Source organism: Adiantum capillus-veneris, chromosome 1, assembly GCF_014529385.1.
Source record: "Adiantum capillus-veneris isolate H3 chromosome 1, ASM1452938v2, whole genome shotgun sequence".
Taxonomy (NCBI): domain Eukaryota; kingdom Viridiplantae; phylum Streptophyta; class Polypodiopsida; order Polypodiales; family Pteridaceae; genus Adiantum; species Adiantum capillus-veneris.
The window spans coordinates 103,303,870-103,375,958 of record NC_140931.1 but is presented as its reverse complement, the minus strand read 5'-3'; the positions used below and the strand labels follow the sequence as shown (position 1 = coordinate 103,375,958).

General features: G+C 43.3%; 1 protein-coding gene across 2 annotated transcripts; it reads right to left on the bottom strand.

Moving 5' to 3' along the window:
* Positions 1–14,325: 14,325 nt before the first annotated feature.
* Positions 14,326–54,536, bottom strand: LOC147465289 (inner membrane protein PPF-1, chloroplastic-like). Of its 2 annotated transcripts, none has more exons than XM_086519273.1 (11): positions 53,920–54,536; positions 52,575–52,685; positions 52,369–52,443; positions 36,295–36,355; positions 36,124–36,197; positions 35,918–36,022; positions 35,724–35,831; positions 35,538–35,641; positions 16,052–16,225; positions 15,780–15,951; positions 14,326–14,877 (listed from the first exon to the last, which is right to left on the bottom strand). In XM_086519273.1, the coding sequence occupies exons 1-11, from the start codon at positions 54,316–54,318 to the stop codon at positions 14,794–14,796; spliced, it is 1,467 nt and encodes a 488-aa protein (XP_086375399.1). In that variant the 5' UTR covers positions 54,319–54,536; the 3' UTR covers positions 14,326–14,793. The 2 variants fall into 2 exon arrangements, with proteins under 2 accessions (XP_086375399.1, XP_086375403.1); XM_086519277.1 differs by having other exon boundaries at positions 14,326–14,988; positions 53,920–54,535.
* Between the last annotated feature and the right edge of the window lie 17,553 nt (positions 54,537–72,089).

The following is a 72,089-nucleotide window of genomic DNA, read 5'->3' as shown; positions in this document are numbered from 1 at the left end:
AGTGTGCTTTTGAGGGTAAAAATGCATTAAACAAGCTTTTGTGGATATTTTTGTATGACTGGCTGATGTTGTGCATATAGAAGAGCATTTGCAAGGGTTCTGTGAAGAAAACCTGCAATTCTGTAAACATAGATATCCTACGTGTAGGATGTCTCAAGGGGGTTCTGGAGACCAAATTTGAAAATTCTGACTGCACCAATGGGTTCACAGGGTAGGTTTTACCCTATTTTCATATTGACTTGGGTGTTTTTCTCTATTTTTGTTGACCAAAAGCCAAAAGGCGGAGTCAGAGAACATAAAATTTCAGAAAAGGCTTAAATTGAGTGAATTTTGCATTTTTTTGCAATTGTGAAGCATACTTGCACTTGCTGAGAGCATAAGGAAGCATCAAGGACACTTCAATCTCAAAAAATCAGCAGTAGACATCCTACGCGTAGGATTTCTACAGGGTGATCTGTGCATTTTTTTGAAAATCTAAGGTTACCAGTGTGTTTAGAAGGTAGGATTTACCCTATTTTCACCTGGAAAGTGGAAATTTGACCATATTTTGACAGATCAAAGCCAAAAGACGAAAATTCCCAGACATCCTACCCAAATTGTGTCCAAGGCCTAATTTTGAGACCAAACCATAGGGTGACTTCATGTGCATGTTATACATGATGTTTTGAGTGCATGTGAGAGTTTTCAGCTCATTTGGGTGAGAAAATTGGGTTTTAAGCAGACTTTAGTATCTTTTACTGAAAAAGGCAAGGATAGCTAGTTTTGGGGTCTTTTGACATCCAAATTAAAATCTAAGCATAGCATTGGGTTGCTGACATCAAGGGGAAGCTTTGGGTCAAGTCTGGGGTCAAACAGGCCAAAAAGACATCCTACGTGTAGGATGTCATATGCGTGATTTTGCACTCCAAACTTAATTTTGAGCATACCACAGTGATCAGCACCTTAAGGAGAGTCTGTGGTTCAAATTGGGGGGTTTTCTGAGCAGTTAGATATCCTATGCGTAGGATGTCTAAGGCATGATTTAGAGGCCAAATTCAAACTGTGGACATAGCAGGGTGTTGTATAGCCTTAGGCAAGCCTCCTAGTCAATTTTGGTCCAATTGACACAAGCCCAAAGAGAGATGATGAAACAAAGACAAACGCACCTAGTCAGAAAACCAAGAGCAAACGAAATACTTGGAAAGCTAGAAATACTAGGATGAAAGCACGCAGGGAACGAGAGCAAAAATCTCTTGCTGAGAAGCTTACGAAAGCTGAGGAGAAGATAAAACAACATGAGTAAAAGGAGGCACCTTCTCTTACACAGATGGTTAAATCTCTAGAAGAACCATCCACGGATGAGAAATCGAGAAGTGCTAGTTCAGGAGGATCTGTGTTGGCAGAGAAGGTTAATGAGGCATTAGATGCCCTCTTGAAAGACTATGATGTGAAGCTCAAAAAAAACCAAACCCAAGAACACAGGTGGATGACATATCCCTATGCGGAACTAGAAAAGAAAAAATTTGAAATGTGCCAAAAAATGATTCAAACAGCCCAAGCTTTACTAGAACCACCAGTTGCAAAACCTAAGGATGTGATCAGTGTCATGCCTACACAAGTAATCCCACCAAAACGAGAACAAAAAGAGCCAGATTCTAGTCATGAGCACATACCAAACCTCAAAGACCGAGCATTAGAACCAAGGATAGTACTGAATACCACGGATAACTCTTCCGAGGGATTTCACCAAGCTATACCTGAGGATTGGAAAGAGATAGATGGTCTTGACGAATTGTGGAAACAAATCAGAGAGGCCAATGAAGCCGATGACCTAAGAAGACAAGTAGACAAGACTGGTGATGAACGAGGAGTGTTTCTACCACCAATAGAGGAATTTGAGACAGGATCTCAAATGAATCTAGACGTAGAATCGTATTGGGGAGACAAAGGATCTGTACAATCTATGGATAGTCAACCCCATTCGCTAAGAACACTACCGTCCTACATGGGAGAGTACAAGACCAAGTCAGATCTGGTTGCAGTCCCATCAAAGAGACTGTCTCCCAACAAGGCCATAGATTCAAAGGGGCTAGTAGATATTCTATCTACCCCAGTCACCTGTACAATAATGTTAGCCAAGTTGCTCAGAATAAGACCAAACATGTGGGTAAATGTCTAGAGAAATTTGGTGTAAAAACCCCAATGACTCAAATCGAGGACGGCATCAAAGAGCTTGAAATGCCTCAACTAAATACTAGGCCAGTGCCATTAAACAAGGTAGGCAAGTATTACGAGGGAGAAGATGGAAACACCACCCTTCCTTTGGAATTCAATGGTGTAAAAACCATGGAAATCCTTGACAGTGGAGCTAGTGTGGCCATTGCAACCAAAGAGGTTTGGAAAAAATGGGGAAAACCTGCCTTGATATCCACACGAATGACCTTGCAGCTTGCAGACGGACACAAGGAAAAGCCCATAGGACTGCTAGAAAAAGTACTTGTTACTTCTTGTGGCATTGAATATGAACACACTTTTGTTGTTGTTGACTTTGGCAAGAAGAACAACTATGACATCATTCTGGGAAGACAATTCATGCGACAATTGAAAATGGTCCAAGATTGGGGTTGTGACCATATATACCTGAGACATATGGAAACCATAACAAAGGTAAACTTGAGGGACCATAGCTATAGGGATGTGACGAGAACACCGGTTGAGGAGTTTGATTCCACCACAGTTGTAGGATCAGAACTTTCAGGTTGGTTAGGTAAGCCTAAAGACCTGTGGATGTGTGGAGCTTCACAATGTGGTAGCTTGAAACGTGAGGAATGTATCCTAGAGCGGGTTATAGAGGATATGGACTATATCACAAAACCGTTTCCAAGAGTTAGAGCCTTTTGGATGGGAACACATCTTGGCTACTCTGGACGTGTGCGCCGTGGAGGATGCTCCCACAACAAAGTTTTGTGATGAAAATGGCTATGATGTCGTTCCTTATTTTGCAGTGAGTGTAATCCAGGAAAACGAAGAGATCCAGACATCAACAAGCTCTCGAAATAAGGAGGAAAAAAAGAAATGTGGAGAATCAAAAGATGAAGAAGACGACGAGTTCTATGACTCTGTAGAACACTTCGAGCTTCAAGAAGATCAATGACCCGGGAATCAATGTCATCGCTACACGAATAAAGTGCATCAAAGTGGATTCCAAAGTCCTCTGTGAAGACACAGCCACCACAGGCATCCTCATACATGGCTTCTAATAAGGATACAAAGACTCAGCTAGGAGGAATACAACCAGAGCAACGAGCTAACAATGCTCTAATCATTGGGCTAGAAGAGTCCTCCAAGAAACTACCACCCTCGAGCAAACAGACAGTAGCTTTCCACTACTAGCCAAAAAGTCAAGGGAAAGTACAAGAAGTCAACCTTGCTGAGGATAGTAGCGATAGTGATGAATCTTACGACTTCCCCTATCATCAACTTAGGCCATCATTATCACCAACCCCTTCAACAACAACCATGATAGGTCAAAAGAACAGGACAACAAGTCAAAGCCAAAAAGCTCGACAAATCTGGATACCAAAAAGCCAGATCGGCCAAAAACAGATATGGATCAAGAAGACAAAGATCTCTAATGACAAATCACAAGATCCAACACCAAAACAAAAACAAGGAAAGCGTGCACGAATGGGTAAGAATATCACAAAGTCGCAAGCTTTCCCAACTCAGGTTTGGGTTCCAAAGAAGTTGATTCAAGCACAAAAAAGTCAGGAATTCATTTGGATTCCAAAACAACCATAGTATCAACTTTCAAAGCCTGAATCCTGTCCCCAACCAAGCGTACAAGGGATGAAGCAAAGACCACTGTCGACTCACACAACAAAAAGGTGGATCCCAAAGAAGTCCCTTCAAACACAAACGAAGCACGGGCAAGTATGGGTTCCCAAACGAGAGCCAGCAACAAAAGAGCCAATAATCGCCAAGAAATGGGTCCCAAAGAAGAACAACAAAACTGTTGTCAGTGCATCGCCGCTTGAATTCTTACAATTCTTCCTACGATTACAGTACAGTTAGAAGAGAGCAAGTCCCTTCAATCAAGCAACGATACAGGAGCTTCAACGGCCATTACATTGCTTAGAATAGGAAGCCTCGCCAACAAATGTCAATAAGCAAATTGCTTATACCCATATCTTGCACAACATAAATCTTTTCCATGCATTGACTGTGTATGCATAATAGGGCTACATTACAAGGCCTGCATAGGCACAACTTTTAATTGCCCAAGCACAACACATACCCTTTGCGATACCCTATCGTAAAGGATGACTTCAAATAGGAAGGGGAGAGGCATTCTGAATGCGGACCTAACATTATGACTATTAGAGGGCAATGTTTTGTGAGATGCATTGAATTTTTGCGTTTTATTGTGATAATTTTTTGATGAAATTTAGAGTATATGCCCTCATAGTAGTGTTACAGAGGAGTATGGGGACAAAATCCATATATGAGCCCCTAGGGACATGTGTATAGTGTACATAGCATTTAGATTTCTATTTGAATGATTTTTCTTTTGTTAAGTTCGTTTTAAGATTTTCTTTGTTTATTATTAAGAAAAAAATCCATAATCCACATGAAGAAAAGACTGACGAGAGGCCTGAGCACTACAAAGAGAAGAAGGTACAGGGAAACGATGAAACTTCACGAAGTATGTCTCAGCAGCCACTACAACAGCCGAAGAACTTGTCACAAAGCAGTGTCAACATGCAACCGACAAGTCATACAAGTCAGAGTCGAGTAGCTACGCCACAAAATGAGTGAGGTGTTAGTCCCAAAGCTTCAAGTAATATTCTCTGTGGTCTAAGCGTCTTAGCTATTCTAGGTACTGCTCAAGCTGGAAGAGTTGAGCATATTTACGTTGTGTCGCTCATGCTGGTATAGGTGAGCAAAAGAGTCGAAGTCTAAGTACTTACGTCTGGTGAAGTGAAGGAGAAGGTCCAAAAGACACTCACGTACTGAGCACAGTGAGATACGAGTGGAGAAACTTCTACATCGAACACCCTTCTTGGAAAGGTGGAAGCTATTGAGAAATCTTTTGATGTCACATGTGCTACATTTATTCCTCGAAACACCCATCATCTCCTTCTTTCACATTGCATGCTTTTGTTGACAAATTTCTCATATGCATATAGAGTGTCCCATAATTGGCACTAGCATCACGCACTCTTTCCGTGTTTCACCCGAGCACTCACCTTTCATGAACATGTACTTCACGTTCAAGTTCTCAACTCCAATAAGAGCGTATACCAAAGGCATTTTTTTCCCACCGGGTTTTTTCCCTTTGGTCATCCAGGTTTTATACCCTAATCTAAAAGACACCTATCACCATCCTCTTGTACATATTCCTTCTACATCAACAATAAGGAAATGCTACTCAGATCAATTGACAAATGAATTGGAGCACCAATTTCAGATCATAGCATACTTCTCCTCAATGGCGAGTCGAAGAATGGCCTACAATGACAAAGCTACAGACAACATTAACAACATGATTGCACAAGAACAAAGAAGTCCCCAATGAAGAAGAGCAGACATAAAAGTAATCATAGGATCTCAAAAGATGAATGGTTATGATGATAGATGTCCGCTCTAATGGATCATAGTTCTTGTTGTGGTTCGACAAAGTTACAAGAAGTGCAACAGATAAAGCCAAAACGACAGCAAATAACTCAAGTTTCGTACCAAAGTCTTATCTTTTGCGAGTTATGAAATGCTGCGGATTATGGCTATAAACGTCATTTGTAATGAGTAGTTATTCTAGTTTCAGAAGCCGGGGTGCAATGGCACTTCCAGATTGTAAATACAAAGCCATTTGACCCTTTTAACCCCATTATTGGTTAAACCTAAGGTAGCCTTAGTATATAAGGTACCTAGGTCATTTTGTAAAAAAGGACTTTTATCATAATCAAAACATAGCGCTGCCGTCTACTGTGTGTGAGAGAGAAAGAGAGTGAGTGTGAGCTTCATCCTCCCGCTACGCCCGGGTCGCTCAACACATTGGAGATCCGACTGCACCATTGTTGTAGGCTCGAGGAGAGCTACGCGACAACGCCAAGCATTCCACGCGAGACGAAGCGCACACGCCGATGCATCTACGAGCTATTCGTGGCCGTAAGTGTATCAAACGATGTTTGTTTTCTGCGTGCTAGTAGTCTATAGAATCGTGGCGACATAAGCTACGCATAGGTACTCATAAATTTCAGTTTCGGGCACTTTCAAATTTCAGCTCTGTCATCCTACGCGTTTTCCGCAGATGGGTGTTGAGTGAGGGTTTTGAGTGTAGAAGCTTAGGGACAGGTGTATCCTAGTGAGGGGATGGTGTTCCTTCAATTTCGTATGATTCTGGCATGATTAGGTGAGTTACCTTCCGTATGTGTGTATGTGGCTAGGTGGTGTAGTTGAGGGCAGTGAGGTTCTTGATTGTGGTTTAGTTGTCCTTCTTGAGTGTTATATGTGTAGGATGGTCTCAGCCTGACAAGCTTAAGAGATTTCCTCCGTGTGCCTATCGTGTCATCTGTGTCCTCGATTGATATTATGTTGATCTAGGTAGTGTTTGCATGCACTTCATGGGTGTGTGAGTCGCTTCCCGTCCAACAATGATGAAGCATATTCCAAAGTATGGAGCCATGTACAAATGAGGGATCCTTCTCACTCCAACGATGGTAGTGTAACATCAACCTCCACACCTAGTTCTCCGCTATCGAGTAATGAACTACAACGATGGAAGCATTTCACCATCGACAATGGGCACCTACTTCATAAGGGGAGAGTTTGTGTACCGACAGACACAGACATTCGGCGCCAAATTCTTTATAAATGTCATGATAGTCCAAGTGCAGGGCACCCGGGTATTAGAAAAACTTATGCTCTCATAAGACGACAGTTTTACCTGCCAGGTATACATGGCTTTGTTCAAGCTTATGTCTTGCATTGCCAAAAATGTCAAGTTAACAAAGCAGAGCGCCTGAAAGTAGGAGGACTTTTACATCCTTTGGAGATTCCCAATGAAAAATGGGAAAGCATCTCTATGGACTTTATTGTGGGTTTACCAACCACTATACGAGGTCATGACTCGGTGTGGGTGGTCGTAGACCGGTTGACTAAACTATGTAAGTTTATTCCAACCAAATCAACAGTTAGGACACCAGAACTAGCCAAGTTATTTGTGGAAAATCTATACAAATTGTACGGTTTGCCAAGTAACATTGTCAGTGACCGTGATCCGAATTTTAGCAGTCACTTCTGGAGGGTTGTGTTTAAACGATTGGGTACACAACTGAACCTCAGTACAGCCGATCATCCAGAAACAGATGGTCAGACTGAACGAGTTAACCAAGTGCTAGAGGATATGCTAAGAGCATACGTCAGCAAAAAACAGTTAGATTGGGAGGAATACTTACCTATTCTCGAGTTTGCCTACAACAATGCTAAGCATCTCAAAACTGGATTTAGTCCTTTCATGCTCATGTATGGGTTTCAACCTAGGTCACCTGTTATTACGGTGGGGTTGGCAATCGAAAAGCTCCAACAGGTACAGGATTTTGTCCAAGACCACATGGATATGCTGAAACTCGCTTGTCAGAATGTCCGACAAGCACAGGATCGGTATACGAAGTATGCTGATGAGAAACGTCAGCAAGTTACCTTCGAGGAAGGGGAGGAAGTATTTTTACGTGTGCCAGAACATTCAATAAGTCTGAAAACTGGGCCAACACCTAAATTATCTCCCCAATATTGTGGGCCTTTCAAAATACTCAATCGAGTAGGTGATCGCGCCTACAAATTATTGCTACCTGCACATTCTCGTATTCATCCGGTGTTTCATGTAAGCCGTTTACGTAAGCGGTTACATTGGGACGACAATGTCATTGACCAACAGATTTTGGTTGATTTCATTGAACCTCCTACCTTACCGCATGAACCTGAACGTGCTCTCGATTATCATGAGTTGTGTACACGTCATCATGTACGTCAACAATCCTTAATCAAGTGGAAAAGACCGACCTGAGGAAGGTGCCACCTGGAAAAACATTAGTGTTCTTAAGAAGAAGTTTCCCACTTTTGTTTTCGAGGACGAAAACTCTTCTTAAGTGGGGAGTAATATCAGGACATCGGCAAGGCCGGACTAGAAAAGGGCAAGGCCGGGCTAGGCAGTGTGGAAAGGGACTCCAACTAGGGCAAAGGGCCAGGGGACGTCCGAGTAGTCTTGCCTGGCCCTTGGCCTGACATTACTCCATTGAACCTCCAACAATTGTGGGTTGTCGAGGTTTTTGTGTATCCAAGCCATGCTTGATATGGGTTTGCAATTAATCATTGAACTTTTGCCAATAATATATGCAACAAAATTTTGATGCTGAAGATAACTGTCACAAGTGTTTCTTGTGTTTGGAGTGCCTAAAGTGCACTCCCCTCGATTGCATGCTAGCCTTGCTAGAAGTCAATGCAAGCCTTGCTTGCTGGAAATATTATGTAAATTTCAAAGTAACAATGCAGCATGCACATTATAGGCATAATGCAGTTGCATGTGCAAGTGATGATCATCCATGCTAGCAAGACCATGCAAATGAATGGAGATTGATAACTTCTACAACAGCCTTGCTGGGACAAGAATCACTCATTATGTTCGAGCAAATTTGCCAAAAATTTTCAAAAACAAATGATATGTCATTACTGACTTGTGCCGACTTACCCTACGAGCCGCATGGCCATGACGAGGATTGTGAAAAATTCCATGTTGGATCATGTTGATGCCCCTTTTGCATGCCGAATTTGCCAAGCTTTCTGATTATTTGCGGATTTGAACGACGAGAGAATGGCTTATTTAATGTCGATACAGCCATATAGGGTGGCTTCGCCCTTGGCTAACCATGTGTGCATGTCGAACATGATGCATCTAATCATGCATAGAATCATGCATAGGTCCCTGCCCTTATGCGATGTGGGTGCCCCAAAATATGGCACCTGCTTTCAATTTGAAATGCAAATTAACAAAAAAAAATTTAAAAATTAACCTTCACTGTTCACAGCGATGGCGGCGGGTAACGGTGTAGCGCTTGCAGAGGTCATGGCTCGAGTTGTGCTGCTCGCTAGGGTGCGGCCGTATGACGTGAAGCATCTGGATTGGCAGCGCGCATAGTTCAAGCCTGCCCTCAGGTTGATTGGTGTAGGTCGACCATCTTTCCTCCCTCGCCACAAGCGGCCTTGCACACCGGTTGGTTCTCGATTTCGACCTCCTTGCCTCTTAAGGAGCCCCACGGAAATCAAGATCTCCTCCATCTCCTGCTTAGGGCGCCTGCCCACGACAGCCCGCGCCTCCCTTGTCAAAGCGTTTGTCCACGACCTCACAGAGAGAGAGAGAGAGAGAGAGAGAGAGAGAGAGAGAGAGAGAGAGAGAGAGAGAGAGAGAGATAGCACATGCAACATCATGAAAAGCCTTCCTCCCTCCTCCATAGCTCTTTCCTCCCCTAAGCTCTGATACCAGTGAAAGGACAAGTAGAACCTAGGAGTTCTCCTCCCAACCACCCACTATATAGCATGGCTCCTAGCCCTTTGCCCTAGTTGGGGACTCCCTTTCCGCGCTGCCTAGCCCGGCCTTGCCATTGTCCTTACAATATTGCTATGCATTTTTTAATTATATCACCATCATAGGCCTAACCTTCCTATCACCATATATTATATTGCTATGCATTAATTAATTATATCACCATAATAGGCCTATATTTCCTATCATCATCCTATTGCAAGGCATTACAGGGCACTGCCCTAAATTGTCCCATCAATGTCCAGGTGGTAGTAGGATTGAGCCACAATCTTGGTTTGATTGGACCTAAAGAAGAGAGTGGCATTGCTATGTTTAAAGCTAAAATAAATTTCAGTGTCAAGTGCTCAAATATTTGTGTAACCGACCATGAAGATTATCTTTGGGTGATCAATATCAAAGGCTGATCAAAAACTCATTGATACTCTTCAAAAAAGGGGATCAAAAGGGGAAGAGCCTTGGCATCCTCTTATGTTTATATGGACTATGCTATGAACCGATGGTTTACTAATTTCATTGTTATTTCTAACGGACGGATGCTATTGACACACAAAGCTTGCATCATTGAGTACGATTTGTGTTACTCTTGACTTAAATATGGCAACAAATAATTTATTCTCTTATAGTCTCTCTCTCTCTCTCTCTCTCTCTCTCTCTCTCTCTCTCTCTCTCTCTCTCTCTCTCTCTCTCTCTCTCTCTCTCACACACACACACACACACACACACACACACACACACGCGCGCGCGCGTAAAAGACATGCTTTCATCAATGATGGGTGATGTGAGAATTACTTGTTGCTCTCTCTCTCTCTCTCTCTCTCTCTCTCTCTCTCTCTCTCTCTCTCTCTCTCTCTCTCTCTCTCTCTCTCTCGTTTCTCTTGGATTTCACTCGATTTTTGTGTTCGCTCGATAAAGTCTACTCGGTGCTCGGTAAGACTCGTTGAACCCAAGAAGAAGCAAAGAAAATTTTAGTTTAAAAGGATTAACGATAGTGGAAAGCTCAACAACCTACATATATTAGTCAAATCTGACCTGTAAGATAATTGCTTGAGGGAATGGATTTCCGAAAATTTGTCATGTCAACTATATGCTATACAGAAAGAGCTTTGGTAGATATAGGCATGCAAGTCAATGTCATCAATTACTCAACTTATTGCCAAGTGATGACTAAATTTATGGAGCCATATAACATGGAGATATAGACTACCAATACATATTTATCCAAAACCTTGGTAGCATTTAGTTTTTCATCATTCCCACATCTGCTCTATGTGCTACAAAGATTGAGCTAGGGGAAGAAATTCATTGTAAGAACACCATAAATTAGAACATAAAGGGGAAACTCCAAATTGGGATATTAACTCTCTCACTCTACAGAGTTAGAAGAATCTTACTTCAAGTAATTTCCATCATGTTACACAAACCACTACATTGCCACAATGGAAGGACCACAAACAATAAATTTCACACGAGACAAGGAAAGATTGACACATCATGGGATACCAAAGAAGAAACAACCCTCACCCATAACTATGAGACAATCACCATCTTCACTTACAACCAATCTTTTTTGGAAGAGAAAGGAACAAAATGCTACATCAATCTAAAGTTTCTTCCACTATCTCAAACTCAGGGTCACACAAGGAATCTTCACCAAACTTTAAGTCTAAAGCCTAAGCAAAAACCTATCTCGCTAGAAGATAAGCATCTTTCCATCCAGGATAAAGATCAGCTATTGTAAACCCTTTTTTTTTAAAGTCATTGTGGAGAAAAAAATATCTAACAAAAGCCCTTGAGAAATTTTGTTCAATACTTGCCTCTTGCATAGCATTTTGTTACCACATACATTGATTGTTTTGCATGGTATAGCAAATCATGACTATGCATAGCCATGACTTTACTTCCCATGCACAAGCACCATGAACAATAGGTCATCATGGTAGACTTCCTTCAAGAAGGGGGGGGGGGGGGGGGGGGGGGGGGGGGGGGGGGGGGGGGGGGGGGGGGGGGGGGGGGGTACAATTTGAATTACAAGCAAATTGGAATATAGAACTAAAGGCTATGGTAGACACATACATTAATTATACATAATAGAAATTAAATATTTAACTACACAATTAATATAAGCATGCACAAGGGAGATTCAAGACACAAATAAACTTGAGTATTGAACTTAATGAAACTCTACATGATAGCACCTTTAAATAGGGCTAGAGAAGGTAGTACAAATGTGCAATACAAGTCCATATGAGTCCAAATCACTCCAGATAACATTTTATTGATCCTTGAAGGGTGGAAGCTGAAAAGGCTCCATATACACCTCAATTGTCCTTAGTACACTTAAGACTAGGCCCATTACGATATCCTAGCTGGAATTCATGTAGACTAGAAAATGATATACACCCAGAAGCAAACAAAACAGACCAAAGGCCACACAGCAATCCTTCCCTTGGGGTTTAAGCTATGATACTTGACATAATGAAAAGAGCACACTCCAATCCAGGAGAAGAATGACATCCCCAATTCAAGACATAGAAAAAACATCTATAGTCTAAGAGGCAAACTACACATCTCTAAAATAAGACACAATCTACAAGATACCTCCCCTCAAAAAAATGTATGCAAGGCCAAAACCATGCTACTGCATGGAATCTTCCATAAATGGTACAAACCTTCGATATGAAGCAATCCTTGGGTAGGTGTCCTTTGCCATATTTTAGAAATATTTTATTGAATACAACTACTAATACTCTTCCCCGTGATGGTTGATGTCTTCTTTGCTTCTTCTCTTTAAACTGTCAAGAATGAATGACAACTTGCATATCAGAGTTTGGGTCTTTTTTCTCAATGGTAGTGACAATATGATCAGAATTAGAGGGCAACGCACCCGATAAAATGGCAATCTATTCTCTTCAAGCACATCACATTTCACATATGCCATGTATGAAACCCGTCACTATTCTACCTATTAATTCCATTTTCTCCCATAAGTGTAGTAGAGGGGTCTTAATCTAGAAGAATATCCTTTGATTGGTGTCTAGCCTCTTCACAAAAGCACAATAATGTAATCATCTCCATAGAGAAATGAAAAAACACACATGTTTACACTGTTGTGCTTGAGAATGCAAAGATTAAAGCACAATGTAGAGAGAGAGCCACACACACACACATTCTTTGTAGACCTTAGAAATACTCTCCTTGGGATTCAACATTGAGGTATGTGGGAATCCCTTTGAGGTGAGAAAGCCTTTGGTTCAACAGTGGGACTTCACTTTAATACAAAGCACAACACCACTCCTTTTGTGAGACTAGCCCCTTATGAAAATGGCACTTGGTCGTAATATCTTGGGAGCTGGCTGTGTGAAACCATCTTAGCAAAGCCGCTCAAAATCCAAAGCCAAGTTTAAATATATTTGAAATCCACGCAAGCTCCCCCAAAAAAGTGGACTTTTGAGTACAATCCCTTGCCCAGAATAGCGATTGCCATTAATAAACTAACCATTTTTCCCATATGGGCTTCTTTAGAGAGAGAGAGAGAGAGAGAGAGTCAAAAGAAAAGCTTTTATGCTTTATTCGTTAGTGCTTCTCCCACACACACACAACATTGAGAGCATGCAGAAGAGGCTTGATAGCCATGCAATGACACACAAAGGTATCTTGAAGATTGGCAAATTTTAAACTTCAAAATTCTTGTTTACTTTAATTCTAAGATTTACAAGTTTAAAATTTTATATTTATTATTGATTATTGATGGGCAAGCAGAAGTTTAAAATTCTTATTGATGTCAGATCCATTGTCGAATCTTTGCTTCATGTTTGCAAGTAGATTCCATAGCCTTTAGGACTTTCAGTGTATGCCTCCTCTGCTTCATGCTTGCAGATAGATTCCACAACCTTTAGGCCTTTCAGTGTATGCCTCCTTGGTTTAAAAGTTTGTCCTTCCTTGAAAGAATTTGTTTGATCTTGATTTGGTCGCGTAAGGGAAATAAGAGAGCCCAAGAATTAACATAGAACTTTTAGACATGCATAGCTCTTGGTTGAGGACAAGAAATATAGGACTTGGAACATTCATTCTTGATGGCAAGATCTATATGCACAGCTCGATGGCCATAGAATGCTCCTCCACAACTCGGTCAAGATGAAAGCTTTCAAAAAACACATTATTGTCGAATGTTAAAATTGGAAAGCAAAGTGCCAAAATAGTTTAAACCTCGTGAAGCCCCAATTTAAAATTCTTTTAGACTCTTCAAAAACTTTTTGAAATTCGTCAGCATGCACAAGAGGTTGGTTTAATTTTTGTTTTTTGAAATTGAAGAGGTCAGTTTTTGTTTTGGTTTTGGTTTCTATTTCTTTGATACTCTACGGGAACATATATAGAGCTTTACTTTAAGAGCTTGCATTTAATCACCCAGTAGCCTCACCCCAATCAAGCTGTATCGCCTCACTTTGATACCGCTATTGCTATTAGCATCAGCTCATGACCTTGAGAGGGCTTAAGCAAGCTCACAAAGAGAGGGCAAGATGCTGATTAATTTCAGTTTTCGTGTGTCTTCACACTCTTCTTCTCAAGTTTTGGGATAATGAGTAGCTTTGCTTTTCTCAAGTTCAAGGTTTAGCATTAGACTGACAAAAAATGATTTAAAGAAACACCCCGTCCACCACTCAAAGCCATCATTTTCCCGAGCTAAAAAAACACAACCAAACACCAAGGCATTTCAAAACTGCTGGCCAAACAAATGAAGTATCGACATGGAAGACTGAAAGATACTCATCCTCCATACATAGGAAAAACTACTCAAGTTGTACTAGTAATACTGAACAATACGACCCATCAGCTTACACAACAAAGTGCAAGCACATTACAAATTGTACTGAGATCCGCGAATCACTACACAAGAGAGACAAATGGTGAATCTGAGCGTTACAATAGCGCACCGCAGTTACCCTACCTTCCAATAGCAAAGGCTTTGTATTACAATGAATCAATCGAAGCCCTTTCCAAATTCTCAACATTCTCTATTACAAATTGGCCCTTTTTACAGCTCTGCCTGCAACAAAACTTCGCAAGCGTCAATGCCCTCACCCGTTTACACATTAGCTAGCTAGTACACATCCTTAGCTCTCGTAAAACCAAGTACAGAGGGCTACAAAGGATTCCTCACAGACCAAGGAGCCATATTGAGGGGTACATTTTGGTGCACTAAAATGCACAGGCCCCTACTAAGCAGTTCGTTTCCTCTTTGAGCGTTTGCCCCTTTTAGTCCCCGAAGACTCGCTGCGATTATACATCTCCTCGAGGGAGTCCTGCAATCCAAAACAAGGAGCATCGATACTTCTGTGATAATTTTTGCACATCGTTTTGTCTCAATAGGTCCGTTGTGAGTCTTGGAGACCTTCAGCATAATATTTGGGTTCCTGTTTTTCCAATAAGAACATAGAGAGAAGTCAAGGGCCCATGAACGGGGCGTTCGCTCTATGTAAAAGTATTATATGACCCTACGTCCAAGGGGTTTTATAAGAATTCCTTATCTGTGAGTTTCTCATGATTATAACACACCCTTTCCGTAATTTTCTTTTTGGAGTTCCTTAAATGATATCCCTTTGTTAGTAAAAATGTGAATATATTTGAAATTAAAAATGTCCTTATGTTGAACCAACGTGATAGGGACATATATTATAGGTGAACCCCCTAGGCCCCATGCAAGTGACTTTTTCATGATTATAACACACCCTATCTCTATTCTATCTGTTAAAAAAAAATTGAAGTTCCTTACATGATACCCTGAGTAAATGTTACAATATTTGAAGTGAAAAATATCCTTCAGTTGAGCCCACGTGATCGGTACATATAATATAGGTGACCCCCCCCCCCCCCCCCCCCCCCCCCCCCCCCCCCCCCCCCCCAACACATGAAAGTGTACACTAAGATGCAATAACAGGAGTAACCCGCCACCTCAAAAGTCTTCTCTGATTGAGATCAAGTGGGTGTGTAAGGTTTATGTCATACCTGACTGGTATGCATTTCGTCATTGCATACACAGTCCCAGGTAGCATGGACACTTGAACCTAGGAGTGTATAACATGCAGGCACACAGCTAAGCATCACATGTATGAACACAAATGCCAAAACTCAAAAAGCATGTCCTGGTTTGATTCTTTGTGGCCACCGAAGGACAACCTTCCAATGCCCACCCCTTTTCTCTTACCTTAGCAGAAGATATATCCATTGTCTCATCATCTGTTTCGTCCCCCTCATCATCCGTGACACTATCTCTGTCTGTCTCAGATGCTGCAACAGCTTCATTCTCAGAAGCCTTTTTCAAAGCTTCCGCCCGCTCTGCTTTTCGACGAGCTTCCTCCATTTTCAGCTGCCTGAATCTGCACATAATGCACAAACAACCTTGTAATCCAAGCTGATCATCCCCACAAGAGATCGAACACTCTTGCTTTTGCAGGAATAAGGCAAACAAGTGTCCACCTTTCCCCACGGGTGTCCTTTGTCTCTAAAATTGGTGCAGGAGCTGGAGCACTTGAGCGGAGCGCTTGTCGCGCACTTATAATTTCCCCTCCTTCCACACTAGTAGGAGGTTTGGCAACACCACCTTTGCGTAACAACAGTTGTTGCCCGGTGCTTAAGATATTATTTGTTAACCTAAAAACAGGAAACCACCAGAAACTGCTGTCAGATGTCAGACTACAGGGGGCACACTTGTAAATTTATGTTGAAAGCAAATACAATCTTCCTCTACAAACTCGCCCTCACAACAAAATGTAGAAAACATAAATTATAGCCTTTGTTACTCTCCTGGCCCAACAAACATGCCATACAAATAAATAAGCATGCTACTCTTGCACCACACTTCCTATCAATGTAAGGTCAAAAAATCCTGAATTTCCGACCTGTGACGAGGCCAAAGAGGGAACAAGAATAAAACCTATTAAAACTTTAAAAACTGATAGATAAAACCATCAACAGACTAGCACAAACTTTTAAGAGATAAATGTTTTAGTTGAAACAGATATAATTCAAATAAGGAGACAGCTCCCAAAATAACAAGATGAGATGTAGAACAAATGACTAGAGCTTGTGGGTATGAAATGAACTTAAACGTAACCAAAAACAGAAATTCTAACTAAAGTATGAGGGCCATGAACATAACTGCAGTTGATCCCTAATAGTAAGTGTGCAACTTTCAAGGAGAAGCTATGAAACCACTCCAAAAAAAAAAAGAAAGGGAAGCACCACAAAACAACACAAAAGCCTGAACCTTTAAAATTTTTTGCCATGCCACCTTTAGTTCACTAGGTGTATTGAAAGATCATCAGCATAAGCATAGACAAATGCTGACATCAGTCTAATGGCCAAAAGCAGATGAGGATCCACTAGAAGTTGAATTCCAGAGTGGAACTTATTTCAGAAGTGAAAAGCAAACACAGCCATGCTAAGGGCTAGCATTTGAAGGGCTGTTGCAATCACCAAAGAGAATGGCATAGAAGATAGGCAAGTAACACTTGCACATTTCTCATGTCTTGACTCTCCACACCAGGAAGTTGCTCATTTAGCAGGAAATCTCTCCAAAGACGAAACACTGGTAGCATCCATCTATCTTCCAAGATGGAGACCTTCCTAGTATGATTACAGGCAAATGTTACAAAAACCTAACATTCACTGCAGGATGCACTCAGAGCAATACATAAGCACATATGAGACACCAAAGGTGACAATTTTTTACTAGCTTTGTTTGCGTTGTTTATTCTTTCCTCTTCTCTTGCATAAGATAGGATCTTTGAGTTTGTGCACAATTCTAGGACTTCTATCAAAAGTTAGGCTTGAGGTACTATGGCCCTTATCAGGTATTATAAGTGATTAGCAATATCTTGGGCAATTCAAAATGCCTGTCATGTGTCATAGGTAAAGTTATTAATTGGTACTTGTTGGTCAAGTTTCAGAACTACTCCACAATCAATGCAGAGTCAATGACGGAGAGTTTCTGTAGGGCAGATTAACCTAAATAGTTAACTTTAACTTAAATCTCTATCATTTGAGCCAACCATTACCAGGGCTTTGACATGTTCAACACTAGGGTCTGGAGCAGTCTTGTTGCTCAAGGGGGGAGCGAGTTCACTACTTAGTCACCGCTTATGTGCCTAGAGGTTGCTTAAGGTGCAGGAACCGATTGGACTGATAGCGTGGTCGCCAAAGGACTTCCATCATGCAAAAGTTGCATTTTAGCACACATTCTAAACTATAAAAGACGCCTTTTAGTTTGAAACTTTTTGGCAAAAAACCTTCAGCTTTTTGGAGTTTTTTACCAAAGAGTTTAAGACATTTAGAAAAAAAAATTAATAAGCATGAAAGTGTGACTGTTTCTGACGTTTTTTGAATTAATGGAGCTTTGCCCACACTAGAGATTTTATTAGATCGGTTATGTCTGTGTGTGCGCTGTGTTGCACACTTCTAGAATCTGGAGTCTGAAGATCAATTTGCAGAGCAAAAAATTGCTGTCACACATCCAGATTTCAGATTTGCACAGCATCTTCAAGGACAGTGACATAGAGAGACAGAGACATAAGAAAACACACACACACACACGCACAGGTCGCCTGCCATCCCTCGCATGCCCCCAACCCGCCCAGCCATCACACAGTGTCACAAACTAATGACGTGGCATGTCCACCCGGAAATTGACTGCAGTAGTGTTATAAGTTGGAAATTCCAACTAATAGGGTCCCATCTGATGGGGCCTTGGGGACACGAGAGAAATAAAGAGGGAGAGGGAGATCGCGGAAATTGCTAACGTGGCAGCTGTACGGACGCTCCGCGTTTCGCGCTGGCTGATGACGCGGTAGCTATACGGAATTCCACGATTTGCGCTGCAGCCTGAAGGCAGCCCCAGCTTTTTAGCGATGATGCTTTTGAGTTTGAAGCTTTTCATGTATTTCTTTTGGGCCCTTTAAATATGAACTGAGAGGGCCTCTACACTCAGCCTTGCTGACGAGCAGCTGAGCAAAAGCACCCTCGGACTTTGTAACTTTGCTCAAGCATTAATATAAAAATAAATACCAAAAGAGGTGCCAGACTTTGGGGCCAATACCTCAAGGCACGGAACTACATCGGGCCGTGTCGACTCGAGTGAATTGTGATTAAGTTTGTGAAGTGTTTGTGATTCTCTCGTGTGTCGTGCCAGATTCCCAACTTGGAGTGTCCAAGTCTGTTACAGTGGTATCAAAACTTGGTCGATTTTTCCTTCCACCGGGAAAATCCAATCCATTTTTACCGTGACACATGGATTCAGGTGTTGAAGGCCACAAGAATCAAACGAACCCACCCGACAATTCTGGATCGGGTGAAAGCACGGAAAATCCTAATGGAACAGCAGACAAAGAGTACGGGCCACCCAAGCCTACAGAGTACGAACGAATGGAGATGCAGCGTCAACAGCAAGTTGATGCTTGCGCAAAGCAGATGCTCCAATATTGGAAGGATCCCCGGTATGCGAAATTTTTGACCCCGCACTCGATGAATGAAATGCATTCCCGATGGCATACAGCATCGAATCACCCTTAAAAGTCAGCTCTGAAGAAACCTCATGTTCTCTGAAGAAACCTCATGTTCTCTGAAGAAACCTCATGTTCCACGAATGTTCACCGAAGATGAACTCGACAACGTTGTTGAAAGACGAATCAACCAACTTCTAGGGGCCACGACACGGTTGACACCTATGGTCATGTACGACAGGTACACGTACGAAGATGTGCGGTACTAATCGAACTAAACAAAATTAAGACGTACGTTGACGTAACGTATGATGCAAACCAAAAAAAAATATCATATATCTTTAGAGCCTATAGGAGAGACTAAACCAAGAAGTAGGTTTAAAGGGGGGGGGGGGGGGGGAGAGAGAGAGAGAGAGAGAGAGAGAGAGACTATGCAATGTATGTGTTAGGTGCAACGGAATGAATTGTTTGCGCTTTGCTCAAGATGAGTGCTCCGAACTGTGCTCAAGGTTCCTTTTAGTTCTTAAGGAAGGGAGAGCATTCCGTTCTTAATAGAAAGTGCTATGATCACAAACAAAGTGAATGGACATGTGCGTGCAAGTGAATGAGACTGAGAGATAGAGAGAGAAGAGAGATACGACACCAGAGACGTTGTAAAACCCTCCTCCGAAGGCCCACTCTCGTCGGCGAGAGTGGTCTACTTTTAGATTGCACAAAGTGGTACAATGCGTATGCAATGGACTGATGCAACTTGGGACTATGCCGATGACGACGACGGTGATGACGATGACGACTTTATGGCTGAAATCTGTGGTCTTCTATCTGCTGAATTTTGGGACTGTTTCGGTGGCTGAAAATGACTGTTTTGGCTGCGTTTTTATGGCTGAAAATGGGGGTTCTTCTGCAACCAATTAGGGCTGATTCTGCTGCTGTCCAATAGGGCTGAAAACTCTGGCCTTTTCGCTGCAGATTGGCTGAAAACCAAAAACGCTGATTTGACTTCCTAGCGTTAGTGAAAACGCTATGCAGTTCTGATGTGCTGGCGAAGACAGGGAGGCTGAAAACGCCAGGGATCTGGTGTTGACGATGGTATGCAAAAACGCTACACAAGCTGGTGATGATGGCGATGATGCAACTGAGAAACGCTGGGGCTGATGTGTCTATGGTGAGGATGGAGGAACCAAAACGCCAAGGGGTTACTGCTGGGGGTTCTGATGAGAAGGTGCCTGTTGAGCATGTGCTCCTGCTGCCTCTTCTGCCAGAAAGTGCTAACTTGGGTTTGCTTATACATTAACTTAGCAAAATTGCCCTACCTACTTTTGTTGGAAAGTCACTTAAAAATAATAAGTCAAAATACCAAAAATAGGGAAAATAGGCTAAATGCACTGGAAAATTCCCTTGACTGAATCTGATGGATTCTGAAGGGAATACTGATGATCATGCTGTGTGCAACCAGAGGATATGCATCTATACCAAGTGACTGGGCATGCACGGTCTACGAATAGACTCACAAAAGTGCTAGATCACTTCTAATCTAGACTGACTAGACTCACTGAACCCTGATCATGGTGTAGCTTGTCCATGGACACATAGGGCTGGATGTGTCACGTGACATCCCCTCCTTTTCAAAGCGAGGTACTGATACCGAATTGTATGGCGTCGAGGGAGATCACCAATAGCATCCGGAATCCTGGAAGGGACTTTCGCCGGCCCACTTTGATGTGTGGGTCGTGCGGTACTTGAACTTCATAAAGGTCTGCAACGCTTGCTTCTTTGGGCCGTGCCGAAAGCGACATTCTTTTGTGGCTCCTTCCTTGCTTCAACTTCGTCTAGAGACCTGCTTGTTTCGTCTTCAAGAATCTCCATGGCTGAAAATTCCTGAAACCATTTCCAACTAAAAACCATGAACATACCCATTCCATGTAAAGTGAAGGGAAAAAATCGTGTCTTCTCTAAAGACTGGGTATGCAATGTAGATGAACATAGAGACGGAGTGACAACCCGTTCATCAAACACATGCAAACAATGAGATCGAATCTTTCGCTTATGATCTATAGCAATCAACTGTGGCAATTCACAACAGAAATGCCCATGCTTGGTGCTCATACTATTATGTGCTCGTTCGGAAACTGTGTCATGCCAAGAAAGAGACATGGAGTGTGACTTCCTGACAAACATACTTTTCAGCTTTTCATGAAAAATCCGCATACATTCGTGCTCATCCATGAGAGAAACGTGCTCGACATACAATATGTCATGCCTAGGAAAAGGGATCACATAACGATGCTGACTAAAATACAGAAAACGATGACGAATGAAACATTTGAACAATGCGTGCGTATTAATCATGCAAACACATAATACTTCCTATGATGGTTCTTGAGACTGAGGCTCAAGAGTCACGATCGCTTCTTCATGATTGATCGAATCTGCAACGAGGTTAGCTTCGCTAGAAAAAGCATCAACTAACTCATCATCCTTGTGAACAATCATGTCTTGTTCATGCAACTCATCATGCTCATCATTATCATCCAAATCATCATGCTGATCATTGTCAATCAAATCATCATGCTTTTCACACTCATGCAAATCCTATGTGTCATGCTTTGGAGAAGAAGAGACTGAGAGAGTCTCCTTTTCCCGAATCCTTTCAATCTTGTCCTGCATATTAGCAATGAGAGATGGAGAATGAGCAATGTCCTCTCCATGAATGACTATAGGAGAATCCCTTTTGGCATTGAGAGTTAAACTGTTAGCCTCAAAATCAATGAGAGTGTTAGTATCACGAAACCATCGAATGCCCAAAATCATATCACATCCTGAGAGAGGAGAAACAACAAATCTTCTAGTAAAGGCAGTCTGTTGAATTGCAAACAACACATCAAGGCACTCCTCCGTGATGAGAGCGTCCATACTGGGACGAAAGCCAGAGACCTCGATAGGAGATCTCGGACTAACTTCGAGGCGGGCTCTCTCAACAAGAAAGGAACTGATCACATCATGCATACTACCTGGGTCAGACAATATGGCAAAACGGTGCCCCGACGTACGACCATAACATTTAATGAGAGAATCATCAATGGGAGGGTCATGAGAAACTTGGGGCACACTCGTGTTATCATTCATTGCATTGTGACGGAGGAAGTGGGTTCTGTGGATTCTTTAGATTCATTTGCTTCAAGCTTAGAACATGTTCTTTTTATGTGACCCTTAATGTGACAATGAAAACAACAACCTTCCTTAGAATAAGTGCTTTTCTCTTCCGACGTGATGTATCCTCCTACAATTCCTTGTGCTACCTTTTCATCTGGAGTAAGCTTAGGTTTAGCAATTGTGTTAGCCTTACCCTTGGATTCAGTTGAAGAATTCTTTTCTGAGAGACTGTTGGAAGATTGGTTAGAAGAGTTACCATTCTTACCGTTCTTACCGTTCTGAGGGTTCTGAGAAGTCTGCGAGGTACTTGTGGAATTCTTGTTGTCCTTAGGCTTTCCCTTGTTGTGCTTCATCTCTTGTGCGAGAGCAATCGCCCCCGCCTTGTTGAGATCGATTGGATCGAGTACCTCGACATCGTACTTGATATACTCATCTAATCCAAAGAGAAAAGCCTCTTTGCGCTCATCATCCGATTTTCGTAATTGAGTGCCTAGCTGCAAAACACGGTTAGAAAAAGACATGACTGGCATACCATTTTGCTTGAGAGAGCGCCAATCGTCCTTCAATCGTGCGAGGTACTGAGGTGGCATAAACCGCGCCTTGAGCTTGTCTTGGAAATTAGCCCAATTGAAGGAAAGGGACGTGTGTTCGTCGGCTTCCTCTAGGTGCGCGGCTAACTGTGCCTCTTGCCATGTGTGGTACCAATTGATGGCATCACCGGCAAGGTACATAGCTGCCGTCAAAACTTTGCTATTTCCTGTCTTCTTAGTTGTCGCCAAATAAGCATTAAATTGATGCAACCAAGAATGAATAACCGTAGCATCCATCTTACCGTCATACTTACTGAAAGTCAACTTCTCTGTGACTGGATGGTTGGAATCCACATCGTGGCTTATGCCACTTGATGAACTCCCACGATCTTTGGGTGGTTCGGTCTTCGAGGCAAGTGCCTGTCGAACCAATTCTTAAGTTCGTAGTGAGCTTCACGCTCGACCTCCAAGGCCGCGCTTCGTGCTATTGCTTCCTCCTTTCTTAGTTCTTTTCTTTCTTTTCGTGCGTTTCGTACGCGTTTTAAAGCAAGGCGATTGTCTTCTTGTTGTGCGGCAAATCTTGCGTTTCTTTCGTCGCGCTCGCGGTCCTTAGCTACTTGCTCACGGTCCTTAGCTGCTTGTTCTGCGGCAAGTCTTGCAATTCTTTCGTCACGCTCACGGTCCTTAGCTTCTTGTTGTTCTGCTTTGCTTGTGAGTTGTGCCAACGCAACTCGATTTGTTTCTTGTTGTTGTTCCATCATGTCCAACATCGACTTGACCATCATCTCCATAGGAGTTAGTACAACTCGTGGCATAGATGGCGAAAAGGAAGAGTCGAAAAAGTCTCCTGGTGGGGAAAAATCTTCGCAGCCTCTCTCATGCTCATCACCTGTATGCGAAGTATCCATTCCGCTTCGGGTGACGACCATGCACTATGATCTTTGGTTCTTAAGTTCACGAGGAACTTGGGTTCTTGAGGGTCTTAGTTCTTGGGTTCTTGGGTTCTTGAAGATCTTGAGGTTCTTGAGGTTTTCTTTCGCTTGCAAATCGCGTTTGAGAAGGATCTTCTCTTCACCCGAGTTCTACTCTTTTCCGCAGGCGCACCCCTTGGCGGCCTTGCACTCACACCAAGGTTGCTTTTTCCCACCTCACATCGATTGGACGGCCGCTAAGTGCACGGTCTGCTCTCAATGAGTGAAAAGAGACACAAGGGGAGGTTGGACAAGCCCTTCTTTCTTGGGATTCCTGTCACTCTTCAACAAAACACGATTAGGAATTGACACGCCCAAGCGAACTTGGGTTCGTGCGACCTCAACAAGCAAAAAAAATTCTTGTGGTTCTTGTGGTTCTTTCCTTGAGTGATACAGAACATTGCCAAAGCTCTGATGCCAATGTAAGGTGCAGCGGAATGAATTGTTTGCGCTTTGCTCAAGATGAGTGCTCCGAACTGTGCTCAAGGTTCTTATGGAAGGGAGAGCCTTCCGTTCTTAATAGAAAGTGCTATGATCACAAACAAAGTGAATGGACATGTGCGTGCAAGTGAATGAGACTGAGAGATAGAGAGAGAAGAGAGATACGACACCAGAGACGTTGTAAAACCCTCCTCCGAAGGCCCCACTCTCGTCGGTGAGAGTGGTCTACTTTTTGATTGCACAAAATGGCACAATGCGTATGCAATGGACTGCTGCAACTTGGGACTATGCCGATGACGACGACGGTGATGACGACGACGACTTTATGGCTGAAATCTGTGGTCTTCTATCTGCTGATTTTCGCGACTGTTTCGATGGCTGAAAATGACTGTTTTGGCTGCGTTTTTATGGCTGAAAATGGGGGTTCTTCTGCAACCAATTAGGACTGATTCTGCTGCTGTCCAATAGGGCTGAAAACGCTGGCCTTTCTACTGCAGATTGGTTGAAAATCAAAAAAGCTGATTTGACTTCCTAGCGTTAGTGAAAACGCTATGCAGTTCTGATGTGCTGGCGAAGACGGGGAGGCTAAAAACGCCAGGGATCTGGTGCTGACGGTGGTATGCAAAAATGCTACACAAGCTGGTGATGATGGCGATGATGCAACTGAGAAATGCTGGGGCTGATGTGTCTATGGTGAGGATGGAGGAACCAAAACGCCAAGGGGTTACTGCTGGGGGTTCTGCTGAGAAGGTGCCTCTTGAGCATGTGCTCCTGCTGCCTCTTCTGCTAAAAAGTGCTAACTTGGGTTTGCTTATATATTAACTTAGTAAAATTGCCCTACCTACTTTTGTTGGAAAGTCACTTAAAAATAATAAGTCAAAATACCAAAAATAGGGAAAATAGGCTAAATGCCCTGGAAAATTCCCCTAACTGAATCTGATGGATTCTGAAGGGAATACTGATGATCATGTTGTGTGCAACCAGAGGATATGCATCTATACCAAGTGACTGGGCATGCACGGTCTACGAATAGACTCACAAAAGTGCCAGATCACTTCTAATCTAGACAGACTGAACCCTGATCATGGTGTAGCTTGTCCACGGACACATAGGGCTGGATGTGTCACGTGACAGTATGCAATGTGCATCACCCCAAGGCTCCCAAACTGTGTAGCGTCTCAAAAAAAAATGCACCAAACGAGACCCATACCGAACGTACAAATCGTACGGAACAATACGAACGTACTGAAAGTGCGTACATCGTAAAAGGACAACCCTAGGCCACAAGGCATTCGAGGAGACGTGGCAAGGGAGCAAACTACCTTGGTTACTTGGGTCGTCAATCTTCTTTTGCAAGTGCACGAAAACAAAAGAAGCGTGTACGCTTGGAGGATGTGTCCAATTCGTCCTCATCTTCTTCGGATAGTTCCGACAGTTGTTCCTCTTCTGATTCTAGTGATGAGGACAGTACGGGCAAGAAAACCGGCAGTTGTTTCTCTTCTGATTCTAGTGATGAGGACAGTACGGGCAAGAAACGACGAAAGAATCAAAGACATGGAATGAACAAGAATAAGGCCAAGAAAAGGAGATCCCACCGAAGATCCCGGAAATTTTCTGACAATTACGAGGAGGATTCATCCTCTTCTGAGAGTTCGGACTCTGAGGACCAAATGTTTTATTCAAAGAGGAAGCACTTTTATAGAGTCAATCAATATGATTTTCTTGAAGATAAGAACAAGAAGACCAAAGAAGTCAAGGAGGGTGGACAAGCAGAAAAACTTAATACCTTTTTAGGTTTTAGAGATGCTCACTGAGCCCTCGTTTTTATCCAACAATTTGACATAGCTTTTTCTGGAGGACACTACTCGGAGCACTCGAAGATCAGGAGGGCAGCATCTTATTTGAAAGGAAATGCGCGGACTTGGTGGTCCACTCTTCTCCTATGAAAAGAAGCTCCGACAAATGGCTAAAATTTAACCGACATTTTATTTCCTCTTCGCTCACTCAGGAGTACGAACGTGATGTGATTACACCTTGGAATCATCTTCGGATGACCGAGGACAACACTTTGGATTTATATTGCAAGAGGTTTGGGATGCTTTTCTACCTGCCTCTTCTTTCAAAAAGATCAGCTTTAAGCACAAATCAAGCGATTTTGTTGTGGACTTCCCAAAGAAATTCAAGATTATTGCTTGCTACAGAAGTCTGAGTCCATACAGCGACTAATGGACATGCTAAGCAAGGGTTTGCTATGCATTCGGGTAACCTGACTTATCCAACAGATCAACTGTCGACACAAAGGACCGGACAAAATTCGACAAATGACAACAGAAGAAAAGGAAAGTTTCCGAAAAAGAAAGATACTCGACCTCGATTGACAAAGGAATAGAAAGCCGAGTGCCTCAAAGTGGGGAAGTGTTTTGACTGTGGGAAACAAGGACATATATCCCCACGGTGCCCCAAAAAGGCACCCATTGCATAATCAGAAGATAGGCTAGAGAGCTCCAGAACAGCCGAAGAACGTGGAAGAAAAAGAAAGATGAAAGAAGCACTGGTACCACATTGTGTGGGGACCAACCCAGATCAAATGGACAAAAGCACAGAACTTTGTCACGCATGGGGCAAAGTGCGAGATCAAGAAGCCCTCATCTTCTTTGACGGAGGAGCTAAGGCCAACTTCATTTCACCAGAATTGGCGGGTCGACTTGGAATTATGCGAGCCTGAATGGGGCCACAATCCGAGGCTGTTCTAGCGGCACTCGGACGGGATATTGCCATTACACCTGTCATTGGCAAATTTCATTTGCATTGCCAGAGGTATTTAGGGCACGAGGACTTTTACTTCATGCCTTTGGAAGGGCGTGGCGTCCTCCTAGGAATCCCTTAGTTCCACAAGAACAATGCCGTGTTCGATTATAGGGCCAAGAAAGCGACTTTGAGGAATGAGAAGGGTGGAGAAATTGTACTTGATGTAAAGTTGAAGGGCGAGTCTGTCCCACTTGTATCGGCTTCGGCAATTTCCAAATTAATGAAATCCAGTCTTTTTGTTTACTCGATCTTCTTGAAGGAACTGAACGATGAACAAAGGTCAGATATGTCTAAATTAGAAAAGGAACGACAAGAATTCTTACATGCACATGCTGACTGTTCCTATGAGGGACCCAATTGTTCCTCCCGAAAATTGCGGACAGCCTTTGTCAAGTGCAACGGAAAGGTTTAAGGATTTTAGCTCAGATCTAGTAGTTCGCACACACATAAGGTTATTGTACTTCACTTGAGAGAACTGAAAACAATGAAAGAGAGAGAGAGAGAGAGAGAGAGAGAGAGAGAGAGAGAGAGAGAGAGAGAGAGAAGAGAAGAAGAAGAAGAAGAGAGATGACACCGCATGTTGGATCCCAGCCACCCTCAAGTGTCACATGCACATGGCTTTGTGTGCCACAGGACATGCTTCATCGACTTCCAGAGCGAGTTTTTCCCTTCTTGTTGGATAGCAGTGTCTAGAATTCTAGGAAGATTTGTACCAAAAATTTTGTGAGCCTACTCACAGGACCTACATGTCCGGACGAGTCCATTAAATTCGGTTTTCCAGTTTTGAACCCTCTTGCACAGATGTTATTACACTATGGTGGGCATCTGGCAGGACGAGCATCTAGTTCGAGGTTAGAGGAATCCAACTAGCCATCCCTGCGTCAATTGGATTCCTGGGTGGGCAAATGTGGGACAATTTCACCCAAAACTGAACCCCCTCGCCAAACTTATCAACAAATCATTCTAATGATTTATTTGTTGGGTGTGGTGGACGGATTGCCCTACCTAAGCCTAAGTTTATAACCCTATTTTCAGCCCTATAAAGGGAACCCTCAGCCTAGCAAGAGAACACAGATTGCAGAGCGCTAGCAGATGAGCAAGGCAGCCCAACGTTTTTGCCAACATCAGCCCTAGCGTTTTCAGCCTGCAGTCCAGCCAGCATTTTGGGAGTATATCAGCCAGCAATCTCAGCTTGCAGCCCTAGCGCTTCAGTTTCCCTGCCTAGCATTTTCGGTTTTCAGCCCATCTGTCGCAAAGAAGTGTGAGATCTGCTAACGTTAGCCTATTCCAAATGCGGCCCAGTACTTCAGCAGGCCCATTGAGCCTCCCCTCGGCCATTCCCTCGCCGGCATGAATGCTCCATTGCTGTCCATCATCGGTATCGTCGAAATCTGTGTTTTCAGCCCTTCATTCCTCTCACATTGGGAGTGCAAATCAGCCCCTTGGTGGCCATCCGCAATCCCACATCAAGAAGGATCCAAACGTGCATCAAATCAGGCCCGGAGGTGCCTCGTCTTGAGGAGTTACCGCGGCGCTTATGCTCTCTCTTTCACTAAGGTTTTGGCCCCTTTCTATCCGGGTTCCATCCTTTAGGCCATGCCACATCATCACTTGGTGACATAGAAACTCTTAGTAGTGATACTCGCTCTGACTCAGTGGAGGCATTACTTGCTTGGAGCAGATTTCACAGAGTTTACATATCATCAGATTTTGAGAAACTTCTTGTCCCTGAAGCAACTTTCAGATAAGCACATGAAATGGGCAAACAATTTCTCACAATTCCATTGTTCACGTTCCAAGAAAGAAGACTTTGGTGGCACACATGATGTCTCAAAAGCCATCGGCCATCTCGGCTACACATCATCAAAATTTTGAGAAAATGCTCAATCAATATGTTCCAGGTCCCAATTTTGTAGACATCTTTGCTTGGGTACAAAGCGGGAAGACAATTGCACAATATACTATCAAGGAAGGTTACTTGATGTGGAAAACCATGTTGTGTGTGAGACAGTGTGACACATGGTTTAAGGAAAAAGGTGTTGATGCAGTGCCATAATCCTCCTTTTTTTGGGCATCACGGCATCAAGGTACCTTGAGAGAGGTGGAATTTTCTACTGGCCTCGGGTCAAGAAGGACGTGGACGAGTTTGTGCACACTTGTTTGGTGTGTCAAAAGGTAAAGTTTGACCTGCACCAATCAGCAAGACTCCTACAGTCTTTACGTATTCTGACGGACCTTGAGAGAGTGTAGCAATGGATTTCATCTTTGATCTTTGGCAGACTCGGCGTGGGCATGATGGTATTTGGACAATAATCGACAAATACAGCAAGCAAGCTCACTTCATGTCGGTAAAGAAGACAGTGACAACCGATCATTTGGCCACGCCAATGTCACGTGACACATCCAACCCTATGTGTCCGTGGACAAGCTACAGCATGATCAGGGTTCAGTCAGTCCAGTCAGTCTAGATTTAGAAGTGATCTGGCACTTTTGTGAGTCTATTCGTAGACCGTGCATGCCCAGTCACAGGGTTGCACATAGCATGATCATCAAAATTCCCATCAGAATCCATTAGATTCAATTAGGGGAATTTTCCAGTGCATTTAGCCTATTTTCCCTATTTTTGACATTTTTCACTTATTATTTTCAAGTGACTTTCCAACAAAAGTAGGTAGGGCAATTTTGCTAAGTTAATATATAAGCAAACCCAAGTTAGCACTAAATGGTAGAAGAGGCAGCAGGAGCACATGCTCAACAGGCACCTTCTCAGCAGAACCCCAGCAGGAACCATTGGCGTTTTTGGTTTCCCCCACCTTCGCCACACATCAGCCCCAACGTTTTTCCCTTGCAATCATCGCTAGCAACTCCAAATCCCTAAATCCCTGGCGATTTTGCATCCCTTCAGCACCTTCACAAGGCCCTGGCGTTTTCAGCCATAATCGGCAGCAAATCCCGAACAGGCAGCCGTTTTTCACTAACGCTAGAGAGGCAGCCAGCGTTCTTGGTTTTTCAGCCTATTTCGCATCAGATGGTCAGCGTTTTTCAGCATACATGACAGCAGCAGATTCAGCCCCTAGTTGGTTGCAGATATCCCCCATTTTCAGCCATAAAAACGCAGCCAAAACAGTCATTTTCAGCCACCGAAACAGTCCCGAAATTCAGCAGATAGAAGACCACAGATTTCAGCCCTAAAGTCATCGTCGTCATCACCGTCGTCGTCGTCGGCATAGTCCCAAGTTGCATCAGTCCATTGCATACGCATTGTACCACTTTGTGCAATCAAAAGTAGACCACTCTCGCCGACGAGTGGGGCCTTCGGAGGAGGGTTTTACAACGTCTCTGGTGTCGTATCTCTCTTCTCTCTATCTCTCAATCTCATTCACTCGCACGCAGAGTGTCCATTCACTTTGTTTGTGATCATAGCATTCTCTCATTAAGAATGGATGGCTCTACCTTCCATAAGGACTAAAAGGAACCTTGAGCACAGTTCGGAGCACTCATCTTGAGCAAAGCGCAAACAATCATTCCGCTGCACCTAACATTGGTATCAGAGCTTTGGCAATGTTTTGTATCCTCAAGGAAAGAACCACAGAAATTTTTTTTTTTTGCTTGTTGCGGTCACACGAACCCAAATTCACTTGGGCGTGTCGATTCTTAATCGTGTTTTTTGAAGAGTGACAGGAATCCCGAGAAAGAAGGGCTTGTCTAGCCTCCCCTTGTCTCTTTTCACTCATTGAGAGCGGACCGTGCACTTAGCGGCCGGCCAATCGACGTGAGGTGGGAAAAAGCAACCTTGGTGTGAGCGTAAGACCGCCAAGGGGTGCGTCCGTAGAAAGGAGTAGAACTCGGGTGAAGAGAAGATCCTTCTCAAACACGGTTTGCAAGCGAAAGAAGAACCTCAAGAACTCAAGAACCCTAAGAACCAAGACCCCCAAGAACCCAAGTTCCTCGTGAACTTAAGAACCCAAGACCACAAGAACCAACGACTTCAGGATGGTCATTACTCGAAGCGGAATGGATAGTGATGAGCATGAGAGAGGCGAAGAAGAATTTTCCCACCAGGAGGTTTTTCCGACCCTCCCCCTTCCCCATCTACGACAAGGATTGCACTAACACCTATGGAGGCTTTCGACAAGAGGATGTTGGACAGGAAATTAGAAAGCGAAGAAAGAATCGCAGCCATAGAGCGTAAGTACCAAGAAAGAATGGCAATCATAGCCCGTGCGAGCAAGCAAGCCCGCGTGGAAGCCAAAGTAAGAAAAGCAGAAATGGATCGCAGACACGTAGAAGACAAAGCAGAAAGGAAAGCAATACAAGAACAGAGCAACCGACAAAACAAAGAGTTCTGGCGACTCTATTCTCAAGTTCAGGCACAGATACAAGAGATTTGGGGAAAGGAGACTGTCTCAGTCTCTTCTTCTCCAAAGCATGACACACAGAATTTGCATGATTGTGTGAAGCATGATGATGATTTGATTGACAATGATTTGCATGATGATTTGAATGATAATGATAAGCATGATGATTTGCATGATCAAGATGTGATTTCTCACAAGCATGATGATTTGCATGATCAAGATGTGATTTCTCACAAGCATGATGAGTTACATGAAGATGATGTGATTGTTCACAAGGATGATGTGTTAGTGGATGCTTTTTCTAGCGAAGCTAACCTCATTGTAGATTCGATCAATCACGAAGAACCGATCTTGGCTTTCAAGTCGAAGTCCAAAGAACCCCCACAGGACGATTCGATCATTCAAGAAGAAGCAATCTTGGCTCTCGAGCCTAGGTCCAAAGAACCCGCACAGGAAGTATTATGTGTTCGCATGATTGATACGCACACATGGTTCGAATGTTTCATTCGTGATTGTTTCCTGTATTTTAGTCAGCATCGTTATGTGATCCCTTTTCCTAGGCATGACATATTGTATGTTGAGCACGTTTCTCTCATGGATGAGCACAAATGTATACGGATTTTTTATGAAAAGCTGAAAAGTATGTATGTCAGGAAGTCACATTCCATGTCTCTTCCTTGGCATGACACAGTTTCCGCAAGAGCACATGAAAGTGTGAGCACCAAGCATAGGCACTTCCGTTGTGAATTGCCACAGTTGATTGCTCTTGTCCACAAGAGAAAGATTCGATCTCATTGTTTGCATATGTTTGATGAACGGTTTGTCACTCTGTCTCTATGTTCATCTACATTGCATACACAGTCTTTAGCGAAGACAAGATTTTTTTCCCTCACTTTACATGGAATGGGTATATTCATGTTTTTGTGTTGGAAGTGGTTTCAGGAATTTTCAGCCATGGAGATTCTTGAAAACAAAAGAAGCAGGATACTCGACGAAGTTGAAGCAAGGAAGGAGCCACAGAAGACTTTGTGTCGCTTTCGGCGCGGCCCAAAGAAGCAAGCGTTGCAGAACTTTGTGAAGTTCAAGTACCGCCGACCCACACATCAGGGTCGGCCGCTGAAGAGTCCCTTCCAGGATTCCAGATGCTATAGGCAATCTCCCTCGATGCCATACAGTTCGGTACCAGTACCTCACTTTGAAAAGGAGGGGATGTCACGTGACACATCCAACCCTATGTGTCCGTGGACAAGCTACAGCATGATCAGGGTTCAGTCAGTCGAGTCAGTCTAGATTTAGAAGTGATCTGGCACTTTTGTGAGTCTATTCGTAGACCGTGCATGCCCAGTCACTTAGTATAGGTGCATATCCTCTGGTTACACACAGCATGATCATCAGAATCCATTAGATTCAGTTAGGGAAATTTTCCAGTGCATTTAGCCTATTTTCCCTATTTTTGACATTTTTCACTTATTATTTTTAAGTGACTTTCCAACAAAAGTAGGTAGGACAATTTTGCTAAGTTAATATATAAGCAAACCCAAGTTAGCACTAAATGGTAGAAGAGGCAGCAGGAGCACATGCTCAACAAGCACCTTCTCAGCAGAACCCCAGCAGGAACCATTGGCGTTTTTGGTTTCCCCCACCTTCGCCACACATCAGCCCCAGCGTTTTTCCCTTGCAATCATCGCCAGCAACTCCAGATCCTTGGCGTTTTTGCATCCCTTCAGCACCTTCACAAGGCCCTAGCGTTTTCAGCCATGATCGCCAGCAAATCCCGGAAAGGCAGCGTTTTTCACTAACGCTAGAGAGGCAGCCTCAGATGGTCAGCGTTTTTCAGCATACATGACAGTAGCAGATTCAGCCCCTAGTTGGTTGCAGATATCCCCCATTTTCAGCCATAAAAATGCAGCCAAAACAGTAATTTTCAGCCACCGAAACAGTCCCAAAATTCAGCAGATAGAAGACCACAGATTTCAGCCCTAAAGTCGTCGTCGTCATCACCGTCGTCGTCATCGACATAGTCCCAAGTTGCATCAGTCCATTGCATACACATTGTACCACTTTGTGCAATCAGAAGTAGACCACTCTCGCCGACGAGAGTGGGGCCTTCGGAGGAGGGTTTTACAACATCTCTGGTGTCATATCACTCTTCTCTCTATCTCTCAGTCTCATTCATTCGCACGCACAGTGTCCATTCACTTTGTTTGTGATCATAGCATTCTCTCATTAAGAACGGAAGGCTCTACCTTCCATAAGGACTAAAAGGAACCTTGAGCACAGTTCGGAGCACTCATCTTGAGCAAAGCGCAAACAATCATTCCGCTGCACCGAACAGCCAAACTATTTTTTTTGCAGATTTTTAAACTACATGGCATGCCTACTTCTATAGTGTCGGATAGCAACCCCAAATTCACGAGTTTGTTTAGGAGAGCAGTGTAGGAGAATACGTGTCGAAAAGATGTAATTATTGTAGCATTTTATCTATTTCACCCGACGGGTGATGTGAATGTGATAGTAACGAGATTTTCAAGACATCCATCAAAAGATCAGTGTAGTCTGGATGTGATTGCTAAATAAGTTACAATGATCATGATTCTCATCTAAGATCTCGACCAGAATATTGATGTGAACGTGATGTGAATGTTCACTAATGTCGTCTTTGTACAAGTGTTGGATGTGTGCAATCCGGTGCATGGGTACATAGAGCAAGTGTCTATTAAACTAGCTTTTGTTCTTTGTCTGTTTTGCAGACGTAATCAAGGGCGATTACTCTTTTTTCAAGAGGGGGTTGTCACAAGTTGGTGACGTGGCAACCCCTAGGGGGTCAAGGCCATAAAAGACTCACATGGGACAACCGGCCGAGGGAGCCCAAAAACTCTTAGAAAATGTTATCATGGCTGAAGTACGAGTCTGCCGAAAATTGCGGAACCAAGCTGACGTAGCAACTATACGGAACTACCAAAAATTGCAAACAGCCTTGTTGATATGGCAGCATACGGAATTTTCGTAAAACAAGGGTAGTTGAGAGGGCACAAGCTTTTGGAGGTGTGACTGCTTTTAAAGGATCACAGCTTTTGGAGGCACCTGTTTTTGGGCCTCTTGCACACCTTTATAAGCATGGCCAGGGTGTCTCTCCCGGTGTCTCTCCCGGCAGATTAGCGTGGGAGCACTGCAAGAGAGAGGACCCTTGGGCAACTGTACTTGTTGAAGCATCAATAAAGAAAGAAATACCGAAAGGGACGGCAGTCTTTGGGGCTAGTGCATCTGAAAGCGGAACTCTGTCACTTCATGTCGACTCTTCTCTCCTCCCTCTCTCTTTTCAAGTTCACTTGTTGCAGTTTATCTCGTGTGTTTCTATTGATTTCTCACTTGGGTGTCCAAGCCCGTTACACCCGCCTGCCTGCATATCCCCATATGTTTATCCTCTTCGCCATCAACCAAAACATCCAGCCTCGCCAACATCATAGTTCAAAATCCTTTACTCTTAGCTGTAGTTAGTGCTTGAGAGCACAAGTGCTTTGGTCCGCAACAGTTGAGACTTCCCTCACTCTACATCATTTACTCTTCAGCAGGAGTCCAATCGAGCCGATCATGCGCTGTGGGTCACACCGTCCTTCCCTCTACCTGCGGCAATTTACGGCCACAGGTGTGGCCCGTCGTCAGCATCTTCTCCGGAGTCTTCACATTTTACACGTATTAAGTACCATCTGTTTTATAGGGAGCTGTCTCATTAGGTGCTCTTCAACAGAGGCAGTCCGGTGCTGGAGACGAGCCTTTTAGGTTCCAGACTCTGGTAAGCCACTATTTGGCAAGGAATTTCATTGGGTCACCAGCTCCAATCTTTAGGTTGCTTTTGGTCTTTGTGCATAGGAGGCAAGCCGGTTCATCATGGATTCTGATGTATTATCCATTTGGATCAAACTGTCAGCAGATACACTTAGTTCCATTCACTTTTACTTTGATGATCTGTCTACATCATATTTCTCAAAAATGAGAACCAAATTAATGCATAAACCCTGTAGCTAGCTTTATAAGCCTGCCTCTGCAGTGTACCAAGCGTGTGTCAATCCACGCCTAACAACAGATGAGTATGCACAGATCAAGTGCATGACCATACAATCTCACAAGTTGACTATTAAACCCAACAGAACAAGCAAATGAGATAATAGATGCCAATAAGGAGCAGGTATATGTAGGATCATCACCAGTAGAGACTAAGCCCAGAGGGAACTGATAGGGCAAAGTAACCTATCATCAGCGGAAGAAACTTCAGAATCGCCTGCGTATTCTTTTGGCTTGGATCATCTGACTGCATAAAAGATTAAGTATCAATTTAGAAAAGTACAATCCAATGCCAAGCCCCTATATGCAGATCAACTTTTGATAGTCACCTGTGGTGGTTGCATGAGTTGCATTGACACATACTGAGAAATTATAAGTAGCAATGGCAACACAAGATAGGCGATAGTATCACTCCAGCCCAAAGGCGGCGCCCCATCCTGCAAAGGAGTAGAGATCAAATCCAAGAGTATCATAAAAACAGAGGCTATACCTATTGGTCACAACTATAGAGAAGAAAACCTACAACAAAGGGAAAAAGCCACGAAATGCCACTTCCACTTTGACGAGCTGCAATTGTTGTTGGCCCAGCCAAGGAAGGGATCCAAAAAAACCCCTCTGTCAGCAGACCCTGAGAGCAAGACAGGTGTAAACTTTCTCCTAAAATCTGATAAATAAAAACTGTGTGGCACCACATCTGGAGTAAGCAAAGGTCAAACTCTATCAAATTACCTCGTTTGCTACATTTGATAATGCTCGATACAGACCAATCCAAACAGGTATTGTTGCCAGCGTTGGCAAGCAGCCTGCAAAAATGCTAGAAACCACATGAACAGAGCATTGCAGGAAGGAGAATTAATTTGATATTTCCTTGACTATCATACAACGACAAGATTTCTTTACCTGCAAGGGGATTTACACCTGCTTGCTTGTACAGTCGTGCAGTCTCAAGTTGTATTTGCTCCTTTGGTTAGAAACGAGGTTGAACATGTCAGTAAAACAATATAGGGCCTTCAAATTGACATGTTACATATAAAGATGCTGAAAGACATGTAATTAAAAATTGACTTGGGAAGAGGCAAGCTGTAGAGAGCCACAAAAAACATAATGGCGCATACTGACAGATTATCGGATACATAGCATAAATGACTAAGAGCTTTATTGCTGTAAATTTAAAGATAAGGCTCCTGAATAGTCCTCTAATTGTACTCTATGTAAACAAGGTGACCTTGAAAGATCACAATGGCATGCTAAAATCTACAAGCCTCCAGAAAAAGTGCATCTCAGCTTAAAAATTCTGCCATTTAGAAGTGCGAAGACGATAGATTTTAGCAAGGGAATAGTAATAAAATGCTGCTTGTGAATTTTGGGAAAGAAGTAACGAGTATGACGAACATGATTTAAGGTTGAATTTCCTATTTGAAGAAGTCTTAAAGGCAAGTGTGTGTAAAGCTTAAAAGTGAATGGAACAACCGGAGGTAGCTCTTAAAGCAAAGACCCCACACTTCCAAAAATCAAATGACTGGCTTTAGGCTAGGTTCAAAGAGGGCAGTGGCAAAGTGACTCAAAGGGCCATTCTCGACAGGTGGAGCTCATGCATTGAAGCAAAAAGGAAACTTCGATTCCCTTTGAGCTGCAAAAAAATAAGGGGTATATGTGGATTGACACACAAATCAAGTTCCAATGAGCATAGTTGTCTCCGGTAAGCTTGCCACAGGCATTCGAACACTAAGGAGCCATCGTTGACAAGGCCACACACACAGGAAGACCCTCCAACATCATAGAGTGAACAACTTGATTACTGGGTCCAGTGGGCAACAACCTCCAAGTTCAATAAAAACCGTAAGAATGGTACCAGCTGCGTGTGAACAACCTCCAAAAGGGGTTAGCATAACTGAAGACTCAAGGCTAAAGCATTAGCGTTAAAATAAAAGCCTACATCATTAACAATCCAGAATGTACAATGCCGACATAGGGGAGATTGTCAAAGCACTGGAGATCTGCATCTTATTTTGGGGTACCACATCCAAAGATGATGGGATGGATGCATGATTTTCGAGGCAGAGGTACAGGTGCCACATCAGCACTGTCAATGCAATTTGCGGGTTGTTCGTACAAGCCTGCCACATCATCATCCGCTTACACGCTAGTCTTCTGAGTGTGTGGGTGCTTTATTTTAATGTCTTTAAGTCAATTGGGCCCCATCGGACAGAGTCCCGTAAGTTGGTGAGAACTCTTCTTTGAAAATAGGCCACTCAGCAAGACTTTGCAAGTTGGTAAAACCTCTTTTGCTGCTTCTTCTTCTGTTGCTTCTTCTGCTGCTACTGCTTCTTCACTTAGGGTTTAAGGCCCCTCGGCCGGGATCTGCAGGTTGGCTCCGTTCTTCAGTGGCTTGACACATCAGCTGTTTGTGACAAAAGGTGGGAGGGCTGGTATATCAAGAAACCTTCTCCAGGCAGAGGCAAGTGTTCTAACGAGCTCCGTGTTGAGGAAGGTAGGGAGGTATCTGGAAAATCGGGCAGGAAGACGGAGAATCTGATGAAGAGGTTACGGGGCGAATCGATGCAGATGCCGAAGGCGGTGCGACAACAACCGAGAGGACAGCACTGTCAGTTGAAGAAGTTGCAAAGCTAGGATCTGCTCCGGGGGGGGGGGGGGCACAAGGAAGCCGAGAACCAGCCGGATCTACCGAGAGGCCGGGTCGCAAAAGGTAAGAGACCAGGTTGTAGGGCAGGCCACCGCTGGAACAAGGGTGCTGGTCGCGAGCAGTAGAGGAGGCGGGCTCGTGTTCTCAACTTGCACAGGTGGCTGCGCACACAAGGAGTGAGGCATTGTCACAAACCGGTGACGTGGCATAGCCATTTGGGGAGGAGAAACCACACTCACACACACACTGGCTGACGTGGCAGCAGTCCCGGATTTCACACTGAAAATGCTGATGTGGCAGTACGGCTATATCCAGAAATTGCGGCGTAATTTGCAGAAGCTGGCTGACGTGCCATGCTGTACGGAATTCCGCGTTTTGCGCTGGGGAAAAGCAGCTAAAAAGCCTACGCAATTGCTGAGGAGCTTTTGGGGGGAAACTTGCTTTATTTTAAGCCTAGTTTAGAGGCATTGCTTTATGAAGCTTTTGGGGCTCTGCTTTTATAGCATCCCTTGTAACTTATATAAAGAACCCAAGGGGGGCTCCCTCTGCAAAGCATCTGGACGCAAAGTCTGAGAAAGAGCACCCGCGGGAGTTGTACTTTGCTCAAAGATTAATATAAAAAGAAATACCGAAAGGGGCGCCAGTCTTTGGAGCCAACATCTCTAGGCACGGAACACCGCCGGGCCATGTCGAATTAATTGTGAACTGTGAACTGTTTTGAAGTGAATCTCTACTGTGTCGCGATAGAATCTTGACTTGGAATGTTCAAGTCTATTACAGTGGTATCAGAGAACGGCCGATTTCTCTTCTACCAGGAAATCCGATCCTTTTTCTAGCGACACTTATGGATTCAGACAAAGATCAGTCGATGTCCTCAACATCTGGAGACGCGGGAAGAGATCAAGAAGAAGATTCTCACGAGTATGGCCCGAGGTGGAGATTGAAGAGATGGAGCGTCAACGATCGATTGACGATGCAACAAAGATGATGATAAATTTTGCGAAGGACCCGAAATTTGCAAAATTTATGACCCAGACCTCCTTTGACGAGGTGCACTAACAGTGGCGGCAAACCACAGAACCACCCCTCAAACCGGTACTCAAGAAACCTCCTACCCCAAGGATGTTTACAGAGCAAGAATTAAAAGAGGTGGTTGATACACGGATTTCTCAGCTTTTTGACGCGCAAAACAGAGCTGAAAAGCTGACAAAAAGCAGAAGAAAGGCACTGACTTCTCGGGTTATTTGGGTCGGCAGTCTACATTTGCCTCAGCAAGAAAGCAAAAGAAGCAAGTGCGATTTGAAGAAGTACCCAGTTCTTCTTCTTCTAACAGTCCTTCTAGCTCCTCTAACTCGAGAGAAGAAGACAGGAAACGGAAAAAGCGAAGCAAAAAGCAAAGCTTCGAGAAAGGGCAAGAAAAAGGCAAAGAAGCCTAAGATTTCGCCCAGTTTTTGAAAGTCCTACAAAGGACTCATCTTCAGACGGTTCGGACTCCGATGATCACAGATTCTATGCAAAGAAGAAGAATTTTTATAAAGCCAACCAGTATGACTTTCTGAAAGATAAAAGCAACAAAGTCCGAGAGTTTAAAGAAGGTGGACAGTCAATTAAATTTGACACGTTTTCTGGATTTCGAGATGCTTCGAAGGCTTCGGCCTTCATATAGCAGTTTGGCATAGCTTTCTCTGGAGGACATTACTCAGAGCACTCCAAAATTCGGAGGGCTACCTCTTACTTCACGGGAAATGCTCGAACTTGGTGGTCCACTCTTTTGTTGAACAAGAAAGCGCCAGTTAAATGGCTAAAATTTAAAAGGCTTTTTATTTCTTCTTGGTTGACTCGCGAGTACGAATGCGACATACGAATTGCTTGGAACCATCTTCGGATGACCAAGAAAGATTCATTGGACGCATATTGCGAGAGATTCTAGAGCTCTTTTCTACCAACCTCTTCATTTAAGAAGATCTCGTTCAAAGAACAGATTGAGCGGTTTACCTTGGGACTTCCTACAGAGATCCGAGATCACTGCTTAGAGAAAAAGTCAGATTCCATTCAGGAACTGATGAGTAATGCGAAACGGGGTTTTGCCATTCATTCAAACAATTTGACCTACCCCACAGATGAAATCATGACGCAAAGGGCCGAACAGACTTCGAACAATGAAAGTAGAAAGAAGAAGAGCAACCCAGAAAAGAAAGAAAAGGATGCCCGCAGATCTCACCTACCCGCAGGAGATCCTTGCCGTACGTCAGATCAGCCAGTGTTTTCAGTTTCAGCCCACTGACCGCAGATTTCAGCATCTGCGTTTGCAGCGCATCGTCGTCACCATTGCCCTCCTCACCGACAGTGTGTTAGAATTCAGCAGAAAATCAGCATTTGCAGATTTCAGCTCGTCCTCGTCCTCGTCGTCATTGTCGTCGACATCGTCGGAAAGTCCATTGCATCTAGACCATTGTACCAGATTTGTGCAATTAATAACATAGACCTCTCGCTATAGAGAGGGGGGCCCTTGGAGGAGGGTTTGACAACCGTCTGGTGTTGTATTCTTCTCTCTCTCTCTCTCTCTCTCTCTCTCTCTCTCTCTCTCTCTCTCTCTCTCTCTCTCTCTCTCTCAGAGCACCTTCATTCACAGTGTCATTCACTTTGTTTGTAATCATTGCACTCTCTCACTAAAGGAGCAGAAGGCTCTCCCTTTCATAAGTAAAAGGAACCCTTGAGCACATTTCGGAGCACTCACCTTGAGCAAAGTTCTAACATTCACTTCCGCTGCACCTTACATTGGTATCAGAGCTTTGGCAGTATTCTGTATCACTCAAGGAGAGAACCACGAGATTTTTTGCTTGTTGCAATCGCACGTAACCCAAGTCCACTTGGGCGTGTCGATTCCTAATCGTGTTTTTGAAGAGTGACAAGTAACCCAAGAAAGAAGGGCTTGTCCGGCCTCCCCTAGTTCCTCTCTTCACTCATTAAGAGCGGACCGTGCACTTAGCGGCCGGCCAATCGACCTGAGGTGGAAAAAAGAAACTTTGGTGTGAGCGCAAGGCCGCCAAGGGGTGCGCCCGCAGGGAAGAGTCGAGCTCGAGTAAGAGAAAAGCCTTCTCTAACACACATTCAAGCTAAAGAAAGAACTCAAGAGCCTCAAGAACTCAAGAACCCCAAGAACCCAAGTTCCTCGCGAACTTAAGTACCCAAGAATTAAGTGTATAATCATCACCCGAAGCGGAATGGATACTTTGGTGAAGGTGATGAGCATGGAGGTAGTGAAGAAGAATTTTCTCCACCAGGAGGTTTTTCCGACCTCCCCCTTTCACATCTACGCCACGGTTTGCACCAAATCCGATGGAGGCTTTGGTCAAGTCGATGATGGACATGATGCTACAACAAGAGGCGCAACGCACTACCTTAAAGCGCGAGCGCGAAGAACAACGGTTAGTCTTAGAGCGTGAGTGTGAGCAAGCGCACTTGTCGACCGAAGAAAGATGAGTGGCCTTGGAGTTAGACCGTGAGGCGCAGAGAGACCAACGCATGCAAGAGTTGGTCCTACAGGTACTCACCTCGAAGCCCGAGCCGATCAAAGATGTTGGCAATTCATAGGTATCACAAACAGAGATTCGGACTCCAACAACCCCGTCACTGAGAAGTTGACATTCAGTAAGTATGACGGTAAGATGGATGCAACTATTATTTATTCTTGGTTGCATCAACTTAATGCTTACTTTGCGACAACTAGAAAACACGAAATAGCAAGGTTTTGACGATAAGCATGTACCTTGCCGGTGATGCCATTAATTGGTACCATGCTTGGCAAGAGGCACAGTTGACCGCACACCTAGAGGAAGCCAAAGAAGCCGTGCCCCTTTCCTTCAATTGGGCCGACCTCTAAGACAAGCTCAAGGCACGGTTTATGCCACCTCACTACCTAGCGCGGTTGAAAGACGATTGGCACGGCCTCAAGCAAAATGGTATGCCCGTTATGTCTTTCTCTAATCGCGTTTTGCAGCTCAGCACCCAATTACGCAAATCGGATGATGAGCGCAAAGAGGCATTCCTTTATGGTTTGGACAAGTATATCAAGTTTGACGTCGAAGTACTCGATCCAATCAATCTCAACAAAGCGGTAGCAATTGCTCTCGCACAAGAGCTGAAGCACAATAAAGGAGAGCCTAAGGAGAACAAGGCTTCTCACAATACCTCTCACACTCCTCATAACCCACAGAACAGTAAGAACGGTAAGAATGGTAAGTGTAAGGTGCAGCGGATGTGAATGTTGAACTTTGCTCAAGATGAGTGCTCCGAATTGTGCTCAAGGGTTCCTTTTACTTACGGAAGGGAGAGCCTTTCGTTCCTTTAGTGAGAGAGCGCAAATGATCACAAACAAAGTGGAAAACACTGTGAATGAAAGTGTTGAGACTGAGAGATAGAGAGAGAAGAATACGACACCAGTTGTCAAACCCATCTTTGAAGGCCCCACTCTTTATGGCGAGAGCGGTCTACTATTGATTGCACAAATCTCTACAATGCAATGGACTTGCCAACGATGTCGACGACGATGAGGACGACGACGAGACGGGCTGAAATCTGCAAATCTTTATCTCCTGAATTCTAACTCTATGTCAGTGACGACGGCGATGACGACGATGCGACGACGACGCACTGAAAACACAGATGCTGAAATCTACAAATAGCGGGCTGAATCTGCAATGCTTGCTGATCTGACCGTGCGGCCAGGATCTGCTGCGGGAAGGTGAGATCGGTAAAATTCGGGGGTTGTTCTACGGTGTCTTGATGCTGTGAAAGCAAAACACTGATGCATATGCTGGATCTGTCGCCGAGGAACTGCAAAACGCTAGGCTGAATTGCTGTCCAAAAACGCTAGGGCTGATCTCATGTCAATCTGCAAAAACGCTAGGGAATCTGCTATGGAAATCTGCTACCACCAGCTGATCTGCAACTACAAAACTCTAGGGCTGATCTTGATGAAAATCACTAGTTGTGCTGCTGCAGAAAACGCTAGGAATGTCTGCTGCAGAAACGCTAGGTGTCTTGTTGGGGTCTTGCTGAGAAGATGCCTGTCAGACGCTGGGTCTCTGCTGCCTCTTCTACCAAAAAGTGCTAGCGCTAGGTTTCTTATAAAGTCACTTGGCCAAATTGCCCTACCCAGTTTCCCAACAAAAGTCACTTAAAAATAATAAGTGAAAAATGGCTAAAAAAGGGAAAATAGGTCTATGCACTGTAAGAATGCTCCTAATGGGTTCTGACTGTAATCTGATGGTCATGCTGTGTGCAACCAGAGGATATGCATCTACTCTAAGTGTCTGGACATGCACAGTCTGCGAGAACAGACTCATAAAAGTGCCAGAACACTTCCTAAGCTAACTGAACCGAACCCATGTCATGAAGTAGCTTGTCCACGTACACATAGGGTTAGATGTGCACGTGACATCCCCTCCTTTTCAAAGTGAGATACTGGTACCGAACTGTATGGCGTCGAGGGAGATCGCCAATAGCATCTATAGTCATGCGTCTACCTTCTTCAAGAATCTCCGAGGACGAAAATTCCTGAAACCACTTTCAACACAAAAACCTGAACATACCCATTCCATGTAGAGTGACTGGAAAAATTCTAGTCTTCTTTAAAGACTATGCATGCAATGTAGATGAACATATAGACGGAGTGCCAAACCGTTCATCAAACACACGCAAACAATGGATTCGAAACGTGTCTTTCTAATCTAAATCTATCAACTGTGGGAAATGCCGATGCTTGATGCTCAGTCCTTCTTGTGCTCTTTCTAAGATTGTGTCATGCCAAGGACGAGACATGGAATGTGAATTCCTTGGGTGCAAACATTTCATCTTTTTATGAATAATCTGCATACATCTGTGCTCATTCATGAGTGAATCGTGTTCATCGTACAATATGGCATACCTGTGAAAAGGGATCACATAATGACAGTGACTAAAATACACGAAAGCATCACGAATGAAACACTCGAACAATATGTGCTAACTAGTCATTCGAACACATAATACTTCCTGTGGGGGGTTCTTGGAAACTCGACTCGAGAGCCGAGATCGGTTCTTCGTGATCTATCGAATCTGCAATGAGGTTAGCTTCACTAGAGAAAGTATCAACTAGACCATCATCCTTGTGAACAATCACATCTTTATCCTGCGAATCATCATGCTCGTGAATAATCACATCTTGATCATGCTTATCATTATCATGCAAATCATGTGTGTGTCGTGCTTTGAAGAAGACAAGACTGAGAGAGTCTCCTTCTCCTGATTCTTTGCAATCTGTGCCTGCACATAGAAAATAGTAGGACCAACTGTTGCATGCGTTGGGCGCTCTATGCTTCACGCTCTTCGCACTCGCAATCCATTTCTACTTTTCTTTCTGCGGCCTCCAAGCGTGCTTGCTCGCGCTCACGCTCTATGGCTGCCATTCTTTCTTTGTGTTCACGATCCAATTCGGTCATTCTTTCTGCTCTTCTTTCTTCGCGCCACGCTTCTTGTTGTCTTCTCATGTCCATCATCGTCTTGACCAAAGCCTCCATAGGATTTGGTGCAATCCTTGGCATAGATGGGGAAGGGGGAGGGTCAGAAAAACCTCCTGGTGTCTTCTTCGCCACTCCCATGCTTACCACTTCCATGCGAAGTATCCATTCCGCTTCAAGTAATGACCATACACTGAAGCCTTGGGTTCTTAAGTTCACGAGAAACTTGGGTTCTTGTGGTTCTTGGTTTCTTGAGGTTCTGGAGTCTTGAGGTTCTTGAGGTTCTTGAAGTTCTTGAGGTTCTTGAGGTTCTTCTTTCACTTGCAATCTGTGTTAGAGAAGGATCTTCTCTTACCCGAGCTCTTCTCTTTCCCGTGGGCGCACCCCTTGGCGGCCTTGCGCTCACACCAAGGTTGCTTTTTCCCACCTCATGTCGATTGGCCGGCCGCTAAGTGCACGGTCCGCTCTCAATGAGTGAAAAGAGAAACAAGAGGAGGCTGGACAAGCCCTTCTTTCTTGGGTTTCCTGTCACTCTTCAAAAACACGAATAGAAATCGACACGCCCAAGTGGACTTGGGTTACGTGCCACCGCAACAAGCAAAAAAATTTATGTGGTTCTTTCCTTGAGTGATACAAAACACTGTCAAAGCTCTGGTGCCAATGTAAGATGCAGCAAATGTGAATGTTGAACTTTGCTCAAGATGAGTGCTCCGAATTGTGCTCAAGGATTCCTTTTACTTACGGAAGGGAGAGCTTTCCGTTCCTTTAGTGAGAGAGTGCAAATGATCACAAACAAAGTGGAAGACATTGTGAATGAAGATGCTGAGACTGAGAGATAGAGAGAGAAGAATATGACACCAGAAAAGTTGTCAAACCCTCCTCCGAAGGCCCCACTCTCTATGGCAAGAGCGGTCTACTAATGATTGCACAAATCTCTACAATGCAATGGACTTGTCGACGATGTCGACGACGATGAGGACGACGACGAGACGGGCTGAAATCTGAAAACGCTAATGGCTGAAATCTGCAAATCTTTATCTGCTGAATTCTGACTCTATGTCGGTGACGACGGTGATGACGACGATGCGACGACGACGCGCTGAAAACGCAGATGCTGAAATCTGCGAATAGCAGGCTGAATCTGCAACGCTTGCTGATCTCACCGTGCAACGAGGATTTGCTAAGGGAAGGTGAGATTTGCAAAGTTCGGGGACTGTTCTGCGGTGTCTTGATGATGAGAATGCAAAACGCTGATGCATATGCTGGATCTGTCGCCGAGGAACTGCAAAACGCTAGGCTGAATTGTTGTCCAAAAACGCTAGGGCTGATCTAATGTCAATCAACAAAAACACTAGGGAATCTATTGTGGAATCTGCTACCCCCGGCTGATCTGCAACTGCAAAACGCTGGGGCTGATCTTGATGAAAAACGCTAGCTGTACTGCTGCAAAAAACGATAGGAATGTCTGCTGCAGAAACGCTAGGTGTCTTGTTGGGGTCTTGCTGAGAAGGTGCTCGTCAGACACTGGGTCTCTGCTGCCTCTTCTTCCAGAAAGTGCTAGGTTTCTTATATAGTCACTTGGCCAAATTGCCCTACCCACTTTCCCAACAAAAGTCACTTAAAAATAATAAGTGAAAAATGGCTAAAATAGGGAAAATAGATCTATGCACTGTAAGAATGCTCCTGATGGGTTCTGATTGTAATCTAATGGTCATGCTGTGTGCAACCAGAGGATATGCATCTACTCTAAGTGTCTGGACATGCACGGTCTGCGAACAAACTCACAAAAGTGCCAGAACACTTCCTAAGCTAACTGAACTGAACCCATGTCATGAAGTAGCTTGTCCATGTTCACATAGGGTTAGATGTGCACGTGATAGTAAGAATGATAACTCTTGTAGTCAATCTTCCTCTAGTCCTTCAGAAAAGAACTCTCAAAATGAATCTAAGGGTAAAGCTAACACTATAAGGTGCAGCAGAAGTGAATGTTGAACTTTGCTCAAGATGAGTGATCCGATCGTGCTCAAGGTTCCTTTTACTTACGGAAGGGAGAGCCTTCCGTTTTCTTAATGAGAGAGTGCAAGTGATCACAGACAAAGTGAACAGACACTGTGCGTGAAGTGCTAAGACTGAGAGATAGATAGAGAAGAGAATACGACACCGGGAAGTTGTCAAACCCTCTTCCAAAGGCCCCACTCTTGATGGCGAGAGTGGTCTACTATTGATTGCGCAATCAGATACAAGGGGCTGATGCAATGAATCTAAATGCTGCGATGTCGAGGTCGACGGTGCGGACGACGATGACAAAGCTAATTCTTGAAATGCTGAATTGCTGCTGTTGCAAAAACGCTAACTGTGCTGGTACAGAAACGCTGATCTGCTGCTAGCAAAAACACTGATTTGCTGCTAGGGAAAACGCTGAACTGCTGGTTGGAAAAACACTGAACTTGCAGGCTGAAATCGCTGGTTTTGCTGGCTTCGACAAGCGCCAACCTATTGGTCCTGAATCGCTAACTTGTCTGCCAATGTTCCAAGCTTAAAACGCTAGGGTTCCAAAGCTGAAAACGCTAGGGATTCTGGGGTGAAACGCCAGGTTCTTGGGGTAGTCTTGCTTGAGAAGGTGCATGTTGAGCAATGTTCCTGCTGCCTCTTCTGCCAGAACTGCTAGTGCTAGGTTTCCTTATATACAAACTTAGTAAATATGCCCTACCTAGTTTCCAACAAAAGTCACTTAATAAATAAGTGAAAAATGAAAAAAATAGGGAAAATAGGTTATGTGCACTGGAAAATGCTCCTGATGGATTCTGATGGTAATGCTGATGATCATGTTGTGTGCAACCAGAGGATATGCATCTACTCTAAGTGTCTGGACATGCACGGTCTGCGAACGGACTCACAAAAGTGCCAGATCACTTCCTATTCTAGACTGACTTGACTGAATTGAACCCTTGTCATGCTGTAGCTTGTCCACGGACACATAGGGTTGGATATGTCACGTGAGAAACAGACCTGCTAAACCTAAGCTCACCCCAAATGAAAAAGCCGCACAAGGAATTGTAGGAGGATACATAACAGCAGAAAGACAAGTCATTTATTCTAAGGAAGGAAGATGTTATCAATGTCACACTAAGGGTCACATAAGACGAGATTGTCCTAAGAACAAACCTAAAGAACCCACAAAGGAATCCACAGAATTCACATCTTCTATTAATGCAATCAGAGAGCACACTAATGTGTCCCAAGTTTCTCACGATCATGCCAATGCATCTCTCATGCATTGTTATGGTTATGTGAATGGTCAACGCATTGTGGTCTAATTTGATTCTAGTAGTATGCATGATGTGATTAGCGACTCTCTCGTGAAGAGCGCGCGTCTAGAAGCTCGACCCATTGATCCCATTGCGACCTCTGGGTTTGCTCCTGGCATGCACTCTTCCTTTACGCATGAATGTCCTTATGTGACCGTGTCCATTCAAAATGTCCCTTTTTGTCGAAAGTTTGTGATTTCTCCTCTCTCAAGATACGATGTGATTTTTGGCATTAAGTGGTTTTAATGTCATAATCCACAAGTTTGATGGAAAGAAAACACTCTCAGTTTCGCAGCTGAAGGAGCATCTCTCATAGTTCTTCAATGTGACACTAAGATTCCATCTATGTCACTAATCCAAGAGAAGGAGACTCTCACGGTCTTTTCTTCTCCAAAGCACGACACGCATGTTTTTTCATGATAGAGATGTAATTGTTCACAAGGATGATGGTTTAGATGATGATTTTTCTAGTGAAGCTAACCTCATTGCAGATACAATCAATCACGCCAAACCGATCTTGGCTCCCGAGTCAAGGTCCAAAGAATCCACTCAGGAAGTATTGTGTGTTCGCATGATTAATCAGCCCGCATTGTTCGAGTGTTTCATTCGTGACAACTTCTTGTATTTTCGTCACCGTCTTTACGTGTTTCCTTTACACAAGTATGCCGTATTGTACGATGCACATGACTCACTCACGGATGAGCATGAATGTATGCAGATCACTAGAAAAGAAGAAAAGTTTGCATTCAAGGAATTCACATTCCATGTCTCTTCCTTGGCATGACACAGTCTCAGACATAGCACAAGAAAGATTTCCCTCAAACATCGGCATTTTCATTGTGATTTGCCACAGTTGATAGGTTTAGGTCGAAAAGTCAAGATTCGATCTCACTTTTTGCGTGTGTTTGGTGAACCATTTGGCACTCCGTCACTTGTTCATCTACATCGCGTGCACAGTCTTTTAGGCAGACTAGTATTTTTCCAGTCACTCTACATGGAATGGGTATGTTCATGATTTTGTGTTGAAAGTGGTTTCCGGAATTTTTCTCCTCGGAGATTCTAGAAGAAGGTGGACCTACGTCCATAGCCGAAGTTGGAGCATTGAAGCAGCCACAGACCACTGTCGCTTTCAGCGCGGCCCAAAGAAGCAAGCATTGCAGACCTTCATGAAGTGTAAGGTGCAACGGAATGAATGTTGAACTTTGCTCAAGATTAGTGCTCCGAACTGTGCTCAAGGATTCCTTTTACTTACGAAAGGGAGAGCCTTCTGTTCCTTTAGTGAGAGTGCAATGGACACAAACAAAGTGGATGAACACTGTGAATGAACGTGTTGAGACTGAGAGATAGAGAGAGAAGAGAATACGACACCGGGAAGTTGTCAAACCCTCCTCCAAGGGCCCCGCTCTCTATGGCGAGAGCGGTCTACTTATGATTGCACAAATCTCTACAATGCTTTGGACTTGCCGACGATGTCGACGACGATGAGGACGACGACGAGACGGGCTGAAATCTGGAATGCTAAGGACTGAAATCTGCAAATCTTTATCAGCTGAATTCTGACTCTATGTGAGTGACGATGTTGATGGCGACGATGCGACGACGACGCGCTGAAAACGCAGATGCTGAAATCTGTGTTTTCCGGGCTGAATGTGCAAACTTGGCAGAATCTGACCATGTGGCGAGGATCTGTTGCGGGAAGGTGAGACCAGCGAGGTTTGGAGGTTCTACTGCGGAGTCTGACTACTGAAAACTGAAAACGCTGATGTTTCTTGACGTTCCATCGTGGTGAATCTGCAAAACGCTGAAGTGTGATGCTGATGCAAAAACGCTAGGGCTGAAAATGGTCTTGCTGTGGAGAATCTGCTAACGTTGGGGCTTCTGCTTGGTCTGCTGTCGCCAGGGATCTGCAAGAGCAAAAACGCTGACTGATCTGGTCCAAAACGCCAACTTTTTGCTGTGCAAAAACACTAGGGCATCTGGGGGTTCTGCTCAGAAGTTGTCTGTTGAGCGAGTGCTCCTACTACCTCTTCTGCCAAAAAGTGCTAGCGCTAGGTTTCTACTTATACAAACTTAGCAAAATTGCCTACCTACTTTCCAACAAAAGTCACTTAAAAATAATAAGTGAAAAATGTCAAAAATAGGGAAAATAGGTCTATGCACTGTAAAAATGCTACTAATGGGATCTGACTGGATTCTGAGATTGGATTCTGATGGTCATGTTGTGTGCAACCAAAGGATATGCATCTACTCTACGTGTCTGGTCATGCACGGTCTGCGAACAGACTCACAAAAGTGCCAGATCACTTCCTATTTCATGTTGACGGTTGCCATCTCCACAACGGCCTTCTCCCTGTAGAGTATAGTAGTGCGGAGGGCCTCGGAAGAGGGTGGCACATAGCGTGCCCCATACTCTCCAATCCTCATGCACATTGTCTTGAAGTATTCCGACCTACACGATGCACACAAGAGGTATTAGAATTTGCTGTTTAGATGAGAATGAGAATCGAGATGATTGATCATGCGAAAATGATAGTCTTACCGAGCCTTTATGAAGGGGATGTGATCATGATAGAAAAAGCGTGAAACACTTGCATCCACATCCTCCTTCCTTTTTAGATCCCAAGTGGCTTGTAAGGTGCGTTAGTGAGTAGAGACTGGAGTAGCATTAGGCATTGAAAAGGCCGATCGAAATGATGTCCCCCTAGTCTCCGTCATTGCCGCATTACTATCACCACCAATCAATGAAGAAGGTGTATAAGAGGGAAAAACCAAGTCGTTGGGGTCGATTGCGGGACGCTTCGGCTTGGCAGCTTCTCTCTCTTCTTTGTTGGCTTCGATGACTTCGATGACGGCATCCTTGGCTTCAAATACCTTCAACAATTGCTCGTTGACCGCCTTGCATATTGCTACTTGTTGTCCCTCTAGCTTAAGGAGGTGAGCACGTACTTTAGTTGTGCCGGATTGCTGTTCGAAGCTGCATAGTTTGCACTTTCATACACGTGTACCACCGGCCTTTCCAAACACTCAGGAATGCACTTCGTCCACGCCCAAGGGCACACGTTCACTTGATGCGGAAGCTTGGGCCATGAGACTCGAGAGAGGGAGGGAGCTTGAGACTATAGAGAGAGAGAGAGAGAGAGAGAGAGAGGCGTGGAGCTTGAAACTTGAGCCTTGATCAAAAGAGGGAGAGAGAGAGAGACTAGAGTGAGGGAGAAATGCCAAGTGGAGCGTGAAGCCTTCAAGCTTGAGGGCTTGACTCTTGAGCCTCGAGGCCCGCGAGAGAGAGAGAGAGAGAGAGAGAGAGAGAGAGAGAGAGAGAGGGAGAATGAATGGAGAGAGCTCCGAGCTTCAAGCTTGAGCCTTGAAGGCTTCAGGCCCAAGGGATGCGGAGAGACTCGAGAGAGGCTTGAGGGAGAGGGTAGAGCATGTGAGCGGCGTCGCGGTGAGCCTTGAGGCTTGAGGTTGAGAGCTTGAAGCCTTGAGGGAGGGATGGGCTTTTAAGGAGGCCTTGAGCCATTATATAGTTTAGCGCCCCCCCTCTTCCCCCATACGTTCAAGAACGTTGCCCCTTAAACGGCCTGATTTTTAAAAAAACAGTCAGAAATTTGAATTTCAGATTTTTCGTTTCGGCCAGCCCTCGTTCCGCGTTCTGGAGTCCCGTTTCGGCCGACGTTACGGTTACAGATCTGAGCGGAAAGCCGTTTCGTTCCCGTACCCGTTCCGGGTGCCTGGCTCAAGTAGGAACACTTTCCAGGAACGGCAAGGGCCCGTTCCGGCTGTTCCCTATTACTCTGAATGGAGAAGAGTCAAATCGATTGTGCATTATGCTCGCTACAAGTTCGAGAGTGTGAGTACCACACACTACTAGAGTACTCAGCTTTTGGTCACATCCGAACTTGCTTCCCTCACATTTTTAGCCATGACCTACACACTCTCTCTCCCAGCCACAGTGTGTCAGTGTGTGGGCTCTCCATTGCGACTTTCATCACCACAATTTTGGAGCATCGAGAGTCACTCATCAGTCACACATATACTACATCACATGTAACTTTGGGCCACACACATACTACATCACACGTAACTTTGGTCCCATAGGTCATATTTGACCTCCAAGGACGACAATAAAATATCTCTCTCTCTCTCTCTCTCTCTCTCTCTCTCTCTCTCTCTCTCTCTCCGCAAATTACCAGATCCCGACATGGAGAGGTGGTGACAAAAAACAATCACCAACTAAAACCTAAGACAAGTAGTCAGTGCCCCAACTTCTTCAGTCTTCTACGTACTCTCGTTTTTTTAATGCCACCCTTGAGTTCCTTACATATTAATTTCAAGTGGAGTAGGGAAAATCATCTTTATGCCCTCCCTTTTCTTGATCCATGCAATTAACCAAGCCATTGCTCCAACATAAAATGCGCAAACCCATATAGGAAATGAAGCATCCCCTCCCCTCAACGAGTTAATTGGTTAGCCTTGACAAGTGAAAGCAAGCAGATTTGACAAGTAAGCTTCGCAGCAGTCAGACCTGATTTCCAGCATACCGCTGCTGAATGGCTTTGATTTTTGGTGACAAATTTTGCATTGACATGCTTGATTCGACCTATAAATACACAGAGAAGGTATCAAAATTAAGATAAACATCTAATAATTGCCGTGCCCGTAAATTCAAACAACACTTCAGGTATCTGCCATAACATTATAATCCTCCTCCATCATGAATCAGAAGCTTACTTGTTTCTTTGATAAGGGAAAAGTAGCGGCCTTGACACATATTGTAAGCAAAATAATTGCAAATCCATAGGAGTAAGGAACATGCAATGCCTGCAAACCGTCCTTTAAGACCTACAAATTGGAAAAAAACAAAACACATGATTCAAACTACAAACGATTCACTGAACCTCTTTTCCATAAGAAATTACCTTAATGGCTCAAAAGAAGGAAACAAAGCTAAAACTCCACTCTATCCAAACTTCTAAAGCTAAAAGTTAATAATCTGCTGAAAAATAAGCCTTTAGACGAAAATTACAAAACTTAACATTGGTTGAGCTAGATTTCCACAGCAACAACATTAGGATGACAATCGCCATACTGTGCTTCATGAAACGTCCAACTTTTCAATTTGTGTATGGTAACAGCTGTCCATTCCGTCTAACATCTTAAGCTTGTTAAATATCCTAATTGTAAGTCAACTTTCTGAGTATATGAGAAACTTCAAAATTGTTGATTCATGATGGTCGATGCTCCCAATGAGGTGGCTATCATTGTCTTTGCGCCAATGCCTTTCTTGAAACAAGGTTTTACTGTAAGTGATATAGTCCTTGCCTCTGCAGAACCAGAAACTACCATTGCTTATGGGTGCAAAATGGCTCCAGACTTCCATCTCGAGAGTTGATAACAGTGCACAATTAAGGAGGAAATGTGGTGAAGTAGTCGATATTTACCAAAATGAAAAGTGAGAATCCTGTCCCCTCCTTCTGATTCCTCACTCTTGTATCAGAGTCATCTATCCTTCTTTCCTTTTTATGCACACAATGGTACATCACCGACAGTGACAGGAATTGGCCAGTTTTGAATGACAAAATGGCTGAAAGGGTAACAAGTTACCATTTCCTGACCTGCTTCATATCGTGACAAAAAAATGATTATTTCCAGCTTTTCCTAGATCTAATTTCCTTCATCTCGTAATCCATCCAGATGACTATGTGTCAGATATGCCTCAAAGGACTTGACACGTTTTTGAATTGCCTTTGCACCCTTCTGTCTCCCTTTCTATGGGTCAGCGCCCAGTGTAGAATATTTGAATCTAAACCCAATTGAAAAGAAAAGATTTCTTGCTACTAAAAATGTTGTTTTCTGTGTAAATGACTGTTGACCTCACTATATCCAACTTTAGTCTTGACAACCTGATTCATCACCTTCAACAAAAAGGCAGACGAAAAAGATCCAAAACAACGCAAACATTCAATCACACTGGGCATCTATGAGCATGTATCGTTCTTCAAACAAGTTCAATGCATAAAATGATTTGAAAGCATGAAAAGTAACATGTCACAGTGTTTTCAACCAGAATAGTTACCTTGAGAATGCCTTCAAGTCCATCTGTAAGTCCACTTAGCCAATCCCGATTCGTTGTCTGCACAGTGTCAGCCACTGAGGCATCAGTAGAAACTGCAGCATCTGCAATGGTGTAAAGGAGGCCCTCAGCTTTTTCAACAAGCTGGGGCAGACCTGTGGAAATGAATTCTGAGGTTGCCTCTATGTGACTATCAAATTCTGCAAAGCTAGCCCGAACTGCAAGCATCCCGCCACCATGGAAGCAGCACCTGCTTCTTCCGCTGTCGCTATGAAAAGGTTCGAAATGATACCTGCGTTGAGAAGATGTAAAGGTTGATTGGGAGAAGCACAATCGCGCATGCCTGCTGCTGTTTCCACTGCTGCACAATGGGGAGAGGAGAGTAGAAAGAGGGCAGGCCATGGCGTGCTTGCTCCCCTACTCTTCCTACTCCAATAAAATTCGCGAAACGTGAAATACACAGAGCGGCGACGAATGGAACGCGAAGAGAGAAAGACGACGGACGAGGGACTACTCTCGGATACCCATAAGCTGAGAAATATACTGCGTAGTATCTGCTCTCTCTGCAAAACAGAACGAGAAGATGGGAGTGTCTAGCCTACGTGGCTTGTTCTGTCGAGCCGAACGTTTTCACCACGTTTATTGGTGGTTGTGCTCTGAGTGTATAGGTGTGTCCTCACGGTGAGTTTGAGAACTCACAAACTCCAAATAAAGCATCAAATCTTGAAAATGGGAACCATGGGTTAGGCCCTTATAAAACACGTTCTTCGAGAGGATCCAGAAATCCCCATTTGGGCGGTGTAACTCACACACAACTGATGGTATTGCAAATTTACCATTTTTTAAGTATTCCAGTGGGCGCGGCCCAATCTTGTTTAATGGTTTATTAGTGAGAATCGTGAAAGATCCCTTGTGGCAAAAGGTAGGGGTGCAGTTGGCGACCAATGGGGGAGGTAAGGCGAGGGTTGTGAGGCGATATTGGCAGCAAGGCCGAGGCGATGATCGAATGCCTGAGAGCGCCAGGTTGTAGCGCGAGGCTGGGTCATTGCGAATTTTTTTTTGTCTCATTGAATGATTGCATTGATGTTTGCAGCACCGCAAGCTTGCTCGACTGGTTAGCGCATCTTCATGTGAGTTAAGACGCCTGTTGGGTTGAGTACGAATCCTGCATCCAAGTTTTGAAGGGCAGGAAATTGGAATAGCAAGCTGTCAGACGTAGTCCTCAGGTGTGAGGAATCTTCCTAAGTAATGAATAAAACAAAGAACAAGCCAGTAGGGTAGTAGTATTCCAGTAGCAAATCAAAGTACCTCAGTTGATCAGGATTCCGCTTCTCGCGGCACATGCAGGGGTTCGTCTCCTCTATTCATAGCTCGCATGCTTTTGCTCTCTATGTTTGGTGTTGGGTGAAGATGACCGAGGGTCCTCTGTTGGATGAGCACTTGTTGCAACGGACACACACAATAGCCAATAGCTTTTTGCCAACTCAATTGCATGTCCATTGCCTTCCCCGATAGACAATCTGCGTCGCCCACTCGCAGACATCTACTTAGCTAATCTTGTTTCTCCATGTCATTTGCACACACGTCCAGGTAGACATATGTGACACCAGCCTTAGTTTCAGCAAAATAGCAAAAGTTTGGAATTCAAATAGTATTTTTAAAACAAGCTTCTCTACTTACAATAGCATGTTCCTTTTCAAGTGTGGGAAGGGGAAAATGGAGGGTTATGGAACTCCCTCCAAGAAAACCTCCTAACTTGTTCAAGAGCTTGAACCCTCTCATGGTTCTAAGATGATTCAAGAGATCGCAACAAGAATGTGGTCAACATATTTCCGAAAACTAGAGAGACTTGCATCAATTCCATTAAACGTCATGCTCCATGATTGGAGTCAAGGCTAGTCTAATGCTTAATGGTCAATAAACCTCAATGAGTGGACTCAATCGGCAAGTGTGTACCGCATCAGCTTATTCCATCTACAACAAGAAATTATCCTCAAGCTCAACAAGTTAGACAACTTCCAAAAGCATGAGGGTTTACTCGTACTTAGGATAAAGTAAAGGTGAACACATGATCCCAAATAACCGAACACCCCTGACGACACCCAAAAAAAGTGCTCAAATCATCTAAGAGGGTATTGATCGCATCATGAATAAAAAGAATATTAGAATCCCATCGGGGATCTTAAATTCCATGGTTATATAACTTACATCACGGAGAGATGTTATGGGTTCAAATGGAAGGGAGTTTCCATGTGTGAAGGAAGAAAAACCTAACGAAATCAATGAAAATTTGAAGGTCTTTCAATCTTCTATTTTCATATGAAAACATGAAATTGAGGAGTCAATGAGGGCTAAGGCGGGATGTGGCAACCTGGCAGGCTTATGGTGCCACCTCTGAAGTGTGTGTGTGTGTGTGCGCACACACAAGAAAAGTAGGGTCTCTCTCTTTGTGTGCCTCTCTCTCTCTCTCTCTCTCTCTCTCTCTCTCTCTCTCTGTGCAAGAAAAGTAGGGTTTGTTGGATAGGTGGGACTATTGGGCATGGGTTTTTTCCCATGCACCAACTCATGGTGCGCATCTTCTCTTGTTTAGTAATAACCTATGTGGCACCTATCATGTGACTTTCATGTAACACTAGTGAGGTGGGAATGGAGCAAAATGAGTTATACTAAGAGCCAAAGGAGTCCCCTAGCTTAATGGGTTGACCCCCCTTTGTAGGGGCTTACTTGAGAGTTCCTTGTGGTCTCACATGCATGTACAACCATTGATGCTCCTTTCTATTTGTACACATTCTAGAGTTCATTTCAATAATGCAATCTTATGGTTTTTTTGTATTATCTCTTGCAAAGTGTGTGGGAGTAGGAAGTCTACGTGTGGTGCATGTGGTGGAGAAGCGGGAGACACCTAGTGTGGGTGGAGTCCAGTAGGGAGAAATCTCTCACCGAGTCCTTATTCTATTGATAAGAAAAAATAGAGTTAGTAAATGGATAGTGGTTGTGCGGCCGGCCACTTGGCCATTACCCTAACAACCTTCCACTTAACGACAAATGTGGCTCAAGTGGAGTAAAACAAAACTATGTACTAAACCTATAGAACTGTGAAGCATGATTGTGGCTTCACCCAACAACCATCAACTCTATGCAATGTGCAAATCACTTTGTGGTTGCGCTCTTCGTAAGAGCATCTACAGGGTTGTCATTTGTATGGACTTTGACAAGGTTGATTTGCTTATCTGTCAACACATCTCGAATGAAGTGATACCTCACCTCAATGTGCTTTGTTCTAGAAGGGAACATGGGATTCTTTGCCAAAGCAATGGCACTCTAACTATCACATTGCAATATTAGAATCTGGTGATTCTTGTCCAAATCTTCCACTAAACGTACCAACCTAAAGCCTCCTTGCTATCCTTTGATGTTGCCCCATGCTCAACCTTTGTAGATCTACAAGAGATGGCTCCTCCAACAAATATGAAAACATAGCCAAATCTAGACCTCTTGTTGTCTACATTTCATAATCCGCATCTATGTATCCCACGACAGATGTATCACTATTTTTGAAGCGTAAGCACCTACTTGTTGTACCTTTCATGTACATGAGCATATACTTCGCTGCATCCCAATGTTCTTGCCATCGTTAGCCATGTAACGACTCACCACTCCTAATGCAAATGCAATGTCTGGCTTGGTAGCCACCATAGCATACATGAGACTACAAACAGGTGAGGAATACAAAATGTTAGCCATGTCGGCCTCCTCATCATTTGATTTAGGAGTATCATCCTTGCCAAATTTCACATATGACAGCATTGGGATACTACATGCCTTCTCCCCATGCATATTGAAACAATGCAAGACTTTGTGTATGTACAATTCTTGTGAGACCTCAAGGATCCCTTTGACCTGTCATGTTTGATACATATACCAAGAAAGTGATTAGCTTCTCCCAAATCCTGCATATGGCAAAAAGTCTGACCCAATATTTTCTTTGAGAGTTCTTCCCAAAGATAACATGTTATTGACATTTTACACAAGAAGAATGAGTGATCCATGATTGAGCTTCTTCGTGTACAAGCAGTGATCCTCTTGACTCCTTTTATATCCATGAGACTGCATAAACATATCAAAATTTTGATGCCATTGCTTGCATCCTTGCTTCAAGCCATGAAGTGCTTTTCTGAGTCTACAAACAAGCTCTTCTCTGCTTAGCAAACCCTTCACGTTGTTTCATGCATACATCCTCTTGGACGACGTCATCGTGAAGGAAATCCATCTTCATATCCATTTGGAATAACTCCAAGTCCTCAATAGCTACTGGTCCAAGCACCATATGCAAAGTAGTCAACACGACCTTGGATGAAAAGATTTCTTTACAAACTATGCCTTTCTACTGCTTGAAACCTTTAGCTATGAGTCTAGTCCTATACTTAGGCCTCGGATTTCTTCTTGTAAACCCATTTGCAAGGTAAATCTTTCTTTCCCTCGTGCAATTTGAATAGTTCCCAAGTCTCATTCTTGACAATCAAGTCATATTATGATTGCATGGCTTGCTTCCATTGCAGTCCATCTACATGCCTTCTCAATCGCAAGATAGTTCTTTGTAGTCAGTCAACACGACATAATTCACACATGGCTGAAACCGCTTAGGCGGATGTTATGCTCTACTAGATCTTCTCAACCCCTTTGTCACAAGTCCTCTAGAATCTTGTAATTCAACGGTGTACTAGGAAATATGTTAATGATGTGAATTGTTGTCAAAATAGCTCCAACCTAAAAATCTTGTGTCAAATTTTCAGCAAAGCATTGCAATAACGCGCCCTTGAATCATGTGATTCATACACTCAACACCTCCATTATGGACAAGTGTGTATTGTGTAGTAAAATGCTGCCAAATCCCTCTTTTCACATAGAAGTCTATCATCTGTTTTGATAAATATTCCCCCAACATTATGAATCATCAAGTCCTTAAGCTTTTTTCCCGTCATATGTAGAGAATACACATCCTTATGTTTCAAAGGGTAAACCCACCTTTTGAGTAGAGCCATCTATGAATGTTACAAAGTAAGTGGCTCCCCCTAATAGGACCACATACGTCATTGTGTACAAGCTCTAGTGGCTCAACATGCCTTCTATTCAACAACAAATGGAAAGTCTTAGTTTGATTTCCATATACATGATGTTCACACAAAGAAAATTCAATAAAACTCAACACTTGTAAATAACAAAAATGTGCTAGAGTTTTCATTCCCTTTTGGCGTGATGTACACGTGCTCTTTTGAGAGCAATATCCTCGTAGGGATTTCAATATATTGCTTGCATTCTTTGGTGCATGCTTGTGTTTTGGTCCTACTACATGTAGTGGAGACAATCCATTTTGGTGCATGTTTGTGTTTTGGTCCTACTATATATAGTAGAGGCTATCCATTTCATGTATGTCTTGTTGTGGATATTGCCATTGTAGCCACATTTATGGAGCCATTTCTTGGCATTCTAAGCAATCTCAACCATTTATGAGACTTGGTTCAGAAGATAGCCATTATTGAGCTTGATTGTAATCCACGTTTAATTGCTAAGCCTTTGGAGGTTTGTGATAAGTTATTATTGAGATGGGAAATTCTTGAATATAGAGAGGACTAAGTGCTCTTGACACTACGTTGGCAGTCTTTTGGGCCATTTGTGATCAGTGTTTGATGCATCTCTAGCTAGTTAACACTCTTTTATGTGTTTTTTAATGCTTTTGATAACATTTTTACTCATTCCAATTTGAGACTTGCTCCAATTAGAGGTCCCCCATTTTATATGTGGTAACCAAATGCTCAAGTTTGAGGCCCACTAGCGCCGCGGGCTACTGCCATGTATGGAGGGGCCTCCCATGGGTGGTGATAAGCTTGGAATGTCGACCGTAAAAGAAATGGTTCTCATGAGATCATGCAAAAAATAGTGTGGACAAGTGTCCAAAAAGGAGAGAAAGTTGCCAAAAATAGAGGAATTCACCCTATAAGTCCCCCTTTTTTGCTTTTTTTTAGGGAGCTTTTGGAGCTAGGGGGGGGGGGGGGGGACTGCCGAGAGTATAACAGCTAGGGATAACACAAAGCAAAGAAGAAGAGCGGCTCATCTAATGGAGCCAAGCTAAGAGGGAGGTGTGTACCCCTCTCTGTGAAGAAGATGGCCGTGATTTGGCCCAAAGAAGGATGTATGGAAGCTGCATAAGGTCCTTTTTATGAGAATTGAAGTGACCATTACCGATTTGTGAAGTACCATCTCTCCCCCTTCCCCCCTTTCTTCTTTGCTCGTCTCCAGTGTGAGTGGTGCAGTGTGTGTGAGCGTGTGCCCCATCGGGCTGTGTGTGTGTGTGTGTGTGTGTGTGTGTGTGTGTGTGTGTGTGTGAGAGAGAGAGAGAGAGAGAGAGAGAGAGAGAGAGAGAGAGAGAGAGAGAGGTGTTGTGTATCATGGAAGTGTTGGAAGCATGAAAAATCGGGATGTGTGCTATTTGGTAATTGTGTGGAGCGTGTGTGCATTGGTAGGTGTGCAAGCAGTGTTTTGTTGGTGGAAGTGTGAAGTTTTGAAGGTGTTTCTGAGAGAAGTGTTGGAAGCATGAAAAATCGGGATGTGTGCTATTTGGTAATTGTGTGGAGCGTGTGTGCATTGGTAGGTGTGCAAGCAGTGTTTTGTTGGTGGAAGTGTGAAGTTTTGAAGGTGTTTCTGAGAGAAGTGGGGAGCTGTAAGTAACTTGGGCTACAGAGAGGCAATTTGGTGTGTTTTTTGGTGTGTTCCCTTTCCCCCTCTCCATCTTCTGGTTCCCCCACGGAGGAGCATCTGATTGCTCTTGTTTGAAGGTGAAAAGGTAGTTTTGGTGACGATGGATGTGCGAATTTTGAAGAGAAGATTTTGTTGAAGAAAGATGTGGTTGGGTTTTTTTATTTTCATTGGGGTTGAAGACGTGGAAACATGGCTACATGATTATGGGTTGTCCCTGCTAGAAAGAAGTTTATCAAACGGTAGTAGGCACGGTTCAAGTTTTTCCGCTCATGGTTTATGGTAAAGCGAAGAAGTGGTACAACCGATTACGTGATGAAGAAAAACTGAATTGGATGACCTTGGAAGCGATCTTTTGAAGCAAATTTGTGAGGATATGTGCGGCTCAATGAAATAAAACGAAAGCCAAACAATTTGAAGCAAAGCTTGGATGGCGAGTTTTGAGAATTTGAGAGGGTGTTGGAGGTTCTTTTTTGGGGATAGCTTACCAAGGTAACTACTGCAAAAAATGTTGGAGTTTTTGAAGTTCAACTACCTTATGGATTGCCTGCATGAGGATGTTTGAGATAAGGTAGAAATGGATGGGCATGTCACATATGCAAAAGCGATGGTTTTTCCAAGAGGCCGAACAGTTTTTTTTTTTTTTTGAAGGAGCCTCAAGCGAAGCAAGGTTGGCCAATTCAAGTAGTGCCACATCCAATTGATGTAGTGGAAAGAAGGGTGAAGCTGGTGCAAGAGGTTCTACCTGTGCGAGAGGAGCCAAAGGGTCCTTTGGTTGTAGAGGGATGGAGTTGTTTCTATGTCCAAGATGCCAATTAAAGAGGTTCCACTTGTTGAAGAGGTGTCAAAGATGCCAAATGAGGTGAAGGTACGGTCAGCCAAGCTCAGGTATGGTTGATCAAGTTCCATTGAATTATGCTAGAGATCAGAAAGTTGGCACCCCTAGGGGGTGGTTCCCACTAGCATCAGGTGCTATTTCCATATATGGAGGGGCCTCCCACCGGTGGTGATAATCTTGGAATGTCGGCCATAAAAGCAATGGTTCTCATACAATCATGCAAAAAATAGTGTGGACAAGTGTCCAAAAAGGAGAGAAAGTTGCCAAAAATAGAGGAATTCGCCCAATAAGGCCCCCTTTTCTACTTTTTAGGCAGCTTCTGGAGCTAAGAGGGGGGGCTGCCAAGAGGATAGTAGGAAGCGGAGAAGCAGAGTAGCTCATCAAGGTGTGTGCCGATGGAGCCAAGACAAGAGGGAGGTGTGTACCCCTCTGTGTGAAGAAAATGGCCGTGGTGCAGCCCAGAGAAGGATGTATGGAAGCTCCATAAGGTGTTTTTTATGAGAATTGAAGTGACCATTGCCAATTTTAGTGGTTTCGTCTCTCCCCTTCCCCCCTTTCTTCTTTTCTCATCTCTAGTGTGAGTGGTGCCAGTGTGTATGAGCGTGTGCATCCCCTAGGCCATCTATGTATGGATGTGTGTGTGCACGCATGTGTATGTGTGTGTGTGTGTGCGTGTGTGTGTGTGTGAGAGAGAGAGAGAGAGAGAGAGAGGTGTTGTGTGATGTGGAAGTGCTAGAAGCGTGCAAAATCAGGATGTGTGTTGTCTGGTGATTGTGTGGAGCATGTGTACGTTGGTAGGTGTGCAAGCGGTGTTTTGATGGTGGAAGTGTTATGTTTTGAAGTTCTTTCTAAGAGGAGTGGGGAGTTGTGAGTAATGTGGGCTATACAGAGGCAATCTAGTGTGTTTTTAGGTGTGTTCCCTTTCCCCCTCTCCAAGGTGTACAACACCCTTATGGTCTCATCAGATTGGTTTCCCTACGGAACAAGCCATGCGGAAAGCAATGGCCAGAATCAAGATGGGTGACAATCACGAAGAACATGTGGTACCCACCTTGGCCACTTGGGATGAAGGTTTTAAAGGAGTACGAGCGGAAGTGCGACGCAAGAGAGAGTGCGAGAAGAAGAGCACGACAATATGGTGAACTCGCTCTACTGTAATGTGTAGAGCATAGTGAGTTCTTATTAGGTTTTACAAAAGAATATGCGTACATACCTGGTAGCCCACCCACTTACCTGGGCGACCACATTGGGCTTTATACCCCAACAACCTCCCACTTAAAGTCCAATGTGGTACTTTAAGTGTGAGAGAAGCTACTATACAAGCTAATATACAAGAGATGTAGAGAAGTGATGTACTACCCTACACCTAACTGCTTGCAAAAATGCGCAAAGCTCTCTGAGGGAAGTCCTTTTGTAAGTAGATCAGCAGGATTTTCTGTGGTGTGAACTTTGAAAAGCTGAAGTTGCTTATCCTTGAGCATTTCCCTGATGAAATGATACTTCACATCCACATGCTTTGTCTTTGAGTGATAAACTGGATTGCAAGCCAATTGTATAGCACTTTGACTATCACAATATAACACAGGCATCTCTTCTTTGATTCCCAAATCTGTTACTAGTCGATTAAGCCAAATTGATTCTTTGCATGCCTCTGATGCTGCAACATATTCAGCCTCTGTAGTAGACTGAGTAACACAATCTTGTAATCTAGAACGCCATGATACTGCTCCACCAGCCAATGTAAAGACATACCCTGACGTAGACCTTCGGTTGTCTAAGTCACCTGCATAATCTGAGTTTGTAAAACCCTTTACACTTAGCTCCTGACTCCCATAGCATATACGCATACTCTTTGTAGCTTTCAGGTATCTCAATATTCCTTTCACTGCCTCCCAATGTTTCTTGCATGGGTTTGACATGTATCGACTTACTACTCCCACTGCAAATGCAATGTCTGGGCGAGTAGCAATCATTGCATACATCAAACTACCCACTGCAGACGCATATGGAATCTTATCCATTTCAGCCTGTTCTTCCTCAGACACATGACAATCTTGTTTGCTAAGTTTCACATATGGTGGCAATGGAACACTCAGTGCCTTTCCCTTCTCCATATTGAAACGTTGCAAAACCTTGTCAATATACTCTGTTTGAGATAACCAAATCAACTTCTTTGATCTGTCTCTCTCAATGCGCATACCAAGTATATGACTTGCCTCACCCATGTCTTTCATGTCAAACGATTTTGCCATCTTTGACTTCAAAGCTGAAATTTCTTCCAAGTGCTTGCCAGCAATCAACATGTCATCCACATACAAAATAAGGATCAGCCAACTGCCATCCTTAGCCTTCTTTGTATATAGACAGTGATCAAACTCACTACGTTTGTAGCCTTGAGAAAGCATAAACTTGTGGAATTTATGGTACCATGCCCTCGGTGATTGTTTTAAGCCATAAAGACTCTTTAACAACTGGCATACCCAATCTTCCTTGCCTTTCTCAACAAACCCTTCTGGCTGTTGCATGTAAATTTCTACATCTAAATCACCATGCAAGAACGCTGTCTTGACATCCATTTGGTGCAACACCAAATCTAATATGGCAACCAATGCAAGAAAGCATCTCAATGTAGTCATCTTGACCACCGGAGAGAAGACTTCATCAAAGTCAATGCCTTGTTCTTGCTTAAAGCCCTTGGCAACAAGCCTTGCTTTGTACTTTGGCTGACTATCATGAGCGGTGATCTTATACCTATAAACCCATTTACAGGGTAGAGCCTTTTTGCCCCGTGGTAATTTAACTAGCTTCCATGTCTGGTTTTTATGCAGAGCTGTCATCTCTGACTGCATGGCCAATTGCCAATGCCCGGAGTCCTTCATTTGCACTGCTTCCTTGTAACATGAAGGCTCATTGCAATCAGTCAACATGACATAGTTCATAGATGGAACAAACCTATCAGGAGGTCGCGTGACACGTCCAGATCTACGCACAATAGGTGGCTCAGGCTCAGCCACAACCTGTGGTTCCACTCTATCCTGTCCTTGCTCCTCTTGAGCCCTAACATTTTGTCTTGCACGTGCAGGTCCATCTGCTTGGAAGACAACTCTTCTAATCTCCTCAACCCTCTCTGGTTGAGAATGATATTTGGATTCATTAAAGTGAACATCATTGCTGCGGACAACCTTTCTGGATTCGGGATCCCAAAGTATGTACCCCATCTCACCAGAATTACCATAGCCTAGAAAGATGCACTTTCTACTCTTTGGCTCAAGTTTGTTCTTAAATTCCTTTGGAACATGAGTATATGCCTCACAGCCAAAGACTCTGAGATGCTTGTATGAGGGCATTTTGCCTGACCATACCATCTCTGGCATTGAATCCTTCTGCAAAACCTTGCTAGGAGATCTATTTACAAGATGAACAGCTGTTGATACAACTTCAGCCCAAAACCCATTTGGCAGCTGTGCATTAGACAACATACTTCTGACCTTCTCTTGTATGGTCCTATTCATCCTCTCAGCAACACCATTTTGAGGAGGATTGTAAGGAGCAATAAGTTCACGTTTTATACCTTTTGACTCACAAAAGTCCTGAAAGGCTTTGAAACATACTCCCCACCATTGTCAGTGCATAAGCATTTAAGCTTCTTGCCACTCTGATTCTCCACAAGTGTCACAAACGTTTTGAAAACACTAAACGCTTCATCCTTGTGCTTGAGAAAGTAAACCCATACTTTCCTCGAGTAATCATCTATAAATGTCATAAAGTAAGAAGCTCCCCCTAGAGATAGGTTAGGCATAGGTCCACACAAATCACTATGAACAAGTGCCAACTGTGTATCTCTTCTACTACTTCTATGCTTATGTGGCTGCTGTGTTTGCTTACCATACAGACAATGTTCACAGAATTCAAAATCATTAAATGAAAAGCCAGGCAAATAACCAGAACGAGACAAGATTTCCATTCCCTTCTTGGACATATGTCCTAACCGGCTTTGCCACAAAGAAACGTTTGGCTGCTCGGTTACATTGATTACATTTTTAGAGACATTTGATACATAAATCATGTAAAGTCCTCCAGACTTTACTCCATGTGCTACTGTCATGGAACCCTTGGATATCTTCCACATGTTCTGTCCAAAAGTGGTGACGTAGCCAGCATCATCAAGTAAACCTGTGCTGATCAACCTCTTTGTAATTGCGGGAACATGTCTCACATTCTTCAGTGTGAAAGAAGAGCCATTTTGAAACTTCAATTAAACATCTCCAACACCTAAGATCTCACATGTCTTCGCATTGCCTAGCCGAACATGATCTTTAGTGGTCACATAAGAAGTAAACCACTCCTTGTTTGGAGACACATGAAGTGATGCCCCTGAGTCTATAATCCAGTCACTCAGTGCATTTCCATCAGATGCTGTAAGAAGAGCCGAGTCCATTGTATTCTTCAAGAAGTAGATGTCTCCTGACACTAGACTGTCATCCTCTGCAACAGTGTTTGTCACATTTATTTCTTGAATCTTCACTGAGGACTTGTTCTTCTCACCATGGTCTTCAGCTTTCTCTTTGCCTTTTTCTGCTTTCCATTCTCTGCAGTCTCTTTTCATGTGACCCTTCTTGCCACAATGGTAGCATTCTATGTCACTCTTGCCTTTAGCATTGCGGGACTTGCTGCGAGACTAATTCCTCTTTCCACCTTTGTACTTTTCTTTGGTCCTTCCCTTGGCAACTAAGGCTGTTCCTTTGCCTTTGTCCATTGTCTTTCTATTGGTTTCTTCAGTAAGCAAACTTCCTTCTACACCTGCTATGTTCAAACCATCTGGAGGTGCAGAATTACTCAAAGTTGTGCGAAAAGTGTCCCAACTTTCCGGCAATGTGATCAACAGGAACATAGCTCTAACAGGTTCATCAAACTTGACACCTTGAGCTGACAACTGACTGTAGATTGTGTTGAATTCATTCAGATGATTGGACATAGGTGTCCCTTCTTTCATCTTCAAGTCAACAAGCTTCTTAAGCCAGTATACCTGTGAAGCTGCACTCTGCTTTTCATAAAGATCACTCAGCTTTAACCATGCTTGATAAGCCGACATCTCGTCTGCTACATTGAAGTAAACGCTTTCTACCAAAGTAAGCATAATGGTAGAAAGTGCCAATTCATCCATTTCGCTCCATTCATCTTCGTCCATATCTTCTGGTTTTATCCCCTTGAGCTTTATAGGTTTTATCTGCTTCTTTTGTACCAGCACGTGCCAAATCTACTTCTTCCACAATGGGAAATTGGTTTCATCCAGCTTCTTGATATTGTAAAGAGCAGTGTCCTGTGATCCAGCCATAGCTACGCTTCACAGTGATTTACTTTCCTGGGAAAATTTTGGCAGAGTTTCCCCTGTAAACTGAACTCTGAACCAATATCAACCTGATGAACTAGTGGATGTCGCCTACAGTCTGTGTGTAGATGCGCCCGTGTCGTATGTGACACGCCTCCAAGAACTGTGATCCGTCCTTCGATGTGTAGAGAACCACAAATCAACACTCTGGGAGTGTCGATATCCTCAGCACCTGCAGTCGTAGGCCGAAAACCCCAAATTTACAGAGTCGGATCTGCACCTGCCGAGACCACGTAGTCGAAAATCGCCTGCGCAGACCTTTGTCGAAGCCGAACGGTGGCCGAGATGACCTCAGAATGAAATTCTGAGCACACCAAGCTCTTCGTGCTCTCCCACAGGGTTTGGGGCCGTGTCTTCGCCTGTCGAATTTCACTCCAATCTAAGCTTGTGACTCTAGCCTACTGCAGTGCTGCCCCGAGCCTCGATCTGAGCTCTGATACCAGTTGAAGGAGTACGAGCGGAAGTGCGACGCGAGAGAGAGTGCGAGAAGAAGAGCACGACGATATGGTGAACTCGCTCTACTGTAATGTGTAGAGCATAGTGAGTTCTTATTAGGTTTTTAAAAGAATATGTGTACATACCTGGCGGCCCGCCCACTTACCTGGGCGACCACATTGGGCTTTATACCCCAACAGATTTTTCTTTGCAAGGTCCTATGGGGAGCTTTACATGCTAGTGGGAAGGTTCTAGCCAGAGGCATTGGTCCTAATAGAAGGACCTACCTCACTTATTTAAGGAGTTCTTGGCAATCTGTGGCCTAGCCGAGAGAATTTGAAAATGGGTTCAAAAGACGTGGAAGATAAGGATTTTCAAGAACGATCTCTTCTTGTGTGGGAAAGTGTTCAAGAGTCCAGCGCTTCTTATCGGCACACAAACTGATAGATTTTGCTACTTCAAAACATGTGTGAAAGGCTAGGAATTGTTGGGTCTTTGAGATCGCCTTAGAAATAGTTAGTTTCACGAAGATAATACAAGAAAGCAAGGATGTGATTGTCACCATCAGGAAATGTATGAACTCTTATGAATGGAACATGGCGATTGATGCTACACCTACTGGTTAGTTTTTGGGTCCACGCTCAGGTGAATATTTGCTCCATGTTCAATCAAGTTTCTCTCTGGGATCCCTATCAATGTCCTGGGGTGGCTCCCCTATCAGCAACAGATGTATCTTTGGTTGCTTGGAGACGTCATTACTCAGCACAAGCATGACTAGAATTTTTAATTATTTGGTTATGCTAATATAATTCACTCACCATTGTGAGTTTTGAAAAAAAAAGGTCAGGGTTTGCAATCCAAATTTTATTATATTAATACTAGAATATTTTGCATTGCAATGAGCCCTACCTTTGTGTGTCGTTGTTCAGTTATGTCGCATCATGCATGAGTAGGGAAGTACTCCGAGTAGGCTGTGCAAGGGACGAGTTGTGTGCAACGGCAGGTGTGAGGCCGAGCATGGAGACCCCTGTGACTGAGGAGTAGAGATCTGTTGTGCAAATGCTTGGGGGTTGACCTCGGGGAGGGAACTCTGGCTGAGTTTTGCTCTGCCCCTTAGGTACCTTCATCGCACACATATTTTTGCAAATGAGCACTTGGTGGCTGTCCTCCACTCCTCTTAAGGGGTTAACTGCTTGCCTGATCCTGGTGATGGTTTTTATATTCCTCTTTACCGACTAGCATGGCATTGGCATGTGGTAGGTGTCCATCCTATGGTGGCAGCAGTCGATGACATCAAATCATTTGTCAGTGCTTGGCTCTCCAAAAAAGCCCGGTCTCCTGTTGTTGGTCTAGCTTCAACCAACTTCTCTCTAGTGACAAGGTGGATTGTCTTGGCAAGGAACTTTAGCGTGCGATGGTGGTACTCCAAGCTAGATTGTTGGGAGGGAGGGCATCAATCAGGACCTTTTCTCGATGTTGTTGGACAGGGTGATGTCGTCTACAATGGTATCTTCACGGCAGGGGTCCATATGCTCACTATTGCGGTGGTCTTTGGGTTGAACTTGGATCTGATTGAGTTGTCTCAGTATGGTTTGTTCTTGGTAGTGTGGACCCTCCATGGACATGTTTGATGCTTGTGGCAAGGGAATTTGACATGGTGGCAGCCATGGTAGGCTTGTTTTGTATATATGTCAATGATTTTAGGATGGTTTGTAATGTAGGTTATGGGCTTAATTTCTTATAAAAAGCCTAACAAGTTTCATGAACAACATTATTAGGTTTTCTTGGTATCCATGGCTCAAGTGGAGCATGGATTTGTTGTAATTTTTGTTTTTATGCTAATATCATATACATGACTCATATTTGTGAGTTTGGCCAAAAAAAAAGGCTAGAAAATTCTTCTTGAGAAACTTACATTAGTGAATGAATGTATTAGAGATTCCTCAAAGACATGTACAAAGAAACCTCAATTATCTTAACAAGGTGAAGATTCACGAACCTTGAAAGCTTTTAATTGTGAGTGAAAACTATGTTTAGCCCCTAGCATTGTAGATTCCTTGAATTTTACCTATGGAAATATATTATAGGCTTTGTAGTGATGATGTGGAGATCATGTTTTTGGCATGCCTTAGTATCCATACGGTGAAGGTTGTTCAATTCTAAATGATTAACATGTGTCCCTCAAAGCGGCCTTAAAAGTCTTAAAGAGAAAGCCTTTTAAATGTTATTTCTAAAAGATGCATTCCCTTCTTTGACATGCTGAAAAAAAGCTTTAGAAAACAAAGAATTAAAAAGTGCATTCATAGGATTTTGACCCCATGATGTGAATATTGGCTCATTGAATTTTTTTTAAAAAAATTTAATTTGCAAAGAGTCCTTTTATTTAAGGATTTTATGAAGGTTTATTTCATTAAATTATTTATTATTTTCATGCTTATTAAATCTATCTTTTTGGCTTTCTAAAAGAAGCCTTAGAGAAGTGTTGGGTTAGGCATTTCAATGTTTTCAGTGATGATTAAGACTTACCTTAAATGTTATTTTGGTTTTAAAGTATTAAATGGATATTTTTATTTCACCTTTCATTTCACTTCCTCACATGGCTTGACTTCTTTTAGAATGATAAAGTGAAGCTTCACCTTGCATAATTGTAGTAAGTTATATACATACATACACACACACACACACACACGCAATATAAATAAGTAAATATATAATATATGTTAATGAGTTCTTTTAATTATATATATAAATTTATTTATTTATTTATCACGCGTGCACACACACACACACACATATATATTACTGAAAAAATCATGGTAAAGAGAAGAAAAACCGATGCAATGATGTCAACACTTAGTTCAAAAATCCTACAAATTTGAAAAAAATTTCTAATATTTTATGTTTGCTTCTTTGCGAGGAGGACACTCAATCGCTTAACAAAAGAGACATTCCCAAACACTACTTCACCTTATATAATTATAATTAAACTCAACCTAATGATTTATCACTTTCTTATTGTTTTAGAAAGCCATCATGACCCTTTCGCTTGTTTTATGATAGCATTGTAGTATTTTTTGTTTTAGTTTGTCAATGTGTCTCTTTACTTTATTGTTTGTATTTTCTTTTACTTTAATTTTATTTTGTTTAAAAATGCTAATGTGTAGTGTGCACCTTTTATCTTATTGTTTGAGTAGAGCCCTTCGCAATATATAATTGATTATGCATGAATAGTTGATATATACTCTTTCACTCTCTCTCTCTCTCTCTCTCACACACACACACACACACACACACACACAAGTTATCAACTTGTTTTCTTTTTAAAGAGTGCCAGTACTATCTATATATATTATCTCCTAATGGCTCCTCTTTGATAATTATTTCCCTACTAATTAGTCACTCTACTTTTGATAAAATGATTCATTACTTTCAAAGATTCCCTTAACTAACTCTACCTTTGAAAGGGTTCAACTCCTATCAAGCTAATTAGTTTTGAGCTCTCATCATGGATAAAGCTTTAGTGATCACCCTACGAAGGGGGGAGCCACAGATTTAGTAAGCTATGCTCTTGTACAAGGAACCGCAATGTCAGTTAGAAGCCCTAGAAATTCTAGCCAATAGACCCCTTCAAAGTAGAAGCCATTAAAATACCATATGGTTGTTAGAAGTTACCAGTTGAGCCAGAATCCATCAAAATCTGTTGATATATGCTTCTATGAAGATCATCAAGGATAAAAGTTTTAGTTGATTTCCACAAGTCAAAGTCAAAAGCCGACAAATCCCATAGTGTTTGAGCAATTGAATGTGACCAAGATCACATATGCATACAGAGATGCAGATGGCAATGAAGATCAACAAGTCCATGACCTTGTACAAACCTCTATGGATGCTAATCCTAAAGTCAAAGATTATTTCAAGATGATGTAGAACCTCAAGCTACTAGAACTAGTGACAAATAGCTCAATCAACTGAAGCTAAAGCTCAAAAGGCTACACAAAGGTCTAACACCAAAATATCCTCCAAAGAGACAGATTCTTCCAAAAATCACAGTGGATCTCTTAGGATCAAAAGTTATCCATACGCAAGTAGATAATGCTCACCAATTGTAGGTGAAAGGTGCAACAACACATCCAAACGAGCCAACATCTACTAAGATAGATGGTTAAAAAAAAGAGATGCATAAAAAGTTCAACCCAAGGATACCACCATAGCAAGATCAGTCATTACATAAAGAAATCCTGAGAAGATAAAGTGCAAAATTACAGGTGAACATGAAGAAAAGCTATCAAGCAAAGTAAAGCTAGATTTGCAGTTGGACAAGAACCTCATGTCTCTTCGCACTTGGAAGAAATGTGGCCAACCACAACTGGAAGATGCTCGTGAATTTGTTAGCATATCTGGAAAGAAATGAGCAGAATGTTGGGGAATCATTTCCACTGCCATTCAAATAGGTTCAAAGACCCCCATAGCTAATGTGATGACAATAAAAGATGAACTAGATGGAATTATATTGGGAATGAAGACCAGGACTGGTCACATGTGGAAGACAGCATAAGTACAATTCAAAAGGAGATCGATGTCAAAGCAGAGTTTATTGAAGATGTTTCATCTCCAACCAAAAGAGCTTAAAGAAGATCAAGCAATAGCAAGTGCAGATCAAATCAGAGCAAACAACAACGATGAAAGCTATTGAGCAAAAAATGCCATCAAAGCTAGAAGTAAAGAAGAATGAGGTTGCAAAAAACCAGAAAGCAACAA

Bases quoted from the DNA above. Each gene is read 5' to 3' on its own strand.
- LOC147465289 (XM_086519273.1), bottom strand. From the start codon at position 54,318: ATGGCCTGCCCTCTTTCTACTCTCCTCTCCCCATTGTGCAGCAGTGGA. The intron at 36,356-52,368 runs GTCTGACTGCTG...TTCTAACCAAAG, and splicing joins AGCGGTATGCTGGAAATCAG to GAGCAAATACAACTTGAGAC. The intron at 14,878-15,779 runs GTAAGAGAAAAG...TTTGGATTGCAG, and splicing joins TGGATATATCTTCTGCTAAG to GACTCCCTCGAGGAGATGTA.